We start from the raw sequence: 72,089 nt of genomic DNA, 5'->3' as shown, positions 1-72,089 counted from the left end.
CTAATCCACTTGTGTGTGAAACTAACCCACATCTGGTCTTCAACAGCTCTTGAGAAATGTAGCTGCTTTGTCTTTTCCACTTCGGTTGAAACTGGCAAGGATCCTCCTCCTCCCATGCTTCCTCAAAAGTAAGATTAGTCCTGTGTCTCATTTCTCCTTGCAAATACTTGCCCTTTTTTGAACTATGTATTACTTGGTTGCCTTGAAGTTTCAGCTCTCTGGTTCAAGAAGAGTTACTATTTTGTATTTTATGGGTTTTTTTTTTTCCCACTATTTAGTCTGGGAGAAACATTTTTAAAACTTTCTCTACCCTAAGCAGAAGAACTCTAACAATGTAAATTTTAAATCTTTATTTTTTTTAGAATAAATTTGAGAAAAACTGAAGACCTCATTGGAGAAGAAAAAACAGAATGTGAGAGTCGTTGATCTAGAAATATGCAGCTACAAAAATTTTCATGCACTTGTATAACTTTTCTTCCTCACTTCCAAACATTTTCAATCAGAAAGGCACACTAAAAAATATTATGTTTTTTAATACACAGAAGTTGCTGTTTTATTGGCTTTCTATATGTTTCTAGTGAATAATTTGTATGTGACAAAGGGTCAGATTAATTGTGAATCAACAGATCAATCCTGTTTCAATAGTGCATTAATTTATTCAAGAACAAATAATTTATGAGTGTGTCTTTCATGTGTGGCAATGTTCTAGGCCCTAGAGAGAAATAAAATCTCTACTTTTACAGAGTTTATATTTTTGCTCTGGGAGTTAGAGAATAAAGAATTATACACATAGAAGATCAAGATAATTTCAAGCAGAAATAAGTACTATAAAAAAATACTACTCAGTGACATAACAGAGAAGATTGGAGAGAAGAAGTTCTAATTTGGATGTGGTGAGTGATAACAGAGTATCTTATTAAAAGTTGTATATGTAGAAGGAAACTCAGAGACCTGAGGGAACCATCATTATAAGAATCTGTGGGAGAAAGACAACTAAGAAAGCTCAGAACAGAAGTCACAGTGACTAGAAAGTGATGATTTAGATACTCCCTTTGGTCTATATTAGAAACTATTGTTCAAGTGGGCTATTTTAGTAGATTACTTTCCCTTTGTAAAATTTTACCAAGTGGCAGCCTAATGGGTAGAAGAAAGCATTATAAAGGAAGAAGAAAACTTGTGTTCAGCAATGTTACAGCTGAGAGCATTCAAATCAGTTGGAATATCTGGATCTCATCACTGTGTTTTTAGTGATCTTACTACAAAATTTCTTTGTAGTAAGACAGTGGTGACAATGTAATCAGTGTAACCAAAGGATGAACAATGTCTGTTCTCATGCATACCTGTCCATGCACCCAGTTGCCTTAATTTTTGCAAACTTAATTTGATGGAGGTTGTCAGGCAATCACAATGTTAGATAAAACATGTATAATTTACATCCTCTTCAAAAGGTTAATGAAAACCAGTTCATTTCTTGCCTGAATCTTCTTTTAAAAAACCCAGACATATCACTTCAACAGCCCACTTAGAGGATAACACCAGATGGAATCCACTTCCATATTTTCTATATAAGAATATAGGAAGTGATGAGAGAATGCCATTTTCTTCCCTTTGGAGAAAAACATCAATAATACTTACTTATAATTTTATATTTCAATCACATTTCAAACTGATTATTCAGTTAATCATAAATTATTCCTCTAACATTTGTTTGTAAAACCATTAAAAATAACCTATTTTAATAATGTACACACTTGTCTGATTATTTGCAAGTGATATATGTCTTTGCATAAGGTGAGAACCACAGGTATTATCTTCTGATACAAATCCATCCAACCCTAACAGATTCAGTTTGATATTTCTATCTAATAAAGGGAATAAAATAATTTATGGTAAATTAGTTATTTCTTTTTCTAAAATTGCTGATAAGCCAAATCCAGTCAGAAGATGGTTCAAGCTTTTAGCACATTTCTCTCATCTCACATATTTTTGATAGATGGAATAATAATTAATAACAATCTTTCAATGACTAGAACAGCTATATGGAAAATATGACTTCATTATATGTGAAATAGTACTTTAGGAGATATATATATATTTAGATGTAGCTATAGATATAGAGCTTATATACACAATATGTAGGAAACAGGACATGTAGGAAAGCACCAGAATGGTGCACCTTATTATTCTTGAGCTGCTCCAAAAGGTAGGTATTTAATATGAGTCCACTTGGCACAAAGGGCTTTATTTTCTGAACTGAGTTTCAAAGAAAGGATTTGCTAATACTTTCTCTCATAACCATTAAAAATCTTGACATCTCACTCTTCAACAAGTATTTTGAAAGTCTTATAATTTTCTACATAGGATGTTGTCAGTGACAAAAAAAAAATTGAAGACTGATAATGTGTTAAAATTAATCATTCTTTATATTCATTTGCCTTTTAAATTGATTCCTGTTTCTCAGAAAAGGAAATAAATATCCTTATATCATTTTTTGTTCTGTGTAGACCAACTATATTTATAATATTAAATTTGTATTATTTATTAATTTAGTTTATTTATATATAAAATAAAATTATTTTATTTTCCTTTACTATTTTCCTTTATAACTAGTGTTGTACTTTCACATTTTCTTTTTATTAATACATTTTTATTTGAGTATTTAAATTTTAGATATTTTCATTATGCAAGACAATCCATACCATAGAGAGGAGCTTAATTTTGGTAACACCGAAGAAAATTTTCATAATTTCAGAAGCCTTCTTTTATAACAGCAAAAATTTGCTCTTCCAGGTAGGCTAATCTTGCATCTGCATTGTCTCATCTCTTTTAATCCCATTCGGTTTATTTTTCATCTCAGAAACTCCATATTTTCATCTCTAGAAATGCAATTTGTGTTATATTTATATCCTCCATGTCTCTTTAAATGTTGATGCTTTCCTGTAGCTTTGCAAACCCATGGAAATTAGTTGTAATAATTGTTTGAATGTCTTTGTTTATTAACTATACCATCCACGACATTTTTCAAGCTGTTTCTATTGACTGATTTTTCTCCTTATTATGGTTATATTTTCCTTCTTTGCATCCCTGGTAATTATAGATTGCATGTCAGATATTGTGAATTTTACTTTATTCGTTGTTGGTTATTTTTGTATTATTTTAAAGATTCTTGAACTCTATTCTAGAATGTAATTAAGAAATAGTTTGATCATTTTGAGGTTTGCTTATAAGCTTCATTAGGATGCAACTAATATAGAATTTAGTTTAGGGCTAATTTGGCCCCATTATTAAGTCTGTATCCAGTGAACACTCCATGGGTATTGATTACTCTCATTGATGCTGCATGTATTAAATTATTCCAAAATATATTTGTATAATTCTTAAAGCAATAAATGTAAAATTTATAAAAGTATTTTTCTCCTAGTAGTTATAGTATTTTAACATATTTAAATATTTTGTTCTAATATGAAACTCATTTTATTAGCAAATGTGAAAAAATCCAGCTTTATTTTGTACAGATGAACAGAGACTTGTTCAGACATGAACATTTTAGTATATTATACAAAATATTATGCCACCGGTTTTTAGAGATTACCACTATAATTAATAGCCTTATACAATCCATTGCCCTGTGCTGCTTGTTGTCCAATGTCTAAAAATAGTTCTTAAGTATATTTTGTTCTTTTTTGATTGTTCATACCAGCACAGTAAATCCAGTTCCTATTACTCCATTTTGGCTAGAAGTACAGTGTTTTTTTGTTTTTGTTTTTGTTTTTGTTTTTTTTCATTGACAGAGAACACAAGTAGGTGGAGGAGAGGCAGGAAGAGAGAGAAGGAGAAGCAGACTCCCCACTAAGCAGAGAGCCCGATGTGGGGCTTGATCCCAGGACCCTGGGATCATGACCTAAGCTGAAGGCAGACACTTAACCAACTGAGCCATCCAGGTACCCCAACTAGAAACACAGTCTTAAGTGAAATTTGATATCAAAGAACGAGTTCCAAATTTTGCTAGCAGATCCAACACTAGTTTTAACATATCGTCTCACACCTGAGTCACCTAGATAACTCTTACTCATTACTAAAGCTTTATGATAAGCAAAACATCCACCACCATGATTTCCTTAGCATGTGAGCATATTTCTAATTTACAGATTATAAATATTCTCTAATTATCCATTGTCTTGTCCTTTTTTATTAGATCTTGATTTCTACATTTTTTTCTAATAGTTGACAGAAATTTCTATCAGTAACAACAATAATAGAAATGACAATAAATTTGAGAGACCAAATTTATGTCACATTATTTTTGGGGGGGTTGCAAAATGGTTAATGTCACATATTAACTATTTATTTTGCTTCATGAAAACTACAAGATAAAACCACTATCATCAGCATCATTAGAATGAAAATAGGACATACTAAGATAAAAAGATGTTCTGTTTCACTTAGTAAATTTAACATTATGACAGAATTTCTCACAGCACCTTCTTAATTTCCTCATCATAGACTAATATTTGGAGATTCTTGCTTGTAGCTTTTTGAAACTAAGGACAGTGTATAAACGGTATATGGGCAATGGTATATGTAGAATGATTGGCAAAAGGTAGATTTTCCAAAAAAATGCTGAATAAGTGATAGAATTTATGTTTTCAGTTTTTCAATTTTTAAAGCTTAAAATTATTCTTTAATTCTAAGAGAAATCATATCATTTTTAGAGATTTCCAAATCATTCTAAGGTGTCTGCCTTCATTTCCCCATCTGAGAGAAATAGTATAGAAATAGATGACTCTAAATTCCTTCTAAGCTCTCTAAGCTTCTGTGTCTTTAGTATGTCCATAATTTTAATTCTTGTCATTTTCAAGATTTGCTAAACTATTTGAGGTCATCTTATTAAAATGACAGATTTTATGTTGTATACTGAATGTATTAACAAACAACTTATGATAGATGATAATATTCATAACATTAATTTATTTATTTTTTAATATTTTTATTTATTTATTTGACAGAGAGAGAGATCACAAGTAGGCAGAGAGTCAGAGAGATAGGGGGAAGCAGGCTCCCTGCTGAGCAGAGAGCCCAATGAGGAGCCTGATCAGGACCCTGAGATCATGACCTGAGCCAAAGGCAGAGGCTTAACCCTCTGAGCTACCCAGGCACCCCTCATAACATCAATTTAATCTTATTTCCTTGAAATGAGCATGAGTTATTTCTTTGAGAATATTAATTCATCTAGTAAGGATTAGGGTATTTAGAAAATATTGCCTGAAACATTTTTTTTTATGTTTTAAGACAGTTTTCCTAGAAGATAGTATTTTGGAAGATGATTAAAAAAGAGAATTTTTAGACAGAATCTTTAATTCCAAATTAAAGAAAGACTCCTTATATAAGGTATTGGGAAAACCAATTCACCATATATTTATTCAGATAAATGGGCGTATACATGAGATATCTTTAATGTAACCCAAATTATAAGAAATAGGGTGGTTTTTTTTTTTTGTATAGAAACAACTCCTCTACATTTTGCCTATAGAAAAACATAAAATCTGAGTTCACTGAAAATTTGTCTCATTGTCCTCTGATAGTTTGCACCTGCCCAATCCATAGGGCCCCATTTAAGAACTATTCTATCAACTATACATCAGAGAGGAAAGTGCCTGTGTGCTATGTTGATAGTCACTCTAAACAAATATTTATACTGTTGAGATCAGAGATATAAAATGTCAGTTCCAAATCCACCCATGATGGCACATATACCAGGCAGATGACAAAGTCTGGCTCAGGTTATAAAGGCTTGTGAAATACTTGAATCATATTTTGCAACCCTTGAAGGAATTCAAGTTGGAGATTAGCAGAAACCAGGCTCAGTTCTGTTCGTAATCCCCTTTATCTGTCTTCTAGCCAACAAATGAAAACCTTAAAGCCAAAATGACAAATCGAGTATGAAGGACCTTCTACTGCATTTAAAAAAATAAAAGAGTAAGACTAGTATAGGTAGAAATTATCTTGTATGTTACTATTATTGTTGTTGTTATTCATAGAAATAATGGGGGGAACCTCTAAATAACACTATTCTGCTGGATTCTTTGTTAAATCTAACATTCAATAAATTAATTCCCTTCATATTACACTGGACATATAACATGAAAATATGTGCAAAAAATATAAATCAGTCTCTGTAAAAACAAAAGCCTCTGTAATGAAGAAATCTATTATTTTAAGTCCAGACGATTGGAACCATTAAGGTGTAAAAGTGTTTCAGGACAATCCTTCTGCTAGAGATAAAAACTTAGAAGTAAATTTTTAAAAGGGAGAGATGATCCTAATTAGAAAATGTTTAAGATTATTCTGTGCTGATGTGACAGGCTGGAACTCTGCATGAAGTTACAAACAGGAAAAGTAATCTTAGCAACAAATAAAGCTACATTCTCATCAAACATAGATATTTTAAGGTAAAGAGTATATTGAATGTAAGACTTATAATATCCAAGTTAATTGTATAAAAGAAGAAAAAGAAAAGAAAGGAAGAGATGCTTTCAATCAATCAGATAGGCTACACTGATATTGGAAATCCTTCCTGCCAAACTAAACACAGTCACACGTGTGTTTGTTTTTATGTGTTCCTTTTCTATATAGCAACTGATAAAACATAAATAAACAGTAAATGAACAATCTTACAAAAAATGGTGTGGGGACAGAAATCCCCAGTGTTAGGATCTAACGGGCAAAAATATTCAACATTAGAGTAATGGGTAGGAGATAAAGCCAAGAAATTCAAGGGGGGACTGGAAACAATACACCTTGCTTGTGAGGGCTAGGTTTAAATATTTGTTGTCTTCTCAAAAAAGAAATAAATGTTGAAAGATAATAGAATATCTTCATAGTCCTGAGAACCTATAATTATCCAAATTAAAATTGTATACCTAGTTTAAATCACCCAAGAACAGGAAGTAAGTAAAGCTACCTCACTCATCAAGAGACAAAGGAGAATTATCACACACAAAATTAAGCTCCCAAAAAAGGACTCAAACAATCATGGAAGCTTTTGAAATCATCTGGGGAGCAACAAAAAATATTCTGATACCTGAATGAGTATCTTAAGATTTGTGCACTTAATCGATCCAAGGAGGTGCCTGAATGCTAAGAATTTTAAAAACTTCTCACATGATTTTCCTGAGTTTTAGCCAAGATTGGAGCCTACTGTACATGAAATGTTCTTCAGCAAGAAAGAAAATAAACACAAACAGAAGGAGTAGGGTATATTGAATAGTGACAAGTAAAAAATTAGTAGTTTGAAGATAAATTTGAATAGCGATTGAGTGTAAAAAATAATAGTAAAAAGGGTGTAGGTACAAAGTAGGACTAAAACACTAGATAATATACTGAAAGATTGGAAACCAGAAGTAAACTTGGGGGGACCTATGAACTGTTTAGGAAGAAGTTGAGATAATGATTAGTCTCAGGCTATATAAAGTTAGGAATGCATTTGAATTTTTTTAGAAACCATCAAAAATGAGTACTGCATATATAATTAATAAAAAGGTATACCATAAAAAGAGAATAAAAACATCTGACTACACAAAGATAATATAGGAAAGGATGAAACACAGAAAAATAAACGAGAAATAAGCAAACATATTCTCAACAATCACAGTACATTTGATTACAGAAACAATAAAAATAGATTTAAAACTATCCAGTTCATGTCCATGGGTTTTGTTTTTTTTTTTTTTGCATATTATAAAAACTGCACATTGTATATTTTGAGCGCATATCAATACATTACTGGGGGTTCCAACAGGGGAGAAGTGAAAGTGGGGATTAGGGAAGAAGGGACACAAATATAATAGAGGGTACCCATTTAAATTACTCATAACAATGTGCTCTGCACATGGTAGCTGGGGTCCTACTGCAATATACATGGAATAGATTGGACTGGATGAAAAAGGAAAGGGAAGCCACATTTCAGAATACACTGGAAGGGAACAAGTGTGTGCACCATGACATCGAGATGGTCCCACACCATTTACACCGAGAAGTTCCTTGAAGGTACACTCTTTTTGAGCAAGAATAAACTAATTTATTTTTCACTGTGTAAACATGTTAACTTAGATTAAAAAATAAAAACTGATAGAGTGATCTATTATGATTTTTTTTTTAAAAAGTTGTGATACATTGAAAAAATTCCCTTGCTCCTTATTTTGCAGAAACATCCAGTTTCGTGCTGCTTATAGAAGATATGCATAAACCATTTTAAAGAGGCAAGGCTATACTTCAGACAAAGAATTATGTGTATGATAAGTATTTTTCAGAATTACAATTTTGGCATTATGATGTGTATAAAATTTTCCAAAAACAAAGCAATCATATATTGCTGATGGATTCACTTGAATATAGTAAAAATATTACAGCATGGATTGTGAGTATTCATAACCAATTGAGAGTGAAATGGGAGTAGGCAGGAGAAAAACGAAGTCTTCAAACTCATCTATGTTGCTTTATCTTGTGTGTGTGCATATGTGCTCACACATACATCATTCAAAGTTGTGGCCCTCTCACAGCATCATTCACTACACTCCATCATCATATTACTAAAGATCTCAAACAATATGGGTATTTGTGCAGAAATTATAATTGTCTCTTGGTTATGTGTATTGTACGATGAGCTCACCTATTTCCATTCATTCCTCAATTAGAATCTAGAAATGAGAATGGGCTGTTATAGTTTAGTTAATGAGCCAATTATTTTTTCAGATCATGCTAGCTAGTTGTGCACAGCTTCTCGTTTGCTTAATTATGTTTTAAAATAACAGACATTCATCTTATGTCTTTAATTGATGGTTATCGCACAAATTAGTTTGAAAATTCTTATCAATATTCTTGAAATATAAATTTGTTTGAATCATTAGAATAATCTTTTTGAACTTTTCCTGAAGGATAATATATTTTATAATTTTCCACTGAAAACAGTGTTTCTGTTTAGCCTTCCTAAAGATAATGGCATATTTCCAAAGCACAAAGTAATTGTATTAAAATTATTCCTAATATGAAGACATTCAATATTTGTAGAAATAAAGTTTCACGTAGAAATTTAGCTTTCAGGGATGCCGGGGTGGCTCAGTCGGTTAAGCGTCTGCCTTCAGCTCAGGTCATGATCCCAGGGTCCTGGGATCTAGTCCTACATCGAGCTCCCTGCTCAGCAAGGAGCCTGCTTCTCCCTCTACCTGCTCTGCCTGCTGCTCCCCCTGCTTGTGTTCTCTCTCTCTGACAAATAAATAAATAAAATCTTTTTCAAAAAATTCAGCTTTCAGAATAGAAGAAAAATAAGAGTAGAAATTTAATTAGAGGCAAATTTGAAGATTGAAAATCAAAATCTGAATTTTGTAGTAAAAGATAAAGTTTAGTCATTATAGAAAGAAAAGCAAATAAAATTCAAACTATGTTAGAACATACTTTGCTCAAGTACAAATAATGTATAGTAAGTTGTAGCACCAATTATTGCACTATTTTTTAGCCTATTTTAAGTAGGCTAAATATTTAAACAAGTCATCTGCTGCTCGTTGGAAAGCATCTACACTAGCTCAGGTGAAATAATGTTCAGAGAATGTATTAATATGGGTTTACAAAAACTTGTAGAAAAGCATAAGCTTAGTTCTTAATATATTAACAATTTCCAAATCAGTTATGGGACTACACATTATTTCGAAATTTTAAATGAATGATAATTTTATACACATATATATGTATCTTATCGTGTTGATTATTTAATGATTTTTTTTCTTCAGTAAGTAAGAAGTAAAATCCCATGAAATCTAAGTTTGATTGAAAACATTTAAGTAAACATTTTTGCGTATTTTCCAAGCATTCAAAAATGAAAACAATTTCTATTATTTCTCATTTTTCTTTGGAGTTTTTTGGATTCCTGAAAATATTTGTGTTTAGATGTTAGAGAAATATCCTTAGGAAACAACAAAGGTCAGGAGAATGGAGACCCACATGGTCTCCTCATCAGCCAAAAAGAAAGAAAGAAAGAAAAAGATTTTCTATCTATCCATTTCAAAGTGCATTCAAAGATGCTTAGAATATAGAATTTTAAAATTGAAGACATACTAGCTGCCCCTTGGATTACTCACTCATTCCATCTTAAGTATGTTGTTCTTAAAATTCAGAAGGGTCCTTGTATTCCCCCTCCGCTGATGCCTCACAACTCCAGATTTTTCTACGTCATGGCATAGCAATGTACAATTACTGTGTGTGCAAGGCACTGGGGATCAAAGAAGAATGAATATTCATTTGTCCTAAGGAGTCACAGTGTATTGGAGAGAGGCAGAACTGTGAGCATATTTCTGTATAAAAAGATGAAATAAGGTCTTGTTTATTCAGAGGTAGAAGTCCTCATCATCAAGCAACAAGTGAAATCATTTCATTGTCCAAGAGATGAATATGAGATTGAGAATGAGTACATTTATCTCATTATCCATCAAAGATGATCACCTCTCATAATCACAAAGACTTCATGGCACAGCAGCCAAAGAGGGACATCCTTTATGAAGCGGTCATATTCAGAAAACGAGAGTGTCACAAGGGGAGCAGCACAGGAAAGGAAGTAAACATAGGAGCAAATTTAAGATTTACTCTAACTGTTCTTATTATTATTAATCTACTTTGGCTAGTAGTTTTTGTTAATGTTAGCTTTTTTCATCCAAAATTTGAAATGAGTCTTCAATACTACTCTTATAAAAATACTAATTTTTGACTTATTCACATATTGATCAAAATGGATCAGCACTACAGACCTATAGCTTGAAAACAAAGTAGAACAATCAAACTCATTGATAGTTCTTTGCTAACCAAGGTAAACAGAAGTTTTATTACATAGAGATTAATATTGTGCCAGAAACTATTTAATATTTTCATCAATGATTTAGATGATGAAGAAGTCTGCAAACTTAGTAATTTACAGTTTTCTATCGTTGTAAAGACTGATTAATGCTTTAAATCTCAAGATCAAAATTCATCCATCATGACCATAATATGACCTTGGCAAACTGGAGAAGTGGTTTAAAACAAGGCATTTCAATAAGACTACAGGTTAGATATAGACGTCAAAATAATTGGGAAGGAAATGGAAATTATAATAGTGTAGGTGATACCATGCTAGTGAAAATGTATATGTGTAAACAGTATATAATAAATAAGATTATGATGTTCTTGAGTGAAGAACATAACAATGGCTTTTAAATTTTTTCTTGCTTTTGATACATATTATCACAGTTTACTCAAGTTAAATCCTATATCCCTGCTGATTAAATTAAATGTGATTCTAAAATATACAAATGAGAAGGGTATAAAAGTATATATAAATGAGTGAATATTAATGAAATGACTTTGTAAGTGTATCATGCATTACAAACACTGTCTACCCATTTATCTAGTTACTAACACACTTATTCATTCATTTAGTTATTAATCATTAAATATGCAGAAAGCTTCTACTATGCTCCAGGCACTGCATTAGATGCTGGTAATACAAAGCTGAGAAAAACAAGTGTTGTCCTACTTCTTGAGTCTACAGTCTAATGAATACTTACTAATATTAGCAAATCTTGTCAGAGTACTATGGGCCGTGTATCAGGGAGTCTTGTTGTCATCTAGAAAGATGAGAAAATGCATCCCTGGTGAAATGTCTTCTTAACAGATGTATATGACATAGATAGGCTAAGGGAACGAGGGAATTAATGGAGTGAATGTTTCTTGCAGAGGACAGGAATATTAAGGATCTGAGCTTCAAAAAGGGAATGCCTGCTGTTGATATAAAAGTAACAATAAGTGGAATTAAATTTCTGTTCGTTAATGTGTTGCACAAAAGTGGAGGAGTGGATTTCTGCCAAAATTAGAAGGTATAGTTAGTACTAAAAATGTGCTGTGCGATATCAGGGACTTTAACACTCTGTTGGGACTGGGATAAAATGTGAATAATCAGAGATGTCCTTTGGACAAAGAACACTGCTCTATATCTAGGTCCCTGCTGAACTGTTTATCCTGCTATCAATATCAAGATGGCATTGAATGAAAAATCGTGACTTCAAATAGGAGTTCCAAGCTAAAACTCAGGAAGACAATTGCTCTCACATGAATTAAATTTGAGCTGCTTTTCATATGCAATTGACACTTCAGGATAAATGGAATCTGGGATTGCTTTCTTTAGTGATGTCGATAATCCATTTTACTGTTACATTTGGCTTAATGTTTTCATTTTACAAATATCTGACCTCAAAAATTCTGTAAGGAAGAATAAGGAGAAAGGGAGATAACTATCTTGTTTAGTTTCATTAGGTTGATTTTAACTTCAAACTGAGCCATACTATCTCCACCAACGCTTAATTAGAAGCACATGCAGTGAGTAGTGGTAATGGAGGAGACCGGTTCATTTTAATTGATATATCTAATGACTCTCAAAGAAATTCACGTAAACAAGTTTTTGCATAGTTTACAGTCAATTATTTATACTTAAGGAAAAATGGACGCCAAAGCCTAGAAAATTTTAAATGGAGAATAATCTGGAACATTCACACTTTTCCATGGGTTGTCCTGGGTTATACATCCATGCTAAACATGTTTGGCTTTTCTTTTTATTTTTTTTTTTTTAAGATTTTTTATTTATTTGACAGAGAGAAATCACAAGTAGGCAGAGAGGCAGGCAGAGAGAGAGGAGGAAGCAGGCTCCCCGCGGAGCAGAGAGCCCGATGCGGGGCTCGATCCCAGGACCCTGAGATCATGACCCGAGCCAAAGGCAGAGGCTTTAACCCACTGAGCCACCCAGGCGCCCCCATGTTTGGGTTTTCAAAGACATGTTTTGGAAGTTACTGGAGGCACTCTAAGAAATACCTTCATGTTAAAATAAACTCCAAAGACTTTAGGAATAACTGGTATCTTTATAAATAATTCATGCCTTAATTATTATAATTGTTCCTAAGTAATACTTAAATATTTCAAGAAGAGATAACATATTAAGAATGTGACATTGCTTCTATAATATATAAGAGCTTTGGGGATATCTCTGTATGCAATGCGTTGCATTTTGCTACGCACTTTTGTCTTCTCTTCCAGATTACATCTTAAAAAAATAGATTGTGCAGAAATCTAAAGTTGTTGCCTACGTATGCAGCACCGGAGACTACAATTGAAATAGTAATAAGAGCTATTTTATAAAGCATTACAAGCAGAACTCTACCATAGGTTCTAGTATTATTTAATCATCTGAAAGATTGTTTAATACAAACTTTAATCTCTAAGGTACTTCTTCAATGTATCTTAAAAATGATCATCAGCCGGTACTTGAATATCTTCACTGAGAAGGAAATTGTCATCTCAAAAGCAAGCTTATTGCATTTTTAGGAAGCTATAATTTTGGGGGAAAAAACCCTCACTATCAAAATAAATTAAAATCTCTATGCTAAAACTTGTGTGCATTTTCCTGGTTTTTCAGTTAAGAGCAACTTGATATACACGTATATATACACATACATATATACATATGTGTATATACATATGTGTATATATGTATACTTATACGTATATATGTATATACATACATATATGTATATACATGTGTATATGTGTGTGTGTATATGTATATACATATGTGTGTATATATATATTTATTTATTTATTTATATTACAGCTTTCACAAAGCTAAAGTTGACTTTAACAGCACTTGCCCCTCACCCACCTGTTCATGATACTTTTTTATTAAAGGAAATGCATTGTGGCATAACACATATAAAATTATACCAACTTAAGTGTGCACACTAATGAATTTTCAGAAATGTGAACATTTGCATAAGTTTTATTACCATCAACATAGACAATTAGACACCCATAAAAGTTTTCTCTTTTCCCGTTGCAGTCACTTTCCACTTTCATACATGGTATAGGCAACTACCGATATGCTGTACTTTTACCTTTCCTAGAAATTCATAAAAACAGAAACAAAGTGGATCTTCTTTTGTGTTTGGCTTCTTTTTCTCAACATAATGTTTTGGAGATTCATTCTTGTTGCATTCATCATAATTTTCAATCCTTTTACTGTTGTGTGATATTTCATTGTATGGCTATACCACACAACTTGTTCACCCATAATCATCTTGGACATTTAGATTGTATAAACTTTTAACTTTTCTAAATAATGGTGCTACAAAACTTTGTGTACAAATTTGTGTGGCATAAGTTTGCACTTCTCTTGGGTAATTACCTAAGCATTTAATTGCTGGGTTATGTATAATTATATATTTAACTCTATAAGGAACTATCAAACTGTTTTGTAAAATGATTTTGAATTCTCCAAACCCAATAACAATGTGTAAGAATTCATGTTTCTCTAGGTCTGTGTCAAGACTTGGCATTATCAGTCTTTTATATTTTAGACTGTAGAATGCTATGCAGTGGTATCTCATTATAATTGTAATTCATATATTTTGATGACTGCTTATTTAGAGTAATTTCACATATGCTTATTAGCTATTTTTATATCTTCTCTATTTTTAAATGCCTGTTTGTATTTTTTGCTATTTTCTCTCATTAGGTTGTCTTTTTGTTTTTAAACCATAAGAATTCTTTATTCTGTATACAAATTCTTTGCTAGATGTTGATATCACAAACACCTAAGTATATATCTTGCCTATCAATTTTCTTAATTTTGATTTTCACAGAATGGAGGTTTTAATTTCAATAAATTCTTAATTATCAATATTTTCCTTTATGTCTCAAGCTTTTTATAGTATCTAAAATTATTTCCTGTCTTAAGATCACATACTTCCCTTTGCTTTCTTCTAAATGGGTTATAGGTTGGGTATTTATTCTTAGATCTAATTAGAGTTATTTCTATGATGATTTTAGATACAAGTCACAGTGATTTTTTTTCCCATACAGGTATTCATTTGTTCTGTTGTTTCTCTAAAGCATGCTTTTCTATAGAAATATAACATGAAACATATAATTTTTTTATCTATAATAGCCACATTGAACTATAAGAATAAAGATAACTTTACCATGTAATTTATGTAACAACATATATTCAAAATAATATTATTCCAATGTGCAATCAATAAAAAATATTAGATTAAGAAAAAATCAATAAAACAAATCTGCACTGCCTGTAAATGATATCCCACACTGTGAAAGTGTAAACTGTTAATTATAAGAGAAAGCAACGAAGAGTGAAGCAAAAAGGCAAAGCTACCTATGAGATTCAGGGTCTAAACCACTAGGGAAATAAAATGGTTATTATTATTAATAATAAGAAAAAGAACACAGTATAAAGTACAGTCATAAGTTTTATGAATAGAAGCATATCAACTGGAAGAAGGGAGGGGTATATAGATTAGACAACACCTAGAGTTCTGAATTCTCTGGTGGGTTTGTTATGTTTTAGAGATGTGTGCAAATTCTGTTTCACTTTCCCTAGGGATCACTGTCCTTAGATGCATCTTGTTAAATTCTGAAAACACATAATCAATATATTTTGCCCAGTTTTCTAGTTGCTAAAGAAGGACAGAAGTCTTCTAGCAGTTATTATTTCATAGACAGAATCAGAGTGTGGAATTCAAGGTTAAGAGTTTCTTTTCATTTCTCTAAAGGTGCCATTTTATATCATTTTGGCTTACATTGCTTCTGACAAGTCTGCATAATTCACATCTTTACTTTGAGTACGTAATGCTTCATTTTTCTCAGGCTGCTCTTAAAGATTTTCCTTGTTGCTGTTTTCAACAATTTGATTATGACGTGGCGGTGGTGGTATGTGTTTCCTGAAATTCCTTGAGATTGATTTATTGGTTTAATAGTTTTTATCAAATTTGACATTTTTTCCTCACCAAAGAAGATACACAGATGGCAAGTTAGCATATGAAATGATGCTTAACATTATATGTCATTAGGGATTTGCAAATTAAAATAATTAAATATTACCACGCACCTATTAGAATGGCCAAAATCCAGAACACTCACAACAAATGCTGATGAGAACAAGAAGCAGTAGGAACTCTCATTCATTTCTGGTCATAACACAAAATGGTGCAGCCACTTTGGAAGACCATTTGACAGTTTATTACAAAACTAAATTTGGTTGTACCTGAAAAATCCAGCAATCATGCTCTTTGATATTTACTTTAATGAATTGAAAAGGACACACAGAAACCTACACATTGATGTTTAGAACAGCTTTATGATAATTGCCAAAACCTGGAAACAACCAAGATACCCTTCAGTAGGTGAGTTGGTAAAATATATGGTACATCCAGACTGCAAAATATTTTTCGGTACTAAAGAGAAATAAGCTATAAGCCATGAAAAAACATGGAGGAATCTTAGACATTTTACCAAATCTTAGACATATTACCAAGAAAAGAAAGAAAAGAAACCAGTCTAGAATGGTTACATACAATATGATTTCAACTTTTTGACATTCTGGAAAAGGCAAAACTATGGAAACAGCAAAAAGATTAGCAGTTATCAGAGGAATGGATCGATTGGCAGGACACAGGATTTTAGGGGAGTGAAACTGTTTTGTGTGATACTATAATGGTGGGTATATGTCATTATGGATTTGTCAAAACTTATAGAATGTATAACACCAAGAATGAACCCTAATGTAAACTGACTTTGGGTGATTATGATGTGTCAGTGTGGGTTCATCATTTGTAACAAATGTAACACTCTGGTGTGGGATAGTACTAGTGAAGGAGGTTGTGGGAACAGGGAGTAAATAGGAGCCTTCTGTTCTTTTCACTCAGTTTCGCTGTGAACAGAAAACTTCTCTAAGAAATAAAGTTCATTATTTCAATATTTTTGACACTTTTTTTACCCATTGTATTTTCAAATTCCTTTTCTGTCCTTCCATTTCTCCTTTCTGCCTGAGACTCCAAAACGTGCATGATTTATCTCTTGATATTATCCCATAAGTAAGTAAATCTCAGTTTATTACTTTTAGACTTTTTCTTTATTTCAATGACTTGGCATGAAAAAGAGTTGTAAAATATCTCACTAATAAGCTTTGGAAATCAGAACAATTATGGTGATTCTCATAGCAGAGTGACTTATACATCTTTGTATAGTTGCATGTTGAATAGCACCCTTAAACAGAGAAAAAATATATTTTTAAAAGCTTCTTACTCAGTATTGCTTATGCTGAAAACCAGAATGTTAACTGGAGTTGTCAGTTGGGGATTCTTATATTTGAAAGGAATTTTTAACCACAGGGCTTGATGGAAAATATAAAATATCTATTGAGAATGGTTTAATGAATATCATAAAAAGAGCACTATATTCTACACTAGAAGTTTTATTGAATGGGACTGACTATAAATTATATACAGTGGCATTTGATAACAATTACTAATACTTCCCTTATAAGAACTAGAGAAGCATCTTTGCCATATGTGTCATCTTTCTACTAGTCGCATCTTGATTTTTCTCTTCTTTATCCTCAGCCCATGTTCTCTTTTATGTTTATTGAAATTTGTTCTATAGGAAAAGAGAGATTATTCTGCCTTATGTGAAAAAAAATATTTGAAGTTAAGATCACAAATGACAGTCCCCAAAAACTGATCTCTAGAAAGTTATTTTCTCCCGTAACTTCACAATGCCTATTAATATTTCCTCTTTAGCTTTAATTTTTTTTCTTAATTTAATGTTTTCTATCTCTCATTGAAATCTTGCTAAACACCATTTATCAATGCTCTTTCCAGCTGTTTATAAATTCACTATGACAATCCCTGAGCTCTTTTGGGAAAATTTAATTTTGATGACCCTTATACTTTTTCAAAAAAGCAACATTTAGGTTCTTTGCAAGCTGTGATGAAAATATGAATACCATTCTTCTTATGCAAAAGTTTTAACATTTAAACCATTGTATGTAATATTTATGGAGACTCTAACAGTGTGAGGTTATTCCTCCTTCAAATATTGCCTGAGATTCTTGAAAATACATTACTGGTAATAAATTATTTCTTATCTTGATGCAACTTCAACATTTCTGTTCCCAAACGTGGAGAATATATTCCCACATAAGGGACAAGAATTCTTGCCTATTGAAAGATTTTATCTCATCTCATGTATGTGCATGCACACACGTAGACCAAGAAAGCTTGATGTTCCTCTCAGCCTGAGTAAAGTTTAGACAGATTTCTTTCTGCCTGTAGGCCCCCTTTTTTAGGGCATTTACTTTTAAAACTTGTAATTGTGAATTTTTTCTCTGTCTTTCAGATAGATATAAGTCTTCTCTCAGCCTCTTGCTACTTCTATACTCCAGGAATATCTGTCTCAAGGACCTGGGCATCAGAGTCATCAGGAAAGATAAAGGCCCTGTCTCCTCCTGTCTCCTACTTTCTGTGGGATGGTAGGAGACTAATTTAGATACGTGACAGCAAACACAAATGGCATAATCATGCTGACCAGCCTCTTTCCTAACATCCTCCTCTACTAAAAATTCCCCCGCCTTTTACTTCTGAGAGTTTGAGTTCAAACTCTCTCCCTTATTATAACAGTCTTTAACTCTACTGCAGTAGTTTCGAATAAAGACTTCCTCATCTATTTAACTTTGTCAAGAGAAATTTTTCTTTGACAGTATGTGTGCATGTGTATATGTATGTATGTGTGTGCATATATTTATACATTGTATAAATGTATGTATATGCATATATGTATATACATAGATTGTATGCATATATATGTTTGCATGTGTGTGTCTATTATATATATATATGTATGTAGAAATATGTGTGTATTGTGTGTATACACAGATTTGTATGTGTGTATGTATATACAAGTGTGTATATATGTATAGGTGTATTATATGTGTTCTGTGTAGATGTGTGCACGTGCGTGTATGTGTGTATATATACATGCATTTATATATGTATATACACACATGCATACATACACAAATTTATATATACATACACTATATACATGCATGCATACATACATATGTATACACATACTACACGCACTTGCTCATGCACACACGCACACACACACACACATAAACATCTACTATACATACCAGGGCCACTGTAGTTCGATTTTGATTTATTTGTATCTTTGGTTTTCTATAAATTATTGCACTTATTTTTCCTAAAGAATATTAAAAATATTGCAGAGAAAAATTTTCAGTAACACAAAATTAACAAAGAAACTTTTTTTTTTTACCAAACATTTAAAAAACACAGTTGCCAAAAATCAGAACATGTATAAGAAACCTAAGATTGCCAATCTCTAACCTGTTTTTTTATATTTGGCCATACAAAAAGCAGATTCTTCATTTAGTACTCCAGTCTCTGAAGCAACAAAGAAAAGAACTACTTAAATTGAAAATGCATGTTGATTTATTTCTGTGACCTTCATAACATTTCTACAGTGATCCATGGTGAAATATATTTTACACAGTAAGCTAATATACACACACATACACACACATATCTGTGTATAAACAGACACATGTATATGTAATTGAAAGAAAATTTCTTGATGAACTTATTTTTACTTTGAGCAACACATGTTAATATTTATCAGTTTAATGCTTATTGGTACCAACCTATAAAGCTCACCCGTACTATATGCAATGCACTCTTATATTGCCTTCTCAATACTCACCACTACAAACTAAATTGTTGATCTAACTAATTAAATAATGGTCCACCTATAATTTGAAAATCACCAACATAGTAGAATTTAGAACTTATTTTTGGCATGGCCATAAAATATTATTAACAAAATATAAATACAAATATATAATTTATGCATAGACCAAACATTAGAAGGTTACTTTTCCCAGAGATGTAGTTTTATAGTGATTTCCTGGGCCTTTTGCCAATGGAGGTGGTTCTTTAAAAGTCCTGTAGCTCAAGTGCAGCTATACCCTTAAATTAAATGATAAGAGCAGTATGAATTCTAATTTGCTAAAACACTTAAAGTTGATTCTTGAAAACAAAAGGTTCATTTACAAAGTGGCAGCTGATGAACTCAGAGGGAAACTATTTTGGCTTAAAAACAAAACCACATATGCCTGAGGAATTATTGTTTTCACTAAGTTCTCTCTTCATGTGTTAATTGTAGGGTAGGAAATGATTCATATATCTCTTATTCTTTCTCTACTTTTTCTTGCCAAATTCCCTTAAGGTAGTTACAGAAATAAAAGAGATGGTTGTAGGGAAAGATACAGAAAGTGAAAGCAGAACGGGCTTTGAATAATGTAGTATTAAATGCAAACAAAAAAATAGTTTAAAAAGTCTTTGCAAACTTTAAGTCATAGGATCATGACAAACAGTAATATCCGTGAGACTGATAGGAGTATCTTGATTACACCTTTTTTTTTTTTCAATAGTGCTTTGAAAGATAGGAGAAATCACATTGGGATAAAAATGGACAATTTAACATAACTTTAAGTAACTTGAATTTCAGGAAAAAAGTTATGTTAATGTTGATAACTGATTCACAATCTCACGTATTATAGCTGAGAAAAAAAACACCAACAAGTCCATTATGTGAGCAAGAAATTTTTCCAAAAAGAATGTTATCATTATTATTATAGAAGATAACTTTAAACGAAGGTCATCTTCTTTCTAACCAGTATAGTGATGAAACTGTTAGAAAATTGTTAGTAGACGAAGATTTTGCAGTGATTTTGTCAGACCATTTTCCCCTTTTAATCCAACTTTTTTTTTCCTCTTTATGGAGTTAGAATGGAAGAAGAGGTATATTCTCTCCAGTAACTCTCTGGTTATAAATAATTTTGCAAAGAAAATTAAAAAGAACAAAAAAGGAACGCCTGCTTTGTTTCTCAAGTATATAGAATTTCTACTTACAATGTAGAGGAATGCAGCAGAAAAAGCAGGAGTTGCAGTAATAGAGAGACCTGAACTAAAATTATACTGCTACCCATTACTAGCTGCTCGATTGTAATCAAAGTAACCTGCTGTTTCTGTGCCTGCTTAATCAAATGTAAAATGAAGATGAATAATACCTTCTTCAGTGGCTTCAAGTGAGTATTAAGGGAGATGCAAATTCTGGAATGTATTATACGATCAATAAATATAGTTCCTTTCTCTATAAAGAAAGTAAAAGATTACTACTTAATTACCTTACTGTTACACCTCTGGGATATGAAAGCCATCAGGACAGTAATAGAATAAGGGAGAGAGAAAAGGAAATCAAGTTGTAGCGTTAAAACAGACAGAAAGACCAGGAACCCTGTCTGTCTACCACCAGCTCCCATCTGAGGTAATCATCTCTATACCTTCAATGCCATTTCTTGGACAAAACTGCCCTTTAGCCAGAGTTCATTAGATCAGGGTGTGTACTGGGCACTTGATTCATATGCAGTCAATTTCCAGACGGATAAGCCCCATGGAAGAAGATCTGGACAACCTTACTTCTTAGTTCTTTGGAACTAGGCCACTGAGAGATTAGATAACACAGAACCTCCCCCAGGTAGTCCAGGAGCAGTCCCAGGCCAAAGAAGAAAGTTAGAGCGGGGAGGCTAGTAACTAAGGGAAGGCAGGGGTAAAGTCAATCTACTCTTTTTTTTTTTTTTTTTATAATTGGCTTAAGCCAAAACTTGAGTTTGTTAAAGAAGAGGAAGAGAAAGAAAGAGGAGAAGGAGGAAGAGAAGGAGAAGAAGAAGGAAGGGAAAAAAAAGGAAGAAGAAAAAGAGGAGGAAGAAGAAGATGAAGACAAAGAAGAGGAAGAACAAGAGGAAGAAGAGGAGGAAGAAAGAAGAGGAGGGGGAGGAGAAAGAACAAAGAAAACTGCCCCCCATAAATAAATTAACAGTTCGTGGGGGTAGAGCACTATTTTTCTCAATGTGTGACTCATAAAGGAAAATATTCCGAACTGCGCACATAGTAAAATGTGGTGAGCATTTTAGAAAAGCCCATACTTTGTGTGGAAATTAAATATAGGCACTGGGAAAGCCCTAACTGTGACACAAAGACTGCCTGCATGATGAACATATGGAACTTATTCTATCTTCTGTAAACTACAGATGACTTTCTTTCTGCTACATCCCTCATGCAGCCAGTCAGCAAAAGAGATGTGTTGCTGTCACCCTGCCTTTCAGCATATCTTCCAGTTTTCCCGTGAAAATTGACAAAAGGCAACAACATGTCAATGGGCATGATGTAGCTAAAAGACCTCAAGGACTGCCAGGAAATCTAGAAAGAACAGTTTTCTAGGAAAGGACTCAATGACTGCTGATGGAACCTATCTGAAGGCTTCCATCAGTCCCACCTCCAAGAGCCCCTATGACTAGGAACGTACCCGCCACCATGTCTCATCTGTAGCCTGCAGTGCTCCCTATTACAGTCTCTTCGTGAGAATGCCAGCTGAGATATTTTAGGGATCTATTGGAAATATTTCGGGCACCTTATGTATAAAAAGTAAGTGTATTAGTGTTTATAAACCTGAGTGATCTGGTTAAATAATTCTACTTAAAAATCCTAGTAAAATAATAAACAAATACTCCTGAAAAAATTCCTATTATAAACAGAATTAAGATAAATGTTTAAAAGACTATTGTCACCCACGGAGTTAACTACCTCACACACATTATCTTTTATGTTCTTGTTAAAGAAAGAAATGTAAGTAACTTGGAAGGAATAATGACACTAGATAAAACTTTGACTCCTCAAATTAACATGAAACCAGTAAATACTAAAAGCTCCCCACCGAAGTAAACCCCACTTTCCTTCCACAAATTAGTTCCCTTTTTTGTTGATTCAATAGCAAGGCCAAGAACTGCATAGATAAAATCCCTTTAGGCATTGCTACGGTACATCATTTCAAAAGAACAGCATGTACTTATACAACCTAAATCCATTTTTATAATAACAGTCTGACCACAAAAACATTTTAGTCCATAGATATGTCAACTCAGCATTCTTTACCAAATTCACACAAGCAATAAAAAGAGAAAAAGGGATACCTAACCCTGGGTTTATCAAAGATTTAGCCAGATATTAATAATAGTTGAGTAAAGCATAGAAGTAGGAGCATCACGTTGAGATCAAAAACTCTCCAGTCACAATGAGCCAAATTCAATTTCTGGCCTTCAATGAATGCATAGCTTTAAACAACTTAATTAACTTCTTTGTGTTTCCTTTTCCTTATCTGCCAATGGAATTAATAATCAGACCACTGTTAGAATTATATGAGATAAAATATGCAACATTCACAGGTGCTTGGAATTGTGTTGGGCTATAAAGTAGACACTAGACATGAGTAGCTATGACTCGCTATAAATATGGCAGGTGTGAGTTAAGACTGGCAGTGTTAAATACACAGTAGATTTCAAAGACAATACAAAAAGTGGACATCAAATATCTCACTACTATTTTATAGTGAGAATGATAAAATGATAAAATTTCAGATATATTGAATTAAAATGTTAATAAAATTAATTTACCTGTTTTTCCTTTTTTAACATAGATACTACAAACTTAAAAATTACATAGCTGTTTCTCATTAGAATTTTATTTGACAGTGCCAGCAAGGAACTAGAAAGTGCTTAATAAATCATAAATAAATCAAAATATGTGTTAGTACTATAAATTTGATTTATGTTTTTCAAAAGTCAAACAAAATTAAACTGTGTGGAAAGGAAAAGTAAAGATTATCTGTTCTTTTTGTCTTAAATACTTAAGCATAATCAGGCAAAAAAAAATAAGAAATATTAGTTTAAAAGCTGTCTTCAGCGTATCGGAGTTCACAGAAGAGAAAAGGCACATTCCATTTTGAGACAGAACTTTCCTATCTTTCTGGCAAAAATGAAAAGCATTCACTGGCCTGCTCAGTTTTGAAAAGCAAATGTTTTCTGTGTAGAGTCCAGCTGAATAGGCTTACACAAGAATGTATTCATTTTGCAGAGTAGTTTAACAAGTATAGCGCTTCTTTCCCAGGAGGGCCAGAAGAAGAGGATGGATAGGAGTTGTGGGCAGAAAAAGAGTCTTTATGGAAAGAGAGACCAGAGGTGAACAGCGGGCACTTAAAGAAGACACAAATAGCACCAACTTTATCAGAGTATAAAGGGCCAATGACTGCTTTTTTAAGAACAGTAATGATTGATATTCAATTATAGGTTTCCAGCTAATGAGCACCCTAAAATTTTACTCCAAATCATCATCAGAAATCTGTTTAACAGAAGATCCTTGACTATTATTGCTTTATGAGATGAAGCGATGGGGGCAGGGGAGGGGGAGATACCTTGAGGGTGAAGATGTTTACAAAGATGCCTAGAAATATAGGAAACAAGGAAATATCAAAGATCATGAATTCATCAGAAGCAGGCAATCAGAGTGAGAAATGAGAAGGATAAGTATAATCTCTTAGAGAATATGTGGTACTTAATGGTCCACACCATACTAGGAATTAAATCGCAATCAGTTTAGTGGGATACTTAAAGGAAAATTGACTTCAGGTTAGCAAAGGAGATGAAGTTTCCCTAGAACCAGCAATTAAATTATATTTACTAATGCATTTGGACCAGGAATTATAGGAATAAAGTTAGCTAGCATTTTTATACTGAATACTTTACAGTTAGAAGCTCTTTCATAAAGGTAAGAATTATTATTTCCTCCATTTTAAAGATAATAAAACTGAAACTTAAAATGACCTTGTGACAGAGCCAAGATCACTCCTCTACTAAATATTAGAAATAAACATCCGGAAAAAAAGAAATAAAAAAAAGAAATAAGCATCCCGATCTTAAGAAAGTAAATTTCATGTTCATTCACCTCAATGTATATAGGATTCTCTTGTAATGATAATCCACTATTATTCATGTTGCTGTATTCTTACTCCTCAGTGTGAATCAGTAGTAGTCATCTTATTAGATAGGGTATGGTGATGATGAAATGATTGACAATGGTTATAACATTATCATCACCACCAAAATTATCCAAAAAAGCCTAGTTTAAATAATCAGCAATTTTGAGGTTCTAATACCCCTGTTAAAATAGATATTGATATTTTCAATAACAGAAATATTAAGTGTAGGTAGACAAAGAGGCACTAATGCAGCCTAAAGTATTATCCTTACATTGTTGAATTTAAAAACAATCATTCAAGCAAGAATCTTTGTGCAAATTTTAAGGGTTACAAAGTCTATGTAGCAGGAATATTTTCATGTGCCTAGCAGAGAGGACAGAAATAGGAATCTGAAAAAGTCTCAAGTTACTCACAGTCTAGTTGGGGAAAGAGGTATGAAAAAATAATAGTAATTGAAAAATGCATGCAAATATGAAAAGGTACTAGGAAAGTATAGAGAATCATGGTCACTACTGTCAGAGATGAATAAAGGTTATTCTGGGTTGTTAACCCTTATCAAGATTTATCTTAGGAATAATGTCTTCTTTCACAAGAGGTAAGATGTAGTGGCTGCTATTTTTAAGTTAAGGCAAATACTGTCCAAGTGTGGAGATTCTGGCTTTCCTTCCCTCCCTCCCTTCCTTCCTTCCTTCCTTCTTTCCTTCCTTCCTTTCTTCCTTCTTTTCTTCCTTCCCTTCTTTCTCTCCGTCCTTCTGTTTCTCCTTTAAAGAAGCAGTCATCAACTCATCAGACACCAAACTAATCAATGTTGTGTTTACATTTGACATTTTACTTTAGTTCTGTGGGCTGGATTTATTATTTCATTCCTTGAATTATCTAAAGAGAAAATTCATCAAGCTACTTGTAAAAGTAGGAGTAACAAGGAGTTTCCAACCTGACAACATAAATATATTGGAGTAATTGTTAGGGAGATCATAGAACAGAGTGAAGGGAGAAAAGAATTTGGAGTCAATCAGAACTAAATTTAGATTCTGGCTCTGCTACTAGGCACACAAACTTTGTCAAATTAGTGAAGTTCTAGCGGCTTGGTTTCCTTCTCAATAAAAATAACAATTTTCAACATGCTTTATTGAGACCTAAACGAAACCATGTTTGCAAATACCACCAGCACACATTACAGAGCATATAATATGTAGCATACAATAACAATATGACATTAACATTATTCTCATTTATCACAGAGCAGATTAAGCTTATATTCTCCCTGAAACTGCTAAGGATCTCAAAACAACATTAAATGTACTTAAAATCATTTAAAATATGGAAATATTCTAATACTTAGAATAAGCACTCTAGAACAGTATTTCTTTGTTCCTTCTTGACTCCATCATTTTTCTTTATTTGATAGTGAGACATGATCCTATTTCATTGGGTTTTTTACTCAATCAAGTACTGTGTGTGCCTCTTCTCCATGTATGGATAAAAACAACCTTTCTGCAACATGTGTAATTTGTAAGAATGCAATAAATGCCTCCAAAAAACACAATCTGAACCATCACCACAAAATAAAATCATTGTAACTATGCACAGAACCCACTAAACTAAAAGCAGCCTTTGCAAAACAAACCATTCTTTTCTTAAGCAATCAGTGCAAATTACAAAAGCAACAAACATTTTAGCCACAGATGAAGGAGCCACAGACAGTCCGCAGAAGCCTCATGTGAAATTTGCCACATATTACAGAACTAGAAGAAACCATTTGGTGGTGGTAAGAGCTGACTGCACCAAGATATTCTAAGAGATACTTAGAACTCTCAAATGCATGAATACCCAAGAGTCAACATCTTACTGGCACAAAAATGCATTCCCATAGAGTAGGGGCATGAAAACATCTTCACTTAATTTTCAAATATGATATTGAGAAGCTGTGAATTTTAAGAAAATAAGAGAAGGCATATTATAAAATAAATGTAAAAGGTATTGCTAAGAAATTGATCACAATTATGTATTTAAGATACATTTGAAAATATGTGTTCCAGAATCTGATGTGACAACAAATACAGGGGACTCTAAGTAGTGACATTATCAATCCTTTATAATAATGCTAGGGAATCAAATACAGATTCTCAGGAAATCATATTAAAATCAGACACCCTGCAAAACATCTGAAGAAATGTGGATAAAGAAGCTATGAAAAATTGATATTTAAATTTAAAGCTACTCTATTTTCTTTGAAAGACAACAAAATATTATAAGACAGAAATCTATGAAAAGGTTCAGATTAGTATAATTTAGTAAATAGCTTATATTCATGTAGTGTTAACATTCTGAAAAATAACATGAGGTTAAATTCTGAATCCTACCCTCAGTTTTTCAATCCTTACTATATATGGAATTTTATTTTAATATGAAACACAAGACCTGGTTTTCTTTGGTACTCATACATTGTCCCCACAGAATTGAGAATTTTTCATATTCATCTAGTTACTGTTCTATTCCCACCCCAGCTTCCTGAGAATGATAGTCCTATCAAACCGAGTATCTTTTTTTATTAACATATAATGTAATATTTGTTTTAGGGGTACAGGTCTGTGAATCGTGAGTCTTACACAATTCCCAGCACTTACCATAGCACATACTCTCCCCAATGCCTAGCTTTCTTGAAAAAGAAAGACTTGAGACATTTATCTAAGTGTTACCTGAAATTTAGGGACAACAAAGTAAGAAACAAGAAATACTACTGAGGACCACATTGACGGTGAGATGAATAAAGCCCCCCAATCTGTATATTCTACTCTTCTGTTAGATGTTAAATGAGCAAGTACTGTAGCTCAAGTTAAGAGAGACATGGCCACACACACACACACACACACACATTCCTTCCTTATACCACACTGATCTTAAAGATGTCAAGACAATTAGTATTATAATGTTTTGTTTCCCTTCAAATGTGTTCTATTTTTTTTTTTTTGTAAGATTTTATTTGTCAGACAGTGAGCACGAGAGAGAGCACAAGCAGAGGGAACAGCAGGCAGAGAAGCAGGCTCCCCCCTGAGCAGGGACCCTGATGTGGGGCTTGAAACCAGGACACTGGGATCATGACCTGAGCCAAAGGCAGAAGCTTAAGCCACTAAGCAACTCGGGCATTCCTCAAATGTGTTCTTTTAAATGTATTCTCACTGTGGTTGCTATAGTTTGTGGGGAAATGTTTTCTGTGGATTATATTTCTAGGGTAATGAACCACAATCATCTTATGGTATCTTCACATTAAAGGGCATGGCACATTTTACATGATGAATATTTATTATTGATATACTGTTGTTTTATTATTAAGTTGCTTAATTGAAGAATATAAGTATCAAGATTTCTGACTTTCCCTAATGACTATACCTAGTAAAATTTTCAGAAGTTCTTCAAGTGTCCCTATTTAAAAATAACCCTTACCTGGACTGACTAATATATGCTAAGTAATGAGAGTTCTAAGAAATGTTAGTTTTTAGCCAGCAGTAGTTTGTTTGTTTGTTTTTTAATATTTTATTTATTCATTTGACAGACAGAGATCACAAGTAGGCAGAGAGGCAGACAGAGAGAGAGGAAGGGAAGCAGGCTCCCCTCTGAGGAGAGAGCCAGGTGCGGGGCTCCATCCCAGGACCCTGAGATCATGACCTGAGCCTAAGACAGAGGCTTTAACCCACTGAGCCACCCAGGCGCCCCAGCCAGCAGTAGTTTTATAAGCTCCCATTGTATTAGTAAATTTGTTTAGTGGTGGAGACAAGTGGAGGTTTTTCTTGGGCCTGCCCATGTTACATGATGGATAGGGATGAGTAAATAAAGACGGAATTCTCCCACTTAACTGATCAGCCAGGAGAATTCCAGGCTAGCCTCCTATATGCCCATGTCTCTAGTGCCTAATATGATGACTTCTTGTAACTGACTTTTACACAAATGCAAAACTTACTGTCCAATAGAAAAGTATTTATTGTCATGAGCACACACACGTTTTATTACTGAATACTCCAAATCATAGAAAAGGCCTTTGTCATGCAATGAAGCCTCAACTTTCCCATTTTCTAAGCTTTTAGAAAGACAAAGCAAAGAAAAGGAGGATTTTGTTAGTTTCACATCCCTCTGGTAAAATGCTTGTTGCTTGCATAAACCCTAAAATGACCAGGAGAAGAGCAGGGATTCCCAGATTATTTTATTATACCTAAGTACCCATTATCAACTTCATCCCAGTTTCTCTAAAAGTTTTCAGCATGAACAAAATAACAACCTGTGACAAGGAGCAGTACTTGTGTTAACATTTTACTACAGCAACACCTTCATAACCTGTATAGCAGCCTGGCCCAGCTATCAATACTGAAAAAGGAGGAGAACAAGGACAAGGGAAGGGGAAGAAGGGGAGGGAGATGAAAAGAAGCAGCAGCAACAGCTCTGGAAGTCAAGATGTCCCAAACTGCAAGAATGAGGAAGACTGACAAGGACACCCGGGAGTGAAGCACTGTAGTTTTCAGAGCGTAGCTGACAAACTGAAGAAGAAAGCACACAAAGAGCGAGCACCGCCTTTCTTGCAGGAGGCAGTCTACTTGGGTTTGATGGAGCCAACTGAATTAAATGAAAAATTCCCAATATGTAACAATGTCAGTTAAGAATATTCATTGTTGGGGGACACCTGGGTGGCTCAGTTGGTTAAGTGTCTGCCTCTGGCTCAGGTCCTGATCCCACGGATCTGGAATCTAGCCCCAGGTAGTCTCCCTGCTCAGCGGGGAGTCTGCTTCCCCTCTCCCTCTGCTTGCCTCTCCCGCTGCTAATGCTCACTCGCTCTCTCTCTCTCTCTCTTTTCTCTCTCTTCCACTCTCTCTGTGTCAAATAAATAAATAAAATCTTTTTTTTAAATATGAAAAGGAAGAAAGAATATTCATTGTTGGATCTGAGAGTTTATGATAACGGTTGTTTTCTTTTGCATAATACTTAGTGATTACAGACGTAACTCTACTTTTAATAGATTTTCTATGGTGTATTCAGTATTTATCAGTATGCTGATGTTATTTATCTGGGCTGTTCCTTGCAGAGAACCTAAAGATATTTTCAATCCCTACAATGTGCAATGAACCATTCTAAAATAGATGCATCAAGGTAAAAACAAATTTTGGTCATTACTTATGTGAGTGATCTTATTTTGTAATCAATCATGTTTTATTTGGCTGTTTTGATATTTCTGTCTCTGTCTCTTTTTGTCTCTCTTCCTTTCCCATGAGACTGTGCTATAAGTCAGGAATATAAGTGTTAGGGACAAATTCCAGGGGTAATTCAACTATTAAATCAGAAATCTCAGTTTGGAAGGGATTATTCCAACCTTCATTTTTAAATGGCAATGTTCCCCGACAGGAATCCTAAACCAGTTATAAAGACAACAGGGATGTGAAAGAGAATCTCTGCAACACATAACAAAAATAAATCTTAACTATTCATTTAATATAAAGCGATAAAGAAAAAAAACAAAAATACACTAAACTGGGCAAAAGAAATAGGTATTTAGAGAAAATACACAATAATAATAATAAATATGTGAAAATAGATATCCTTTTGCTAAGGGTCAAAACCAGAAGATCAGAAACTAAAGCCAAAATCCTACTTGACTTGATTAAGGTTTGCAAAACTAGAATGATGGTGATCACACACATTATATTAACAGAGATGTGAGGATAATATTTTGGAAGGGAAATTAGTATGACTATTTGAGTCAACAATTTTAATTTAGGAATTTATCATGTAGGAATACTCTCATGGTAGAAAAAAGAGATCTTCAAAGATGTCTTGCCGCTGCAATATTGGTTAAAGGAGAAAAAACATTAGGAGTAATCTAACTGCCCATCAGCTGAGGATTGATTAAATAAATTACAGCACATCTGCATAGTTCAGGATTAGAAAAATGAAGTTCATACAGTTTTTCTTAGAAATATAAGCATAAAAATAACTTATTAAGTGAAAATAATGTGCAAAATATTTTGTAGGGTACAAGCCAGTTTGTTATTAAAATACCAATGGACATATTAAAATGTATGCATGTACAAATGAAGAGTTATATGATCATAAAAAGTATTTAAATGATGCAAACCACACACACACATATATATGAAAGTTATAGAATTATGTATATTATACATATTTATAATTATATATACATGTATGTTCATAAGTCATTAACTATTGCATTTTTTTTATTCAATGGACAGTATAAAGAAACATTTGAGTAAGAACCTTGTATACATAGCATTTTGTATTTTGATGTTCTGGAGAATATAAAAAGGATAAAAAAGGATGAAACAGCACCTTTCATCCATGGTCCTTGTCTCAATTAATTTTTACCTTATATTAAGGATTTGAATAAAGAACATAACTCAAGAAAAACTCAAAACAAGGAAAAAGGAGAAATTGCTTCAAGACTTCTAGTTACTTGTGGCCAGACAGGGCTTCATGCAAATGAGGAAAGATAATAAAGTGGCCAGAATAACAAGAAGATGAAATGATGTTACATGGGGGAAAAAAAAGACATGGAAAAATAGAAAAAGTGAAATTAAGACTATTTATACTTGCTATGCTATATGTTTCTGTTAAAATCACACATTTACAGAATTTATAAACTCTCCCTGATTGATGTGTCCTGTTGAAGAAATGGAGACTCTTTGAAGGAAACCTTTGAACAACAACAAAAAAAGTTCTAAATGTGGACCAGAAATTAAACCAAATAAAAGAAAGAGAAGGAATTTGGGAAAAGATGGGGAAAAGTGCAACAATAGCATAATTATAGAAAGGAAAGAAAACACTGGAAATTTCTGATTAGTAATGTAAAATGAACCCAGTTAAATTTTCCCTTCTAGACTGTTTATAATATTGGCAAATGTTTCACACTGACACAGAAGCAGACATACACATAGTAGAAATGGGTCCACCAGTGGATGAAAATTAGGTTCATTGAACTTTTTAAAAATAATTTATGATTTTTAAATTAATTTCTGATTATCTGCCATGGCTTTACTTTCCTTGAAAGGGTTCCACACTGGAGTAGGAACAAAGACAGATCTTATTGGATCATAAACACTTGGAAAGCAGAAGGAGACAAGGAAGGTAGAGTGGGAAAAGAGAGGATACTTCTTAATCTGTTGTTATAGGGCTGTTTAGATTTGAGCCTATTGTCCTATAAGAATATATATCATTTCTATCAATTTGCAAATAAAATCATCCAAACCAACTATAAAATTACATCTTTTTCAAAACATAATTTTATGATTTGCATAATTTAGAACTACAGCTTGGGAAAATTAAAAAGAACAGGGTGGTCACTCTGGCAAACGTAATTATCATGAAGTGATTATTGAAGTATTTCAATCTGTTTATGGAACTACATCATTTAAAAATAGACAGTGGTTAAGGTTTTTGATCATTAAGTATGAAAGAATAATGAAAAGGGGGTATTTAATAGAATTAGTAACACTTGCAGCCTATCAGGCTGCTCTCCTCAAGAAATGCAATTTAGCAAAATGAGTGTGGTTGGAAACTCAGGCCAGAATAACAACTACTTTCTTCAGATCCACCCAAGACTTATACAGTGGCCATTCCAATTAGCATAATAGTCCAATGTTCCTTGGGAAGTGAGGTCTTTTGTTTGGGATATTTCCTAATTAAAGAAGCTTGTTTGAAGTGGGATCTAATTTTAGCTTTGTAATGCCAAAATATGACATGAAGAGTCTGTTTTTATTTCAAGAAATATTGGCATTGCATTTCCAAGTTGAGATAGTTGTCATCAAATATCCACAAAACTCATATTTAAGACAAGGAAATGGAAAGGCAGGGTATGAAGTAAGTGGTTTAAAAAACTAGTTTTCTGTTCAGGTTTTTATTGAGTTGGTCAGTTGTTCTGCTAGCACTCTGCCCATTTATAAATGAAGTGCTTTTTCTAATAGGAATTCCCAAAGTCATTGTAAAATTACATGAAAATCAGGAAGAAGGAATCAAGAATTTATTGCCAGGATATTGTTATTACACAACTTAAAACATATCCGTGAACTTCAAGTGAAATAGTTGTTTTTGCTGGCTTTTGTTGTTTTTGTTGTTTAAAATTTACTGGTAATAAGACCATTAGATTATTTCAAATAACTACTATATGGTACTCTTAAAAAAATGATTTTATAGTTTCACCTTTGTATGCTAAAATTGTTGCCTCCTTTTTATAGATGAAAAAGAGTTATTTAGCGACTCTCTAAGTGAGAGTCAACAGTAAGTACATGCTGCATCCAGGATAAAAATAAACAAGTCCTTTCATTTCCAGTCTACATTATGAATCACAATGCCCTAGACAATCTTTAAAATGCTGAAAGTTTGACTCGGTTTATATAAATGAGGAAGGCTTTCAGGAAATAATTATAATAAACATCATAAAAAATAGGTCATTAAAAAGTTTAACCATTTAGGGGCATCTGGGTGGCTCAGTGGGTTTAAGCCTCTGCCTTCGGCTCAGGACATGATCTCAGGGTCCTGGGATGGAGCCCCACATAGGGCTCTTTGCTCAGTGGAGAACCTGCTTCCCCCTCTCTCTGCCTGCTCTCTGCCGACTTGTGATCTCTGTCTGTCAAATAAATAAATACAATCTTAAAAAAAAAAAGAAAGAAAATTTAACCATTTATAAGAAAGCAGCATCTTACTTACCATAAGTACAGCATGGTAAACAAAGTGCTTCTCAATTATGACTGGTGTGGGAAGCAACTTCTTCAGTGGCCCAAATAATCCCTGCATTCTGGTGTTCATGCCCTTCTGTAATTTCCTACCTTAAGTGAAGCTGGATTTCGTGACTTGCTTCTGTTGAGAAGAAGGCTGCAGAGTTGATGGAATGTCACATCTGTCATGTTGTGAGCTGCTCTTGGATGGAGACATCCACCTGACAAGAGAGAGGCCTTCAGCCAACATTGAGAAAGCATCTGAGACCCTCAGTGTAAGAACCCAAAAGCAAATGAATTCTGACAACAACTATGCTAGTTAGTTTGGAAGGGGATTTCCCTCAGTAAAGTCTTTAGATGAGATCTCCGACAACCTCACTACAACATTCCTAAGAAACCCTTACCCAGTGGTACCCGGCTAAGTCAATGCCCAGATAGCTGACCAAGAGAAACTATGAGATAGTAAATGTTTGCTGTTTTAAGCTGCTGAATTTGTGGTGATTTCTAACACAGCAATAAGAAACAGAGTGGATCTCCTTTAGCTCTTTCTCCAGCCTCACTTGGGAAGGAAAAGTTAAAGGCTGGAGGATAGAGAGATGAGACATGTTGGTTCAAGATTAGTGTAAAATACATTGAAGTTGAAACATGATTTTTTAGGGGAGTTCATAGCACATCATAAATAATGGCAAAATGAAGTCAGATAGGCACAGTCAGATGGTGAAGACTCAGCATAACCAAATGGGGGAAAAACACATTTTACTTCTTTTGATTAGAATGTCCTAGATAATGAAGCTCTGGAAGGAAGGTTCCATGACCCCATTATCACATCAATCCTGTCCCTAAAAATATTTCATTCTTTGAAGGACTCAAGTTATTTAAAATTAGAACACAAATTTAAAAATAGAAAGATACTTAATTTTTAATGTCATTTTAATACAATACTATACACCTATCTTTGTAACAGTGAATCCAACACTATGTTCTAATATTATTTTTAAATAATTAATAAGCATTCAATAATAAATGCAGTAAGAGCATTATATTTATTAAATGAACCAACAAAATTTCCAGGAACTCTGGGAGATAAGAACTCTTACCACCCTAAATTTAATCAAGGGGAAATTAAAGTTTAAGGATAATGAGTGATTTGACAAAGTCACCACCTGGAATCTTGTGGTCCTGAAATTTGAACTCAAGTTTGTTGTTAAAGTCCCCATTCCTAACGACAACCCTATAATTCCTTTCTATAGAGTAGAAGCTTATAATTAGTACAACTTAAGGCTTAGTTTTTTACCGATTAACTGCGTGTCACAGTTATAGCTGATTGATTATTGTTAAGTTTTGTAACTGCTGTGCTAGATACTCTAATGAATGCAAGAGTAACATAAAAATGTCTAAAAATTTTTCAATCTAATTTGGGAGATATGAAAATAGTAAAGGAAATTAAGTCCATATATTAGCAGTTGCTGAGTCATAATGATTTAATCAACTACCAGAATTTCATCTGAGCGCAGTCATGAAGAGAATGGTCTTGTCAGAAAAGGTTTCTGGTATATCGTGGAATTTGAGCTAGTATTTAATAAAGGTTGTAAGTCTGTTACAATTCAGAAAAGGAAATAAATATCACTAATATTGTTTTCAGTTGCTAATATTGTTAGCAGTACTCATAAGAATATAACTCCTATCTTTCGAATGATGTAAATCAGACATTAAAGGCAAATTTTCCATAAGTAACTTAATCAGATATTGACCTCAAATCTGCAGAAACTGTTAGAAACTCCAAGACAAATCTTGGGGTTGATGTTCTTCTGGAACATCATCAAAGTTTAAGAAAATACTCAAAAGATAATTTTTTTAAATTAGGTTCAGCCTAGAAACTATGAACATTTATCTGAAGAAAAATGTTCTTTTGTAGAAATTATTCTGAGGGATTCATAAACTCCTCCAAGCTTGAAGATTATAGTTCTAATCTAGAAAAGACCACCCTGTGATGACTGAATGACTGAGGGCGGAGAATGAATGAAATTGATTCTGTATGTCAAACCCTTAAGTTTAGAGGAATAAACTTATTTGCTCATGTTTTGAGAAGCAACCAAAATCAAACACAACCACCTATACCATCACTGAAGCTATCAGAACACCTGTCAGAGATTGGGTTCCTGAGAAACAGACTCAGAGAGAAAGTTATATATATTTGGAAGGTTTATTGGGGAGTGCTATTGGCAGATACACTGGTTAGGAAATGAGGAAGACAGGAATAGAGGGAGGAAGAATACTGAGCTGGAGGACTCAGCCAGTATTATGAAGAACTGGGATGGCTCTTCAGAATTATCCCGCCTTTAGGCAGTGGGTCTGTATATCCCATCATCAGCCACTCAAGGGGCATAACCTTGAGCAAAACAGTTCTCTGCCTCCTGTGGCAAAGTCCAGTGAAGGATGCAGCTGTGAGACTTCAGCAGGTAATTTACCTAACCTCTGGTGGAAGCATGAGTCAGCCCTTAAAGAAGGTATTTCAGCCCTTAAAGAGGGTAGTTAGGCAGAGTCTTACAAGACCTTCTACATTCCTTCTAAGAACTGATGGCAAATTCCTGGTAAAGACAGAATTAAAGAGGGGGTTAAAAGGAAAAAAAAAGAAAATAGAAATGGAAGAAGTAAAGTGAGAAAGAATTCTGTTTTCTCAGCCCCACTCTTCAGTTCTATGGGTACCCATACAGTACTGATCTGTCCAAGGCTATAGAAACACTATTACCTACTGCAACTTCTAGTCTTTTTTAACCTTTCTCCCACCACCAGTAAGAATAATAGAAAGCATAAGTTCTTTTTTCCCCTTCTTTTCTGGCCTACTCTAAGAAATGAGTCTTTATCCAAACTGCCTCTGATCTCGGGATACAGGAAGAAATCTTTCCTTCAGTGCAGTGGAGATCTACCTTAGACAATGCATTAGAGCCCACTTTTACTCATTGCAATTATGACCTTATATTTATTTGGCCTAGTCCACCTTAAATCAAGCAAAATTCTGCTGTATACTTCAAGCACAAGATTTGATAAGAGGTTTTATATTTGGACCTGGCCTGTTCCTATAATGTACTATGTTACGTTAGGGATGAAACCAATACCAATAAGAAAATAAAGGAAAACTGCACCCATATCTGCCACTGTATTTGTCTAGGATTATCATTTGTCCTCTTTGCCAGAATGATTGAGTGGATAAGCTCATGTGTGTTTGGGTAAATGGCAAGAAGGAATCCATGCTTTCCAACAAAATGGATACACAAAATAATGGAAAACATTTCTAGATTGGATTTTTTTGTTGTTTATGGGAAAACTCTAGATGTTTCTTAGATTGATTTTTCTAACATAGTAACAGCAAAAGTAAACTGCATCCATTTTAACATGTATTATGTAATTTGAGTTTCAAAACAATCCTATAAAGCACTTCTAATTCCATTTTATCAAACCAAGGCTTAGGGAAATATATTATTTTTTATAAAATCATACACTATAAAATATAGATCATAGATTTAATTCCAAACCCTGTCTTTCATAGAAAGCATACTGCCTTACAGAGTCCTTCCTTTGCTTATATTGAAAGTCACAAACACTATGAAAGTTGTGAAAAAAAGTTTAACAAGTAAATATTAGAGTACAATGAGCACTAAATACAAATAAATTTCACTTCACTTAATTTTTGAACAGTTTTATATTTATTTTTTTAAATGGAATGTAAAAAGGTCCACAGTGCAAATTTCTCACTCTATCCTTCTTCCTTGTTCATATTCCCTTTAAAATAATCATTTTTATTAATCTTCTGGTATGTCCTTCCACTATTTTATTGTACCAGTACAATACATACTATATCCCCCATGTATTGACACCAAAAATAACACATAATGCCACTCTTTATGCTTTGCTCCTTTTTCCTTAATATTTTATGGAAAATTTTCCATATTGGTACATAAGAAGTTTACACACGCTTTAATTTTTTTTTAGTAGTATAGTTTTCCATTGAATAAGTTTATTATAATTTATTCAACCACCCCCATTGATGGACTTTTTCTCCTAATCTTTTTTAATTATGAATCATGCTTGTGCATATATCATATTACTTTGTATACAAGGAAATCAAATTAATAAATTTGCTAATTTCTGCATTAATGAGTGAATCATTAAGACCAATATCTGTTGGATGGATAAAAAAAGAATTTTTTCAGTCTAACTCTTTTCTAAACTTTTCACTTTCATTAATCTGGAAAAAATCTCCTACCAGGTCTAATCTAATCTAATCTATCCAAGGAATGCTTTAGGATCTGATGTTCAATGGTTTAGGTGGGAATAAAGTGCTAGTTTACCTTGTTTAACTAAGGCTAGAGATCCCAGATTCAGGACAGAATCTGTGCAGTTCTGTGTCCTGACCAAATCCCATTACTAAATACAACTTTTACAGAAAGGTTGTTCGTTCGTTTGTTTGTTTGTTTGTTTGTCTGTTTTTTTCTTAACAGCAAAGTGACTTCTGCTTGGAAATAGACCCAATTGTTAGTCATTTGTATCCTTTTTGACTGTCAACATGTTCATTGGCACTCATGAATTATTTCAGTTGCATAGATCTATAAGGAAGTGTGATTGGAACATAAGAAATAAACTATGTTCTGATCCACTGACAGTTGGATATTCTTCTTGAAATTCCCAAAATCTGCTTGTTGTAATTCAACCTAAATTGCAGCCTCCCTTGTGATAGATTCTTTAGTGTCACCCTTCATTTTGCTGTCTGGTTATTTAGGTAACTAGAACAGAGCCGAGTAAGAACTTTGTCACCCAGGAACCTCGAAATCCATTCTCCTCTCAGGGATGTTCAGAGAGTGAATCAAGTTCAATATGACATTTTCCAGGAGGTAAAATGCTGCTTAGCTTTCCTGAAATTAGCATTGAAATGTATATATTTAGAAAGTGTTCACTCAATCCATCCAATTAATAAGGGATTTCAGTAGTTCAAGTGAAAATAGGTTATCAGAAAGTAATACTTCCAAATATTAAATAGATATTATTTACTTTATCCCCGCTGTATTTTTCAAAGGAAAATATGACAGTTTAATATTTATATTTACACGATTCATAAATGACAGAGTCGAGTCGAGCATAAAACCAGAGTCTTCCCCTCTGGGACCAGTGTTATGAGTGAATTGCCAACTTTCAACGTGATGGAAGAGTGTTGATCGACCTAGGGATAAGATCCAATCAAAAGGAATTCTGTCTTATCTGGATTCAATTTTAGAAAACTTTTGGCGATTTCCCCACAGTAAGCCAGCCAGCCAAATAAACAGATCCACTGAAAAGAACTTGTATAATATTTCTTGAAGTGGAGCAAATGATCTGCATGTCATCTACGTGTTACAGCTGAGCAGAGTGTGTCTTCCAGAGCTGTGTGAGTGTTAATGTATAAATCTCTAAAGCATTCAGATGTAACCCGTCAGGCGCTCTATTACGCAAGAGCCATAATCTGTGGATGAGTCCCACCTGAAGGAAACTGGAATTAAATAAGAAACAAAACCAACAAACAAGTCCAGATAGACCTTTGTACGACTGAAATACATTTCCACACATTTCCTGGTGGAAGGCAGCAGCTGCCCAGCCAAGAGGCCGAGGAGCAGTAACTCTATAAAAAACCTTGAGAGTGTCAGTGAGACAGTCAGACCATTTTTAACTTTAAGAAGTGCGATTTATGCACTAGGAAAGGACAAAAATCCTGACTGAAATTCATTCGAGATCTGATGACAGTTAAGATACTCTAGAGCTGATCGGCAGCGACTTCCTTCCACTGGTTTTAGTTAAGTTAAAAAAATAAAGTGATATACGTTAGTCATATAGTCCTTTGTGTGCAGGATTTTTTTTTTTTTTTAAGGAAAAGAGTTACAATTGCAGATTTTAAACATGATGGCAATTTACCAGAAGTCAGAGATTAACTAGGAGGGTTAAACTGAACCAAGAAAACTGAGAACGGCCTTTCACCAGTGAGGAAGGCCAAGGATTAGGGCCTGCAAGTGGTCGGCTAAAGCTTCAGGATAATATCATTTAAATCCTCAACAGAAAGCAAATTAAACTGAGAGAAATCTTGATTGCCCGATTTATATGGACTAAAGGATACAAAGTAAATTCAAAACTACTAAAATTCCTGTGTGCTGAGAATCAAAAATGTCATCAGAGTACATATTGAAATCTCTTAGAATAAGCAATTTCAGAGACTTTAGGGTGACAGATCCAAAACTAATTGAAAGAATTCCAGAAAAGAAGATCAGACAATCTTAGAAGCCAGGGAGACAAGCAAAGCCGCAAAGGATAGAACATTTAAAGGGACAATATCACATTCAACTTAATAACATATGGGTTTTTTTTCTTATAATTTACAGTAAATTTTACATTCAGATGGAAATGGTTCTCAGTCTGCTCTATTTTTTTGTCTCTGGATTAAAATAGGTTGATATACTGTCCTATATTTTTCACCTCCATTTCTTTAGAGGAAACACAGTTTTATTTACCTTTCATTTGTTCTTTTTCTTCCCACAGAGGATTTCTGACATTACATATCTCAACCATCCAACCTTTTGTCATAGTTCAGTCCAAGCAGACTATAAATATCATAAGTGTTGCAAATAATGGTCATTATTTTAAAGGTATTGAATTATTAGAGACAGAAACTTTTTTTTTTAAGGATGTCTCATATATAGGATCTAATCATCACCATCTGACATTTGTAGGTAGGATATATTTGGTGACCAAAATACTTGACAGATTTTCTTTTGAGTGTGAAATAAAAGCCTGGTGTTCAAAAGAGCCATGAGGACTAATGGAAATCTGACTGATTTTTTTAGACTGGAACAAAAGAGATCTGTGAGGCTGTCACCTTTACCAGCACTTCAAGGAACACAGAAAAAGCCAGAACACTCTTAGGACAAGCTTCAGGACAAACTAAACACACCACCTCAGGTTATCTGAATTTCAGTCAGTACTAAAAGTCCCCTTTAAGTTAGAGTGGAATGTGGTGTTGCCATTCTAAGCAGGAATTGAGAGAGCTCTAGCTAACAGGGCAATATACAGCTGGTTATAATGAATTGGGCCACAGTGGTTGAGATAGGCACATCCATTACCTAGCATTTACAGAAAAGATGTGAAAACAAAGATTAAAACATACAAATGGTTTGAGGTTACTCCTGCCTTGATCTATTTGATTTCATTACAAAAAAAAAAAAAAAAAAAAAAAAACCCATTTGAGGGGGTCTGCAAATGCGTGGAAGGGAAGGGTATGGTGTTGACCAGAAGGTAGAAAAATGATCTCATAAACTCTTCTAATTGGAGATCTTCTCTGAAACTACACAATTTAACGCAGGGCAAATTGATGTAGAACTATGACTACACACGTGAGCCACTTTGACGTTCATGGCTGAGAAGACATGTGCTTTTTTGTGGTCCCTAAATTTCAAGCTAAAGCTTCTCACAAGAGGCTGATCTATTATATATGATCTGTAAAATCCCCAAATGGAGCAAAACATCAGAACATGAGCAAACACATACACACTCATAATATTGCTCAGATATGTGCACTTGAGATAAGCAAAAGACACAAGAATATTTTTAAAACCACCAATTTCTTTCACTCTGTGTAAGAGAGCAGAAAGGAGAAGTAAGAGAAAGTATCAACAACTGGCACTCCCCGGCCACTTAGAGCTCCTCAATAGTAGCAACAGGAATGGTGCACAGCTCCTCCCACAAAATCCATTTCATATTTGGTTTGAACCCAGATCAGAGAGTGATCGAAAGCCCAGACAAGGGTTCAGGAGCAATCCCAACTACTTGCCAAGGGAGCACCAGGTCCAGAGAATCCCCTAGAGGACATAAAGAACGGGGTTGCTGGTCCCAAAAGATTATGCTCTAAGCCATGTTCTCTGGGAAGGACCTCATTAAACACTCCCTCCATAATGGCAAAGACATATCAGATTAAATTAAAACCCAAATCGTATAGAGCTTTTGTCATTTCATACAGAATTTACCACTGAAAATGTTCCATTTTACTCTGCGTCCTTCAGGGTTAAATCATCCTGATACCAGCTCTCGTTGCCCCTGGGGTATTTTTGTTGATTGCGGTGACATCTACTGGTAGAAACAGAGACATTCCCAAGCAGGTTTCCCTGGCAAGAATCAAACTGAACAAGTTTGATGTGGACATAAGGAAAGCTCCCTCTGCCTCCTTTTTTATCCCTTAGCTAATAGAATACATAGTATCACATTAGGGGAGACTCATAAGACTTCTTTATAAAGATCCAAGAATTGTTTAATTTTGCACCATTTTTTCTTGTCATTATAATCGTTGCCACAAGAATGGCTACGTTCTGAGAAATGTTCTGTCCTCAGAGCAGTCATTGTCATACGAATGAGCTATCATTCACTCCTAATGCCGGAGATGTTTTATTCTTACTTCCATGACATTTGTATTACGGTGACAAAGGCTAAAGCAAGAAAAGGAAATGATACAAATCCCACTCAGGCTTTATCATTTTAAATTCTCATTTTGTGCTCCTTTCATGCCTAGGTACTAAAAACTATAGTTTTCTCTCTGGGAAGGAAGGAAGGAAGGAAGGAAGGAAGGAAGGAAGGAAAGAAAGGAGAGAGAATGGGGGAAGGAAGGAAAGGAAAAGGGAAAATAATGAGTTCATGAAACCAAATCTCTGGTGTGCACTTCTTTTAATGGTTTACCTTCACATTTAACACACCAGGATAAATTGCTACAGAAGGCATCAAAGACAAGAAAGAGAGTCAGTCATTTTCTCTCACAAACCTATAGCGGGAACAATGCTTTGTTAAAGTTACAGTGTAATATAGGGCTTGAGTAACACACCACTCCAGAATGCATTGCTGAATACGTAGCAAGCCTGTATCAAACACAATGCTAAAACCATGAATGACTCCTATTTTAACTATCTCTAACCCACCTCATGTCTATTTCTTCAGTATTCTTCAACACACAACACTATATTTTAAAACATTGAAAATTCCAAATTTTCCATTATATTGTCTTTTATTGTTCTTCCCAACAGCAATTTTTATAGTTCTAGGAGAATGGAATGAGAGAAGTTATGATAGCAAGACCTGAACATTTAGGACTTTTTTTTTTAGATGAAACATACCTTAAAAGAACTTTAAATAAAACTAAAGCTAAGTGATAAAATATATGTTCCATATGTATCACCTCTATTTGCTTATTTAAATAAATGTGTTATAAGTAGGCACTTTTTCTCAAAAATGAAATATTTCAATAAAAATTCACAAGTATTTTATCTTTAGAAATATACTCTCATAGATACTTGCATTATCATCATGCATCTATGGTATTTAATTTCTGTGAATTTTTCTAAATTTTCCCTTGAATATAGAGAAATACTAAATGAATTAATATGTAACACAAATGAAGTGTTCCTTAAAGGAAAAAAATCCATCTACAGGACTATTTAAGAAAATAAACTTCTAAGGGAAGAGATATGTGAGAATTAAGTTACAAAGGAAAAATAAGAACAGAAAGGATTTATTAATCATTAAGCCTCTTATTCAGCATTTCTCTTAATAATAACTATTCCACGTACAAATGAACTTATATTTCGTAAAGTTATAGTTAAGAATCAAAATTCCCACTATACAATCCTTCAGAAAAGAAAAGGGGTCTCTACATTTTTAGTCACATGATAATTCCTAATTGGTAGTTGAAAGATTTTCTAGCTTCAATAATTACTTGAACAGTGACAGAATAGTTCATTTAATTGTAAAAGTTAGTTTTCTTAAAACAGTCTTCTCAGAAATTGAACCATGATACTGAGTGTGAAATTAGATTGAATATAATATTGGTAACTATGATGACAATGAAACAGGACAAAAATATCTAAGTCAAAATTGTAGGAAACAAAATACAACACATGTATTTTACTGTATCTTCAGTGTTAGTACACAGTGTGGAGTTGGATCATATAATGAATTACTGCCCAGACATCTCCATAAAGTTGTCTATCCCCACCTCGATGAACTTTGAGCTTACCTTGCAGTTTCTTTGGCCATAGAAAACAGAACATTTCGTAGACAATTTTGTGGGTTTTTGCAGTACACACATCAAGGGGTAAATTACCATAGCATCTCAAACAAAACATTCCTATTTTCAATGTTGTATTTTGATGACTTTTCACTGCTTTTTCTTCCAGAACTATGGTTAGAAAATAATTGCTCTTCAATAATCAATCATTCTACTCAGTAGCTGTCAAATGTTAAAAGAATAATACTAGGAGATTTGGGTATATTTAGAGAGATGAAAAAATTAAAGTAAGTGTCTTACTCTACATTTTCTCAACAAAGAAACTTCATTTTGTTTTCTGTACCATCAAGGAAGAGAACCGATTTTGGGTGGGGAGGGAGTGGGTGAATGGAAAGACAGAATTTTTATAACTGTAGATTTTACTTGTAAAAGTGATAATTCTCATTTTTTAAAAAATTTCAGAAGTTATAAAACTTCAATATCAACATGCAGTCTCTGAAAATAACAGTCTATCTACTTTGGTAGAATAAGTAGTAATTTTTAATTTGTAAAATTCTATTTTGTTCAAGATGCAGGCCTTTTTTCCTCTATGTTCTTCATCCTTAATCTTCTCTGTGTGTTCGTGTGTGTGTGTGTGTGTGTGTGTGTGTGTGTGTGTGTGTGTTGTGTTTCCTAATGTCAAAATAGACTGCTTTTAGTCCCACAAAATACATAGACAGCTAGGTAGATAAATCTAGATACAGATAAAGTAAACTTTAAAGGATATCTATATATTCTAAATTATCACTAAAAGTGTCCCAGTAGTTGATTTCAATTTTTCACAATTGAAAATTAAAAGCAAAAAAATTTCATAGAAAGTGCAACTAATATGTTTTTTTTTTTAATTTAATCCTTTTCAGCCACATGGTTTTTCTTTTCTTGAGAGAGGAAATCTTTCCGTTCATGTATGTCATGTTAATTTATCCATTTATCTATTCATCTGTTTATGTATGTGTGTATTTACTCCAATAAGTTACTTTAACATAAAAGCAAGATAGAACAAGACCAGTGATCAGTATAGCACAACATATAGATGTGCTTCGTGATTCAGGGTAGCATTAAAAATGGAAAATTTGCCTCTTCCAAGTACTAATAACAATCCGAAAGCCCACAAGTCAGTATTTCTGTCACAAGACTCTTAAAGTAGTGTCCATACTTTCCAAACTGTTGCATAGCACATCAGCCATAGAGTACTTTCAATATTGTTAACCTCAACTCTACGATAGCAAGTGAAGCTATAGCACACATACCACGATGTATTTGGGACATCACACAACACAAAATGCCTGACTTGTTAATGGAGAGAGGATTGATGTACTGCTCTAATTTACAGGACTTGTCCCTTTTTCACAAGAAACTGTTCTTTAGGTAATAGTTCTCTGACAGGCATAAAGTAACATCACATGCTGGGACAAGCTTAACAAATGTTCTTTCATGAGGAGGGAATCAGCATTATCGTTTCCCCTCACCCTTCCTGAGAAATTCAAAGCACCCACAAATAGAGAGTGAGTGGCTTCTGGTATGCATGCACAAAACATGTGGATTGGGTTAAGATTTCCCTGAAACACATAGACAAAAGCAAAAAAAAAAAAAAAAAAGTAAATCAATTCCATCAAAGAACAGTTTGAATTCAGTTTCTGAACTTTGTCACTAATATCATGTCTGTCTTCCAAGTAAAGAGTCAACTTTCTCAAGGTAGTTATGGAAAGATGAACAGCATATCCATAGCCACACAAAACATACATATGTTTTATAATTTTAAAACAATGGAATAAATTGTTCATTTCTAAGGAAAACTAAAAAAGAATACTTCTAGTACACCCATGGACATTCAACAGATTAAAAACTACAATGAAAAATGAATACTCTCATGCTATTTTCAGTGAAATGATACTTGAAACTATTTTATTATTGCGTTGTCACTAACTGGATGATAAGATGTGGACCCAAAAAAATGAGAAAAAAGAAGTTGAAGAATCAGAACAGCAAATGTGGAATGCACCAGTGGATTCAGAAAAAGAATTAAAAACCTAAAATAGAGGAAGACAGAGCAAGAACTGAAAGTCAGGGAAAAAATATAGATCCATAAGAGAAAATACACAAAGGAAGAATTCAGAGACAGAAAAGCAACCGAGGACTAAGAGAATAAAATTTAATTCAAATGATAAAAGACCCATGTAAAAAGACAAGAACTGATAAGCAAATATTAAAACCAAAAGAAAGTAGGCAAATGAACCATACTGCTGGGGAAAGAAGAGACCAGAGTCCATTTTGGCAAGGGCATAGGGGTGCATAGAGATAAAAAGAAGCAAGAAGGTATATTAGGGAGAAAACATGGAGAGAAACACAAAGAAAAGACGAAAAGCAGAAGACAGGGAGATGGTTAAGAATAAATGAGAGGTAGAAACAAAACAACGGTTAAGAAGAAAAAATCCTACCGACTGTATTTATATAGTCTTATTACATTATACTCATTTGTATATTCACGCTTTTTTGTATCACAGCAGCAAACGTTCTGATTTCTGTAAAACTATTTGGTAGTCTGTTCTAAGTTCAGGTTTGGAATATAAAAATATGTCTTCTAAGGTTTTACTACATTGGTTTTATATAGCACAGTTGAAAAGATTTATTCTTATTGAAACCACAGGCTTTGTAATACTATTTAAAATACCAAAGTGCCATTAAGTAATTTTTGAAGCATAATTTGGAGGCAAATGTACATGATATTTTGATTGTAGTTTTATTTGATGCAATTGTCTATAAGGAATTGACCCTTTCACATGTTAAAATAAATTCAGAACTACGATTTTAATGATACATCAGTAAGTGAGCAAATCCTGTATTTTGGTTTTGATAAGCCTCTCCAAGGATTAAACAAACCAAAAGTATACTGTAGAAAATAATTTTCCTTTGAAAGTTTAAGTAAAATTTGAATCATTTCAATAGGTATGGAAGATATATAATATAATGCATGTGATATATAACGTATATGTATGTACATGTATACACATATACAGACTTACTGTAAATAAATTTTTCATGTAAGAAATGTCTAAAGCATACTGCTGTCTATATAGACATTCAAATCTACTTTTTCCAATGGAAATTAAAGTTTCCTTTTATGGACTTATAAAGAAATTAATATTTGAAAGAGGGACAGCTTTACTGTCCTATTATATCTTTAAAGATAAAATGGAGAAAAATGAATAGAATAATAATGATCTGGGTGGATGTCTAGCTTCATCAAACAAAAGTTTCTGACAGGCAGTATTAAGTCTTAGAATGATTTTGTGTTTCCAGCAGGGAAGTATTACAGGGGAGTGACAAATGAAATCTTTTAATCAGTAATGCTATATGTATAATGTGCAGAGAAGATTTAATTAAATATAACCAATATTTTACTTCAGGGGCCTTCATCATCTCTTATCCAAATCATTACTATAGTCTTTTAAATAGTTTCTCAATCATTAGTTTCCCCCCACTTTATTATGTACTCCAGAAATATCCTGAAAGTCCAAATATCCTGAAAGTCTAAATAATGTCTCCATAACCTAAAATCCTTTTAAACATCTTACCTTTCATGGGTAAATATGAACTATTTCTTCACTTATTTAGATAGTTCTTGAAATTCCTTCAACTCTAGACTCATCTATTCTTCAGTCTCATTTCTTCTAGAGTACTAACCGTGTACCCTAAGCCCCACTGTTCAAAGACCTCACTCGTTTCTCCATGCGCCAGCCCTCCGACTAGCTTGCTCCTAACTTTATCACACTTCACTTCACCCTGCTCCTTTGCTGACAAATGTATACACTTTACTCAGGGTTCAGTTCCAGTTTTCTCAGATTCTCAGGGGTCAGATCACTTGTTGCAGACTTTGAGATATACAGCAAATATCTATTCCACTGGCTTTCGCTTTTTATATCTACTTACTTGCCTGTGAGTTCCACACAGATGTGACTATGTGTTGGTTTCCATTGCAACTTGTATTGCCCACAGTTGACACATAGTAAGTGTACAGTTAAAAGACAACTGAAATAGAATACATAAAGACATTCTTTATTTTAATAGCTAATTGTACATATAAAGGATAGGAAAGAACAGTCTTCAGAGGAACTCATAATAATAACAATAATTTTAAAATAAGGATCACTCATTGACCATCAGTTCAAAAGGTGCCCACAGAGTGGTTTAGCGTGTTAAAAAGGGGCTTCATTTAAGGTGACCCTTATAGACATCCAATGGTCAGAATATGATAAATGATGGTAACTTTGTTTTACTTTGTGCAAATCAGATCTCTCTAGAATATGATGTTCAATGATCAACACTATGTTGACATGAAAAACTAAAATCCCATCAGATACCAGTTATCTGTGAGTGAGTAGTGAGGAAATGCGTTACTATAGCAGTTAAAGAATGTTTGAGGGATTTATGGAAGTTTAGTGGGAAGAAGAGGCTCTTAAAATATGTGAATATTTTGGATATGGATTAAAAAAAAACTTGAATATGGATAAAAGAAAACTGTGTGACTCCAGGGAGCAGAACTAGGACAAGTGAATAGTAGCTATAGGTAAAATCTGGCAGGAAAATTAAAGAGAGAAAGGTCCAGGAATATTCACCTGCTTGTTATCATTTAATCTTTAAACAGCCCTGAGAGCAAATCATTATCTTTACTTTTGAGAAAAATACAGTTTGATGAGGTTATCTTAAAAGGGAGTATTCATTTGTTTGTATTATCTGGTATAAGGAATTTCAAACTAAAAGCGATGGAGGATCTATCATGGGAAAATAAAAAGCTTTTCTACAGAAAATAGAAAAGAAAAAAACAGCTGCTTCTTTAAAAAAATTAATGTAAGAAGGATTGTTCAATAACTATGGCTATGTCATTTGATAGTCATCAAACATAAATTTAAAAACAGACAAGTATACAAATAACTAAAACTAAAAATGGAAATTTAAATGTACTCTTGGTTGTATTCAAATGTTAAAAGCTAGATTCTAAGGAACCAAGAGAAAGAGATGGAGAGATGAGAGATAAGTAAGCGCTAGGAGTGCAGTGAGCTGATCTGTTTGTTCACTGCTGTGGACCCAGAAACTATGAGAGTTCTCACACATTTTAGAAATTTAATCAGTATTTGTCAAATGGATATTGAAAAAGAGGCTGGATAACTACTTGTTAAAGAAATAATAAAGGAAAATCAAGTACTATTTGGAGCATTGGAAAAAAAAACAAAAATCTCACTCAAGGTCCTAAATTCTTAAGGTATCCAGCCCTTTCATTTGAAAAATAGAATTTATCAAATATGGTAACCGATTAAACCTATAGAACAAATTGTTACAAAATTACAGTGTGTGTATGTATATGTATTTCAAACCAGCTATCACAGAATCTATCAAACAAACCTGCAGAAGAAATAATGGAATATACTTTCAAAGGGCACCATAGAGGAGAACAAAGGTGTTAGTTTTCTTATAACATATGTGAATTTAACCATATTTGGATCCCGAGCCAAGTTGATTTAGCAGGCATTAGTGTTTTCCATTTTGTTTCCAATAATCCTCACAACATAGAATAAAAGGAAGACAAAAAGTAATGTGAGTATTGAGAGTTGTGAAGTTTCTTGAATAATTTGGCACTCTCAAACAGAAATATCAAAGAAAATGGCTCCAATGAAATGTATGTGTGTTTACATAAAGTTACTTCTTGTAAACTCATACTTTCTTGTCAAATGAATACCATTCCAAAGAAGCAGAGTGATCATAATCATAACCATAACACCATGATCCGTTTTAGCTATGAAAACATTAATACTATAGCTTCTTAATATACAAAAAAATAAGTTTGAAAGACTATAGAAATGGTCAATTTGAAATAATAGCCATAATAAAATTCTAATTTGCTGAATATGACAACACATAGATCAGTACACCTCTAATTTCACAGCACTGACCAGTATTTCCTCTCAATTCAGGGTACAGATCTTAAAGAAAGATAAAGAAGGCAAGAAAGAATCAGAAAAAACTCATGGCCCAATATAACATGTTTGTAGAATTTTAGACCACTAAAAACAATAGTTTATATGCAATATTTCAACTGTATAGGGGATAAAGTCTTCCCAGTTAAAGGTTAATATATAGGAAGGCAAATGGAGGTTACTGAAGTTTAGAGTAGAGAAAGTCATTATCGGTCATCAACGTCTGATTCCTTATACTATGTAGAAACCTATTCTTTCTCATGTCTGTGATATAAATGAATTGAAATTAACTTTCAAACATGTTTAGGTACAGAAAAGGCTTCTACTAGTGAGGTATGTGTGGCACATGCCTTGAATAAACAAAGACAAAGAAACATTCTACAAGGATAATATAATTCAAGGTTCATTTCGGAACTACGTGAATTTGCTACAATTTGAATCACAGCCTGGGTAATTTCTACTGTCAGGTTAGAAGAATCGAAGCACACTGAACATTAGCATCATCGCTGAGTTCGTACAAAAGAATAGATATGGTCCATTGGAGGGAACAATAGTTGAGCATTATAATTGGGCAGGAAACAGCTTTGATTTCTGAAACTATAGTCACTGTCTCTGAAAACTTCTACTACAGTCATATTTGAGCACTAACAAGAAAAATCTTAAAGAAAAGAACATAAAACTTTAAACCACCACCTTTGTATCAAGTTATCCAAACTATCTCTATCGGTAGCACATTCAAAACAAGAAAAACTGGTTCCTGTTAATTTCTAACTGTGTTGGAGCTAATGTGAGTCTCCTGTGGGTAAAGAAAATTAATTTCATGTGAAATTATTTTGACCTAAATTTTTTAAGCAGAAACAGACCTGAAATGCTTTAAAGTAAGTGGAAAGGAATTCAAAATGGCACCTCAAAGATAAGTATTGAAATTTCATGTGTCTTCTGAAATAGTTAGTCCCTCCAGGCTATATCTGCATTACATTAAAATCTAATAAGCCTTTAGTTTTCTTACCTCTTTGTCTGAATCAACATCTTTTTATTAGAAATAGCGAGACTAGTTGAAAGTGAGCCCTTTCACCCATTTGCTAGTAAGGTACACCTACTTTGAAATATCCTAATTAATTTTCTGCCTTATGCAAACACAAACATGTCTGCTATAGAAGAAATCAAATATTATACAAGATCATGAAATAAGATTTTCAGATATTCATATGAAATAAAAACTATAGGATTCTCTTCAAGGGCTCTGAAAAATGGTGCCCAATAGTAATACAAAGGAAATAATCATTTCTGACATTACCTATAGAGTACCTCTATTGAGCAATTATTCTTTTTCAATCTCTATGACAAGTAAATCCACAGTGCAATTCTGTCTTCTGTTCTTTTGGAATCAAAATATTCACATTTGCTTGTTCATTGCGATGCTCTGGCCCATGGATTAGAAACTGCAGTTTACATAGAGATGAATAATTAAGCCTTCTGTGTATTAAGATACACTAAGCAGTTGTCTTGTTTTGCAAGGTTTCCCTTTTATAACTCAAAAAAAAAAATAGCCTTGAGTATTAGATCAATTGAAATAATACAATTTTAATGTTAGAAGGAATTTTCAGGACCTGGAATCCTGCTTTTTCAGCTTAACTGCATAAGGGCAAACAAAGGAGAAATATCTTATATTTTGGTGGTGATCACTGCCGTATCCCCACAAATAATTCAATGTGTAATTATTTGTTGTAATAATAAGAATAATCCATCTTGAGGCGTGTGGGTGGCTCAGTCATTAGGCATCTATCCCAGAGTCCTGGGATCAAGCCCTGCATTGGTCTCCCTGCCCAGTGGGAAGCCTCCTTCTCCCTCTCCCTCTGCTTGTGTGTTCCCTCACTCAATAGCTCTGTGTGTCAAATAAATAAATAAAATCTTTAAAAAAAAGAATAATCCATGTTTACCAATAGTTTGAGATATAGGCAAATCTCTCTCTATTTTCATGATTCATAATTTTATATCAGAAACCAAGGACATCATAAAAGAAGCTCTCTCTTCTGTGATAATGTCACCCAGTTTTAATGTTTTCCTCTAGATGAAAAGTAAATTCAGGAATTCCTGTTAAACACCAAGAATTGGTTATCACTATCCATCATTAACTGTCCCCTATTCATATTGGAAACCATCCCAAATTCCCATACTGCAATATTTTCTTATGGAGGAATTCTTGATCTTCCTACAGTTGATTGATTTTATATTGCCACATGCCCAACTTATTTTTAAGTTACTTTTATTCATTCATTCAACATACGTTTATTGTCTACTGCACAAGGTGCCAAAGATATAAAGTCCCATCCCAGAAGAACTGACAGTCTAGAGTTATGCAACAGTAGCCACAAGCCATGTGTGGCTATTTGAATTTAAATTATTTAAAATAAACAACATTAAGGGACGCCTGGGTGGCTCAATAGGTTAAACGGCTGACTTCAGCTCAGGTCATGGTTCCAGGGTCATGGGATGGAACTCCATATTGGGCTCCCTGCTCAGCGGGGAGCTTACTTCTCCCTCTGCCTGATGCTCCCCCTGCTTGTGCTCTTTCCCTCTCTTTCTCTGATAAATAAATAAAATTTTAAAAATAATAAAATAAAATTTAAAATAAAATAAAATAAACAACATTAAGAATTTAGTTCTTCAGTCATACTAGCCACATTTCAAGTGCTCACTATAATAAGAGGTGTCACTATTTTAGTGCACATTATGGAAACTTTCATCATTGCAAAAAATTTTATTGGATTCACTTGGTCAAAAGAAACAGTCATGCAAGCAAATAAAAGTGCACTTTGATAATCATTGTCCTAGAGAAATGTTCAAAGCGTTAGGGCAGATAATGGAGTTCCCAAACATTTCACTACATGGTCTCTGACTAAAACCGTTTGGGCAGTACTGAACATAACAATGCCTATATCGTAACAGAGCACAACATCATATTAAGTTAGTACATGCATTTGGTGAATGATTCCTAGCTACCTTACAGAGAATCTTTTTATAACACCAGAAATTAAGAGAGGTGAGGATGATCTGTAATGTTTAGCCACTCCATCAAGACGTGTTAAAGGTACACAGAAACAGGATCTTGAAATCTTGAAATCATAATTTTAAAATCTAACTTACGGTAACTCAAAAGTTTTATTTGATATGGGAATATGGTGAATAAATAAGAGTGACTAGATGAGAATTTACAAAAGTTAGTGTGGCGGTAGATAGATTTCAGACACACGAGCTAAAAAGGCTTGAATTTCAATGCAAGTTTAACCATTTTTTACCTGCATTTTCCATTTCTCTTATATAAAAAGCCTCAACAATTCATCTTCTTCTCTTCAACTGATCACATCAGTTCTAAGCTAGCTGATGTAGACTCAAAATACTTACACAAGTCAAGCAGATGACCCAAGAATGAAGTGGGTCCAGTAAAAGATAAGCAGAAGTGCAGTTGTGGTCATGATAAACAGCAACCAACCCTGGAATGCAATGTTGGGGGCACTGGGCATGGGCGCTGTGGGGAGAACATGTTCCTTGTAAAAAGCAATCATCTTTTACTTCTAGCCAGTTGTTACTTTGTTGGGGAAGCATATTCTACATTGCAGGAGATTTGCTTGAAGAAGAAGAAGGAGGAGGAGGAGAAGAAGAAGACGACAAAGGAGGAGGAAAAGAAGGAGGAGGAGGAGGAAAAGAGGAAGGAGCTGGGAATCTGGTTTTCCATGTAAATCTTTTAATTTTATATGTTGACAACTATTTCAATATTTTAAATAATCTAAGACAACACTGTGAAGACCAATAATAACCTGTTTCTTTCTATTTGGAAGCTCATATTTAGAGTTTCAGGTTATTTACCAGAGAAACCTCTACAGGGTTGGGACTATTTTTTGCTAAAAACAAAACAATGGGAAAAAAAAGTGATTTAAGTATTAAGATCCTCTTCTAAAACCTACCCAATTCCCAATTCTAGAAAAATGCTTAATTTCCCTGAGAGAAGGGCTGGTGGTATGCAAAATCTGCCTGGGCTTTCTCTTGGGAAAGGAAGGCTCAGGAGAAAACCATGATGGAACGCTGTCGGAGGGACTGTCCAGTATGGCAGTGCTTTTCTATGCAGAGTATAAAGCAGCCATGGATGCCCTTCCTGATATCTGGTTTGGTTCCAACACCAGTGGCACATTATGTATTAAGGCTAAGGTTGTTTCTTCTACTGTAGATAGTAGTATACAATAAGCTACATTAGATTAAAAATACCCCAAATTTAGACAGATTTAATTCTTTCATCCTTAAATGATACTTAATTTTTATATTAACTTAGGATGTTCAATAAGTATATGGATTATACCAACTTGTCATTTAACAGCTATATCCAACCCTTTCAAGAAATGTAGAGAATCTCAGTTAAAACATTTGATTGAAAATGTGAAGCTAAAAAGGAGAGAGAGAAAAAGAAAAAAGAAAATGCGAAGCCAAATTATGTATTGGATTACAAAATTTCACTAAGTAAAATCATGGTATTCTCCATATTTCTTATTGCCTTGAAGATTATAGCATCTGAACCTATAAACAACGAGCATGTTATTTGTAACATGCAGCTTAACATTTTAGACATGATTTATTTCTGTGTGGTTTTGGGGTATGACCAATATAGCATTTCATGCTTAAAAATTCTATTTCTATTTTCTGTTGCCATTACTTGTCTCCTATTGTTAGTATTTATCATTTTTATAGTTGTGATTTCCTTAATAAAAAGGACCATATTTACTTGATGCCACTGCTATTTCCCCCCTCAGGAAACACAAGAAGGGAGAAGTTAAAATGATTTAATTTTCTCAGAATCCCAGGAAAGGTAACTTAAACATGTTTTTCTGTTTAGAGCTGGGAGGGGTTACAGAAAACGAGATAACCGAAATATTTTGACTAGTGACTTTGTATGCATAATATGCACAAGACTTTATACACAAACTCTCACCCCTGGAATTCTAATGAGAAACCTCAGTCACATCCTATAGACGTGTTAGAGTAGAACTAGACTAAAATGTGCTGGCCTAATGATAAGCATGTGATAGAGTCACAGGTTAAATGTGCTCACTACTCTAACAAGGTAAGTGAGGAAAGAGTATGTGTGAAGAGAGAGAAAAAAAGAGAGTTTCCTGAGCTAATTTTCTAGCCATCAGCCAGCTTATTGTTCCTACTATAAGAGATTGAAAGAGAGAGTGAGAGTGAGAGTTATTATAATAAATATAAAGTAGCTTTAGCCATGGGAAATTACACTTGGAAGGTCAAGGGGGAGAATCAGGGAGAAGGATGATGGAGGGGGACGGGTGAGCAGAAAGATGCAGGGTCAGGATTTTGAAGGAAGAAGGAACATCACCTTTGTCAATAAGTGCAATAAATGTGTTACATGGTACATTTAAATATGCAGTTTTCTGAAGGATAATTTGATTTATATTTTACTTTTGATTTCACGTTCCAAATAGACATGTGTGTTGAATGTGTATGTGTGTGCTAGATCTAGTACCAATCGATTAACAGTAGCTATGTGTTTCATGAGGAAAGTTTTCCTTTTTATAAAATATATTTCCTCTGGATATGTACTAAATTGATATGGAGGAGCAGAGTCAGCACTACCAGACTAGTTCGCTATGTCCATGCTGCCACAGTCCCATGATGTGTCTGTCGAACAAGTACATAATAGTGAATTGTATTTGCCAAAGTCATTGTTTTTACACTTTATATTGATTGTCTACAGAGCATGTAACATCTTTGAATGAGAGCGCAAGGACCCTTCCGTTAATGTACTTAGCGTGATCATCAAGTGTTTAAGACTAGGTCTCAGCAGCAAGAATACCCTGGCAGAATCTGCCATTAAGTTAGAAAATTAAAAAAGAAATAAAACATTTCCTGAATAAGTGGGAGCTTCGTGATGTTAGCTGAGGAAGACGAATATGTAGGGATTCAGAAAGAGCAATTGTCTCCACACAAAGATAAAATGTGAAAAAAAAAAAGTTCTTACACAAAGAAGAACCTGAAAAAATAATGACTTATTTAAAGCCTCATTCAACTTACCTAACCACCATCTTTCTCCTTTGTCACCTTTTTAAATTTCTAAAGCTCTATAAGGGTGGAGAAACCTCTGAAATTTAACCAAACTTCCATATTTATTTAAAAATCAATCTTTCTTATGAATTTTGCAAAAAGCAATTAAATCAATAACAATAGTTCAGGTGGAGTCATTAACCAACTTTAAAAAGGAAGAAAACACTATGAATTGTGTATTCTCTAAATTTTGTTTCTTGGATTTGTCCATTCTGCTTTTATTTCAACTGGACAAGTTGACTCACCTCTCCCTTCAATAGGAGATGGCCCTTAATATGGGTTATCTTCCCATATTATATTGGAAGAAATAAAAATATGATTCCAAGTCCATGCTGAATAAGAAACAATTATCAGAAATTTGTACTGACTCTAACAGATTTACATTTCATATTTGCCAACACACATGCTCATTTGTAAATGTAGTTGGTATTCCTGTCGTGCACCATCTTCTGAGATTGATGCAAAATTCATACCTGTATTTTCAGATTTTGTCTTTCTCTATCCAAATGCCTAAATCTAATATATTTACCATATTTTATACAGCTGGTATTTATATCCACTATGTATTTAGTAGATGTTTAAATTAAAACACTATGTTAAATCCCAGAAAAATTAGCAGTCCTTCTATTTCATAAAAAAATAAAATTCACACATTTATACACACAAGTATAGGTTGTATATATCATATGTATATGTCTGTCAATATTACATATATATATTTCTGCAAATACATGTTTTTACCACAAATTTTACTCAATTGAGTAATATGGATCAAATTAGTAACAGAAAGCATCAATATTTCAGATAAAGAAAAGGTATACTGATCAGGAAACATTTGTTTCATGTTGATAAATTTGGATTCACTTGACAATTTTAAAGTATGTGAGAAACCCAAGTTAACTTCAATCACACAAGTGTTTAGTGAGCATGAATTATGTTCCAGAAACTGTGTGAGGTATAATATAATGGTGATTAATAGCATTCTGTCTTACGAAAGAATGATCCTACATAATCAGAGATGATTCTAAAGTATATTAGTAATAATTCATGAATACCCAAGAAGCATTCTATGCTTTCAAAAAACTAAAGAAACAGTTGATCTTACGCCCATGTTCAACCTCAGGAATCCATCCCATACAGCAACAAATATTTCTAAAAGCAACCCTTAAATTTTCCTTCCTAGGAATCTTCAGTATGACTTACCTACTGATTGGATAGATTTTAACTCTTCATCCCAGCTTTCTGTCAAAGGCCTTAACAGGCAAAACAAAATTACTTTTTTTTTCATGCTTCAGATTATAGTCACCACTTCCTTAGAAGCTATGTCTCAGTTTAATGCTTCTTTTCTTTATTCTTCTTTATTCTCTTTGGCCCCACTCCAGAATCTTTATTTCTATCTGCTTTAAATGCTTTGTACCTGAATTTAAAGCTCTTTACTATAATACCTCACCAGTATTTGGCAGATGGATTCTAGATACTTGCTGAATGAATGGTTTGTATCCTGAAATCATTGTTAATAAATTGCTGTCCAACAATGATTGTCTTTTCTCTGAATGTCAAAAAGACTTGAGCATACCATATGATATAGTACCTAATTTCTTATTGCTTTCAGATCCTCTCTGTCTGTACAGTTATCTCTCTTTCCAACTCCATCAAATATGTCTCAAGGTTAGCAATTTGCTTTCTAGTTTTTGTAATCTCATTAGGATTAGGTATATATTCAATAAATACATGTTTATTGGCTTATTGAGCTTGGGTTCATAGAAAAGTTTAAATAGAAAATATTGTTTTTCGAGAATAGTAGAAGCAGACACACCAGATTTGAATTCAAATCCTAAATATATTTTTCACTAATTTGGAAAGTGTCTTAAGTCTTGTGAGCCAAATTTTTTATATGAAACACTGGGAATAGTGCCAAATTCATCTGATTGATGCTCTGGGTCAGGTGATATAATACATTTAAAATACTGACAAGAGCAACTAACGTATAGTAAGGGCTCAGTAAATAGTAGTAGCTACCTAGTAAATACATATATTTTTCTATTCAATATTTATTGAATGCCAATCACATTTCAGTTACATGCTGATATTTTTCAAATGTATTAAGTGTTGAACTCCAGCACCTTCAAAGACAGGCTAAATAAATTGGCTTATTGAAAAAGGGGGGAAAAAAAGACTAAAAAGAAATGCAAACAATTTTCAGATACATAGGAAATTTTAACTCCCATTTCTCTGGATCACAGTTGGAAAAAGAGCAGACCAACTATAGTATGTAAAATATAGTTTGACTACGAAGGGAAATGCTGACATTGAAATAAAGCTGTAAAGTTTCATTTCCTGAAGTCATTAAGTACTGAATACAATCTGTGTGTCTGCAAAAGAGACAGGTGAAGCCTTATCTGAGGGCAGTAGCCTAGAGAAAATAGCCTCTTGGAGAACTTTTCAAACATGCAGATCCCAAAAGACTTTTATTCTAACAAATGAGATACCTTATTTTTCATAAACATAATTCCTTCTCTAAAATGTGTGCCATCTAAGAATTAATACACATCAATATATGTTTGTATAACTCATGGGATTTATTTGTCCCTCCTATCCTTTGGACCAAAAGTTTCTCAGATCTTCATCGTCAAATTCATAACTCACTAAGAAATCAATTAGATAGGCTAGAAGTTGTTAGTGAAATAGTCAAAACCTTGAAGTAGGACAATTACCAAATATGAATCTTCTATCAATCCAACTGAAATAACCAGTTCCAGACTTGGGTCTTTTTGATGACCTATTCCCACTGAAAGTGTTTTGGTGGTGGTAGCCAATAGCTCTGGTCTTCATTAGGATTGTCTCAGCTTACTGCCCTGAAGAGATGAAGGATACAAGAGGTGCTAATCCATGAAGCAAAAATTCCCAATGATTTACACCAGAACTAAAGGAATAGCCTTTCTAACCTCCCCCTACTTGATTCTCTGTAAGTAATTTCCTTGATAAAGTACAGCCTATATGTAGACAGGAAAATATGCTAGCAGATACAAGGGTAATCCTACAAATGTTCTCTTAGTATGGTTTGGGTAATACCAATAAAGGAAAGGGAAAGCTGCTTCTATTTATTTATTTGTTCATCATATAAAGAGATGAGTAGTTTGGATGATGCTGTGGAGGAAAAACAATCAAGTGATACAGCCATACTTAGTTACTCAAACAAAATCATTAACTATCACACTGTGATACCAACAGAAAAGCATATAGTTTAACTTCATGGAATTTTATATTTAAACAATGGCTGCAGAGGAAAAGTCATGAGAAATAGTTTTGCCACTTCCTAGAAGGGTGAAAGTCTACTGAAATATTTAATAGGCCCTTACATCTTAATTTGAGAAGTGGTGACCAATGTCCTTTCCCAGCCACCCAGTCTTTCATTCACACCCTTTCCCTTCCTACCAAAAATAAAAACTTAGTATCTTTTGTCTATCTTCAGAGAAGCTCCACACAAAATCCAGGACACTGACCGTGGCTGTGAGGAAAAAGAAAACATGTTCAAATGCCAGTCTCTGCCTGGATCTCTTTCTGTAGTTAGTGAAAACAGAGTAACAGTATTTACGAGCTCCTCACAGCGTGCAGCTCCCTAGTCTGTGCAGCGGGACACGCAAACACTTTGTTTTTCTGTACAACAGTGCAACCTAGTGGATGAAGAAAAGAGCCCTGTCCTTAAGGGCTGATGAAGGTGGGCATTAAGAGCACGTATGACAGATTTTTCCAAACTCACCTGATGCATTCTATTTCCTACAATGGCATAAAGAGAGAAAACAAGTCCCCTATTTTTTGTGTGTGTTAAGATGAAAATACAGCTGATTCCATGAAGTATTTAGAAAAAAAAATACCTACTCCTTTAAAGTTAATATCAATGGGAGGTATATTTTCTGAGAGCTTAATTTAAAAATATGGGATAAACTATACGCAATAAGAAATAAGCACAACTCATATATCATTTACTTAACTTTATGTTAACTTCTGCCTGTTCTAGTGGAGTAGTAGCTGTGTATGTGTGTGTGTAGTATATTCTATGTCCCCAAAACACAGTGTGTGACTCTATATAGAGAGACTCTTTCATTCTCTCTCTTTCTCTCTCTCTATATATATATTCAATGCTCACCAGTGCTAAAAGTCATGCATATATTCAAGAGAGAGAAATAGACATCACGTGTACATATGCACATATTACACAAATAAACAACAGTAATATAATTTGTTCATTAAGTGGCAATTTAGAACAGAAAGCTTATTTTAGTGTCTACATATATTAAAATCAGTTTCCCTGAATGAGAAGATGGGATCTTTGTGTAGCTTACTTATTTTTTTTTTAAACAACTCAGTATTCTATTTCAGGATAATTCTTTTAAAAAGCTAAATACTTAATAGTTCTTTCATGTTGATTTGCTTGCTTTTATTGCTTCTGTTAAACCATTAAACAAGCTCATTTAATCACTAAGTTTTTTTAATCAACTAAGTTTTAAGCGGGTTTTAAAATTAAAACATGTAAATGTGGAAGTCTGAGCTATACAGAGAAAGGGGAAATGACCTTCTGAGAAGCCCTGCATAAAAATTTAACAATTTTCCTTTGGTAGAACATGGTAGAAGAAACATCATTCACTTTTCTTGTTTATAGGATGTGCTAGGGTAAGAATTAAATGTAATTTAGTGAGACAATAAAATCTTCTCAACTACTGTGCTGTTGTGTTAGGGATGGATTTGGGGATGATTACATGAGTAAATCACACAGATCTGAAACATTTTTTTCTTCTTTCTTTTTTTCCCTTTTTTTTTTTTTACACCTCCTTAGATGGCATCTTGATCGTGCATGCACTGTGAACACAAAAGGCCTATAGGTCAGACCTAAAATTATAGCTAAACCTCAACTCCTGAGGTAACACAGCCTGTTTATATCGATGAAAATTTATGATCTCTATACTCTAAATCCCTGGCCTCTCTTTTACATTGACTTCTTTACTATTTGCTGCTTTATTTTATGGTGATCCCTTGCCCTCTATAAATATATCACGGTTACTTAACCCCAGATCCCACCCCCCAGCCTTCAGGACTTCAGAAAGGATCTATTTGTTACTTATTCTGCTACTGGGTGTTTCATAATCCTCCGCATTAGCAGCTATTATTTTACAGCAGTTAACATTTTCCAAATTTTCATCCTCTGACTGTTAGCCCTCTAACTGCTTAATAACTCGTTTTAGAACTGCTGTTTAGAGATCAGGCTGAAGTAGGAATTTTTTCTTAGCTTGTACAATGATTGAAGTATTTTCTATTAAATATTTATCTGTAGAAAAATGAATAAATTTAGCTGTAAAAAATTACATTTAGTCAAGCTTAATTGCCTTGTGTTACTTTATATAAAATTTATAAAAAACCTGACCTAATCTTAAAAACATGCCACTGAGTAATTAAAGTTTTCTATGGTTAGATTCTAATAATTATCTTGTTTTGACTGAATTCTTTATTAGACTCCAAAACATAAAGCTGGAAAATAATAAGGGATTATAGATTTGCAAAAGCTATTGTCTGATGTTAAAATTGTTAAGAAAATATGAGTCAGTATTATGCAAATTCTGACCTAATCCCAGCAGCATTCTGGTAGGTAATTGTATTTTTTCTTAAAGGAGGACAGACCCTACAATAATTATGCCTTGTTAGTGTCCACATTGCTACGTTTTTGATTTATGTATTTTTCTGGGAGTTGACAGATAAGCAAGAAAAATTGACATATTATAAACTAATAAAAATAAATAATATCAGAATCTGCCTAGCAGCAGTCTGCATTGGGAAGTTAAATCAATGCATTAATCACACAAATTTTTTGAGCACAACATAGTTTGTACAAAATTTTTTTAATGACATATATCAAATAGAATATAGTATTTAAATTGCTGTGTGTATGTGTGTGTGTGATTTCTAAGGTAAATCTTATATAAAGTGTATCAAAGCCATTTTTGTTTTATTTCCCTCTGTAATTTTCTTAGGAAGTCAAGACATTTGTAATCTCTCCATACAGATTGCTTTATGTAATATTCCCACAAGACAGCATTTCCAGTTTTTCTCCAAAGGATATTCTTTAATGGAAAATCTGATTAGTATACTCTTTGGGGTCTCGTTTAAATTCTTATCACTTAAAACACTTCTGTTTGAATACTTTATATCATTTCCTATTAAATAGTTGGAAAAAAATTCAGGGTATGACAACAGCTCGTACTGAGTTGTGATCTACTGCACGACAGGCTGGATAAATTGACAAAAAAATACGGCTTCCATGAGCTCAGGATTTGATAAAATTTAGAAATTGACACTGTATAGTAAAAATGGCAAAAACAAATGAATTGTAAATGTTCTTTTCTTCAAGTTCATGTACATTATAACCTCATGTTTTGTTGGTATATCTGTAGTTTCCTTTAAATATAATCTGAGCTTGCAAAGAAATGCTTCAGGAGCAATCAATCTAACAGCATTGATTGATTGCATGATTGTTGCTATTTCTCTGTTCTTTTGACCAAAACTAAGCACATTTTGTTTGATGTTAAAATTTCAATATTTTTCTACTGCTAAATTCAACTAAATTTCATAATTAAGTAGATAATATAGTGAAAGAGAGATAATTTTTTTTTTTTTTTGCCACAATTTGTCTGAATATGACCAACATAACCTCAGAAGATATTAGTGCCTTCAGCCAGGGTTGAAAAATATCCATGTGATATTCCCTAATGCTGTGCTTTTCAAACTGGAAAACGAATCTTTTCAAACATGCATAAATCCTAAAATTTAACAAGCCCAACCTGTGGTTAACAGTTTCTATAAACAATTAAGACTAGTTGATGATGGCCTATAGATTCCTTTCCTCTTAACAAACAATTTTACGCAGTCATGCTTGAAGCAACAGCTCAAGATCTAGCAACCCATGCTAGTCCACAATAAAAACCTTCTAAAATAACCTCTAATTAGACACTGTACATACATATAATTGAAGTCCTCAAAAAATTACCTTCTTTACATTTTGTTTTTCTGTGTGTACTAAAATCTTTTCTGAAATATGTAACTAAGAAATGGTCTACAAAACCAGCCAAGTACACTAGATCATTAAAACACTAATTATGGTAAAAATCATATACTAATTAACAACGGGTTTAGCAGTCAAGATACAAATAATTTAATTGGAGCCTTAGGAGAAGTCTACTACTCATCTCCTACTTCAAGAAAATAGTATCCAGTATACTGAGCCAAGTGAAATACATGGCCTAGAAAGTCTATTATGAACATTTAGAGCCTCCAAAATATGCCACTTTTGCAACAACTCCAGAAAATTCTGAAATTGACAAAGTGATGGGAAATCTACTTACTAAACACACACATGCATATATAAATATACATTTTTATATACATACACACATATATTAAGTTATACATAAGTGTATGCATCTATATGTGTATGCATATATGTGTATATGCACATGTGTATGCATCTATATGGTGGATTTGGGGGTGTGCGTGTGTATGTGCGTGTGTGTATACATATATAGTAAGCTATGCAAATATGTGTTTATATGTATAATAGGTCTGAATATATAAATATATATTTAAGGCCCTGTGGTAGGCTTGAATATAGGAAAAATACTGCAAAATATATGTAACATATATTGTTTATATCTACTATAGGGTCTTAAATACTGTTTTATTATCAATGACTAGCTCTGGCTGAATGATTTTTGTTTTGTTCATATACACATTCACCATTAGACAATTTCTAAACCCAAGCATATAATTCTAGTATTTGATAAAAAGAACAGGTATGTTTATTCCCTAAGCTTGGAACTATCTTCCTTCAGTGATAGAAAAAGAATTGTATGTATTACGGTTTTGAAAGTAAAGGTGTTTGTGTGTTCATGTGCATAATGAAGTAGAGAGTACACACACAGAAACTTGCATTAACAAATTTTACATGTACATCAAGCACCACTTCTGAGCACCTGCTCCGAATCAAGTACTTTATTTTTTTTTTAATATTTTGTTTATTTATTTGACAGAGAGAGATCACAAGTAGGCAGAGAGACAGGCAGAGAGAGAGAGGGAAGCAGGGTCCCCGCTGAGCAGAGAGCCCGATGCGGGGCTCAATCCCAGGACCCTGAGATCATGACCTGAACTGAAGGCAGAGGCTTAACCCACTGAGCCACCCAGGTGCTCCCCAAGTCAAGTATTTTATATCATTATTTCATTTTATAACCCCAAATAACTTTCAAGTAGGTATTAATATCTCCATTTTATAGAAGATAAAAACTTTTCCATGACTCAAGGCAAGAATTTCAACCACTTCTTATTAACTTGATTAGTACACCAATTAGGGTCCTTTGGATTGAAAGCACTAGATATTATCTTCAACCAAATTAAGCAAAAGTGATTTTATTTTATTTCATTTTATTTTATTTTATTTTATTTTATTTTATTATTATTTGGGAGAAGGGGCAGGAAGAGAAGGAGAAAGAGAAAACTTTACATGGAGACTGATGTGAGCTCCATCTCATAATCCTGAGCAGAAATCAAGAGTCAGATGCTTAACTGATTGAGCCACCTAGGTACCCCAAAAGCTATTTTTTTTAAAAGATTTTATTTATTTATTTGACACAGAGAGGCAAGGAGAGAAGGAACACAGCGGGGGTGGGGTGTGGGTAGGCGGGTGGAGAGAAAGAAGCAGGCTTCCCACTGAGCATGGAATCTGCCGTGGGGCTTAATTCCAGGTCCTTGGGATCATGACCTGAGCTAACACAGACACTTAACAACTGAGCCACCCAGGCGCCCCAAAAAGTGATTTTATAAAAAGAAAATCAAGTGATCACATAATCGACTAAAACTTGGAGCACTGGGAAAAAAGTTCTTGGAAGCAGGAGCTGGCATAGTGGTCTCATGGAACAGTAGAAACCATGTGCCACTGCATGAAAGGTCAAACTTCAAACATGTTCAATTTCTCACTGTCTCCCATCAAGTTTTGAGTTTAAGGAGGGAGATCTAAATGATCTGCTTTGTCTTTCATGCCCTCTCCTTAACAATGCCCCTAATTACAGACTGACCAAAAGACACCAAAGGAGAAGAGGTAGTTCCAATAATAGGAAAACTGACAAAGGAATAGAAATGGAGCATGGGCAGCCAAAAAGACAAAAGAAAAGATAAAAATACGAACCAAAACAACAAAAAGACAAGGAAAATAAGTATCTGTAGTCTATGAGGTCAGACTTGTATTCAGGAAGATGGCTTTACTTCATGCAATTCAACCATTCTGAGTGCTGATTGTAAGCAACTTCCTCACTAAACGCAGAAGGAATTTCATTCAAAATAAAACAAAGATATAAGAATTTCCACCATTTTCTTGTTTTTGTTTGTTTGTTTTAAATATTTGTTAAATGAATGAGGAATAGGAGCAGCAACATTAATAACCCAAAAGAGACTATGAAAATAATATGTAATAGAGTTAAAAAGGAAGATTTAAGGTTTCAAAGAGTTTACCTCCCCTGAGGACCACTGAATTAAGGAGACTTGGTCATTTAAATATTTGGCAAATATTATGTATTTTAAGAGAGGTGAATTAACTTGTTACCTGCATAAGATATCTCACATTTGCCTTTCCAGATCCACTCTCCACCACCTCCAACTTGCTCCCTGGCTCCCAAATTCATCTCATCAGAATTCATTTGCATCTTCTTTATATTCCTAAAATGCTCCATCTAAAATTTACAACTTCAGTCTTCTACTAGGGTTTATTTTCCCTAATGAACCACTTGTATCTGTCATCCACATTCTACACTAAGTTCTTAGAAAACAGATTCTAAACATATTCTTCTTCTAAACATATTCTTGTGTTTGGTGCAAGTATAGTATAGAATAAACCTTTAAGAAATGTTCAAACTTTTTGTTTAAATGGAATATCAAAAGACAATCCACAATGTCATAAAGACTTCCTGGGGTTAGACACTTGTTTTTGGCAATGAAATTCTCTTAATGAACCTGCCCAAGTCTCTGTGCTGAATGTTAGTCCATTTTTCTCTTATTAGATTTTTATTATGGAGTGAAAATGAATTTTCACCATATTTTATAATCAGCTTTTGAGTCTTTACTTAAAGATAAAAAGAAGCACATAAATAAGAAATTTCAAGCAACCACCAAAATACTGGAAACAACTAAATCAAGCAGAGCCTTAGTGAACAAAGAAGTCTCACATTGTAATATAAAAAATCACAAATCACAGAAAAAAGAATATAATAGTAAACAAGCTCATGTCTTTAATAGAGCCCCAGGAAAGGTTACATAGTCGAAGGAGTAATTTCAATTATATGCTATTTATGCTTTGAAATGGAACAAATCAGAAGTCAATAAAGGCTATGAAATAGAGGTTTTCAGTTTTGTCTACGTTTGAAAGGTATTTTGTGAGTGTAACTTTTAAAAGTCCTCTATCTTCTAGAAAAATTCTAGGAAAAGTACAGTTTAGCTTAAGAACTATTAGCTGGAAATTCAAATTCCCAAATACCTTACTTCATTTAAAAATCTCTATAACAGAAGTTATGGAAAGGATTGTAATAGAATGGAATTCAAGTTTCATTCTTATCACTTAACCGATTGTATGAAGTCACACTTTCCGAATTACTGTCTTCTCATTTGCAAAAGGGGATTAATGATAGTGACTTCACAAGATGGTTGTGAATGTAAATAACATAACTGAAAATACTAGAGCAATTCTGCTCAGAAGGGTAACCATTAGCATCATGAGCCTATTGGGTACTCAAAATGTGACTAGTCAGGGGGACCTGGTTGGTTTGGTCTCAGGTCCTGATCTCAGGGTCTTGAGATCGGGCCCCATATTGGGCTCCATGCTCAGCACAGAGTCTCTTTAAACTCTCTCTCCCTCTCCTTCTGCCCACCACCCCACACCCTCTGTCTCTCTAAAATAAATAAATAAATCTCTAAAAAAAAAATGTGACTAGCCAGAATTGAGAGGTGCTCTAAGTATAAAGCATATATCAGATTTCAAGGACCTCTTGTGAAAAAAAAGAATATAAAGTAGCTTATTAATAAATACATACTGAAATGATAATATATTAGAATGTTATTAAAATTAGTTTTGCCTTTTTTCTTTTTTATTGTTTTAATGTGACTACTAGAGGACTTAAAAATATATACATGAATCACATTATAGTTCAAATGGACAGCACCAACCTAAATGAATGTGTAGCACTATTAAGTACTTAAAAAATAACTTAATATCAATAATTTGGGGAATTGTGCCTGATTTTGCTCTCTTTAATGTCATGTCCTTATTCTGAGTTCTGCAAATTCTTCTGGAGATCAATAAAGATGTACTACAGAGAAATTTTGGTCTGTTAAAGATCTTTAGAAACAAAGGTGCTTTGACTGGAAGAATCATCTGCGTATCAGCAAAAGAAGTCTATTTGGACAATTTTTAGGGAATAAAGGGAGAAAAAAAGATTAAAATTAAGACATAATGTATCTGCTAAAATTAAAATCAGTGGTTTGTTTTTAAAATTTAAGTGTGTCATTTATTTTGCAGATTTATTAGAGTAAGCTTAACTAGAAAACCCTGATTGTCTCTGAAATAATCTGAAGCATAACAACAATTATGGAGTATATCCTTGCATGTTCTCAAACAAACAAAACAACTGAGTAAACATTAAAGAAATGTATGTAATATTGGGTAAGAATATAGGTAAAAGTGACTCTGAGTCCAAGTGATAATTATCGATGAAATGCAACTCAAACATGAAAGACTTCTAGCTATCCTTATTGTAGATATACCACATTGTGTATAAATACAAAGGTATTTATTATTTCCTATAAGACTTTGGAAGCACTTTATCTATATGATTTTTATACTGATTTTAGCCTGGTGTTTTAGTAAGCTATATCATGTTATAGCTTCCTTCCTGTCTCTAAGCTTTTCAAGGTAAGGACTGATATTTATTGCATTTTGTATCTTCTGCTCAACTTAGTACAGAACCATAGGAATTAGAGTTACTCACACAAAGTGTGTTAGATGAGTGCCTGATTTTCTTCTAACCCAAAATAATCTTTCCCTCATTGAATCTTCTAATTCATTAATAATCTTGAGTGTGATCATGGCCTGCAATTTTACAAATGTGATATAATTCTGAAACACTCATGATTTATCAGTATCAACCAAATATAAAATTCCAAGTAGCTCTAGCTAACTTAATGTCAAAATCAAGAACTAAAAATATAATTATCATTCAAGATTTAGTTATGTTTGCTTTGTTTTCCTTTCTTATTCCCTCACCTCCCAAAGAAGCTGACCTGTGTATCACTTAGGGTTGTAAGGTCTTTTCCTATTTTAACTCAACTGGGTTTTCAATTTCCAGGATATCCTTATACATTGCCTAATCTTCAAAAGAGATTTCATTAGGTTATATTTTTGATGTGCATTGTGCAAGCACAGTATTTGTACTGTAGTATTCATTCTAAAATACATATTCACGTGACAGCCCATAATATCCTTGAAACAGCCATTACAGTCTGTCAAATAAATAATGCGCATTTTAAAGATGGTCTTTATGTGGGGTGACTCTCCTGCATTTTCATGAGGCAGATTTTCTTTTATTCTTTAAGAAAGAAAAGCACACAAAGGAAATGAACATGCCACAAAATATGTTAAGGTAAAAATGACACAAACCAGAAAATTCAAGCATCCTTTAGTTTCTGGTTCTTTCTACTACTCCACCATTTTCCTCATAACATTCTAAAAAAAAAAAAAAAAAAAAAAAAAGGACGATGGAACTTACATCACCTTCTGTAATCTTCTGTATATGGACATTTGGAAATAAGAATGTCTTATTTTGTGTATTTTTGTATTGTGAATCACAGTTCGCATTTAAAAGGTGACTGTTTTTCTTCAAAATCAGAATTTACTTGACAAATGTACCTATTAAAAGAACTGACATCTCAGTAGAGTTAGTAAGTGTATTCTTGTTATTTTAAAATGGCAGATTCTTCCTTCACTTGTCTATGGCAAGTATATATCTATACTGATTTTCCAAGGAAATTATCTCAGTTCACAAGGAGAAAAAAATATTTAACCCTCTTTCATGTTTTGATTTCTTAATGGTGCCAATAATGACCCCTGGGAAAATAAGAAAAATGGAAAACAGCATTTATTTCATGCCTACTATGTGCCAGGCACTACACTACACACGTTTCATATATTTTCCAATTTAATCCTCATGACAGCTCTGCAAGGTGAGTACAGTTGTTATTAACATGTGGGGAGTTAAATAAGTAACTGGAAAAAGTAATGACAGATAGTGTTTGACTCCATAGCCCAAGCTTCAATAAGACAAACAAAAATATAATGTTTACTTTAGCCCAGTTAGGGTCAATTGCATCATTATAATTTTTATATATGACATGGAGAATTTCTTTCAGATGCATGCTTTATAGTACTGTAGAATGACATGTGATTTTCTTATAAAATGTTTTCACTTTATTACATTATAATTATCCTTTGCTGTTCAAAAATTTTCAGTGACTTAGATAATAGTTTTTATGTAAGAAAAACATGGATAAAACCAAGATTTATTTGGGCTTCTATATGATAGTTAAAGAACTTTAAGATTGATGAACAAGCTTTCTTCCTACAATTCAATATTTTCTTCCCAATCAACACAAAGGAAATCACAGTAATTATCCATTAAGTGGCTGAGTTTTCACATTATTTTTTCAAATATCACAGAATTATATCTGGGAGGAAGTTTATTGGGTATCATATCTAGCCTTTATGAGAAATGTGTAACAGTGGAATGCTATGTACAAGCCAAATATACTATGGACCTTACCAGGATAAAAAGCTAAAAGATTTAGATTAAAGTCTAGGTTGTTCACATTCAGAGCACTATGACAATTGGGAGCTCTGTAAATTAACACTACTCAATCTGTTAGAAATTATTGTATTTCACAATCAAGAAGATAATCTCCAAAATAATAGCCACTAGCCACATACAAGAACATATACTTGAAGTTGCTAAAATTAAATAAAATTTTAAAATCAGTTTCTCAACCACATCGGCCACCTTTAGAGTACTCAAGAGCTACATATGGTTAGTGGCTACCATTTCGGACAGCACAGATTATTGAACAGTTCCATCATCACAGAAAATTCTATTGGGCAATATTGCCCTAGTTATTTAATAAGACCAATGATAATTTCAATAGATTTTCATAAAAGACTCCACAAGTTTTAATACACTATTTTGTTTTCTTTAAAAGCATATATTAAGTTCCTATGATGTGAAAAGAACTAAACTACACACTTGAAATTTGACAACTTATTTTTTAAACCTGAATTTTGGAATATACAAGGCAATTGCACCAATAGCAACACTCTAATTGATTCATCTAAATTATTTAGCTTTAATATCCATGATCGATGATGTTAAAGAGAAATTTTTTAGTGATATTTTCAGCTCTACATTGGCTTCATCCTTTACCAATTGCTTACCTCTTTGTGTAACTATGTGAATTACTATATTTTCAGGGATATAAGCTGAATAGAAATAAAAGAATCAGGTTAAAGAATATCAACCACTAACAATTTAATAAACTACTTTTCCTTCTAACATGTTTTTTCTTAAGTTTGTATTAGTATTTGTAAGATTAGAAAACACTGATGTTCATTTAAGGCAGATAATGTTATTGCCTTATCCCAGTTTCAATGGAAGCAATTGGAGCTGGTAATAGTTTTCAGAAGATGGAGATGGTAGCTTTAATAAATAAATGTGATATTCACAATATATTTGGGTAATAGTAATTGACAGACTCATTAGACAGTGAGTCACTTGAGGCAAGATGCCACATATTAATTCATTGATTGATTCATTCATTCATTCAGTTATTTATTAAGTCAGAAAAATTTTGAATATCAAAAATATACCAGCCATAGATATTCCAGGCAATGCAAACAGAGCAGTAAACAAGATGCAATAGCCTTACCTTATGGATTTCACATTCAAGTGGAAATGAAATACAAGAAGCAAATAAATAAAAATTAGTCAGATATTGATAAGTGTCACAAAGATAGAGTGGGCTGGGAAGGCAATGTTAGAAACTGAGTAATCAGATAACTCTTAACTAGGGAATTTACTAGAGAAATTTGAACAAAAGCCAAACGTTGAGAGTCAGTGGCAGAAGTACAGTTCTACAAAGAGAATAACAAGTAAAAAGTCCATGAGATAGAAACTGGCTTGATAAATTAAGAAAAAAATGAGGCCAGTGTTACTAAAGCATGAGAAACAAGGAGTTGAGTGATGAGAGGTATTTTCTCATATTTTTTATTTGTAGTACCTAAAATAGTGCAAACCAAGAAACGGAACAAAGAGAACACATATAATGTTGTATTGATATTTCCAAAATATCTAAGACCTTTCTTAAAATGTAAAACATCTTTATTATAAAATAAAGTATGTAATATAAAAATTATATTAGAATGATGAGGATCTTAAGACCTTTTATGATGTAAAGGGACCATGAAAAGCTAGAGGAAATAATGATCATTCTTAATGTAGTTAAAATAATTGTTGAATAAAGTTTGAAAATTTTACTAATAATATAATCTAAAGGAAAATATCCCAGATTCTCTGAGGATATGCTGCTCCCCCCAAACAACTCCCATTCTCTCTCTGCATCTGATTGGGAAGTGATTAGAAGATACTTAAAGACATTAGTCCTGTAAGCAGTAGGTTCAACAAAGCCAAACAAAGGGTAAAATGTCATTCTTCTTCCTTCCTTCTAAATAGGATGTAAACATTAGCAGGGTGACACTGATGATGGAGGAAATAAATGTTCCCATAAAGCCATAGCTTTTATTATGAGATTGGTTATGTTATCTAGGATCATTATTTTAATGGCAGAAGTAGAATAAAATTAATACATGTTTCTAATAATACATTTAATACATTCTAATTATACATTTTGCAAGGATTGATATACTGCCATTAGTGGATTTCCTATATAAACTTTTCTTGTCCTCTTGACAAAATAGAAATATTAGAAATGACTTGCTGGAACATACAAAGATCCTAGCTAAGACTACTTAAGACGCACTGTGGTCTTGTACAAGCCATTATTCATAATCCACTTCTAATATCAAAGTTACATGCAACATACACAATTATCCCATCTCTATTCTAATGCAGTGGTAAAAACATCAAGCATCAATACTAATGCTCTACGTACATGGGCAAATATCATGTGTAATATTAAGACACATACAAGTTTAGTTTATCTTAAACTTCATATTTTAAATTTATCTTAAACTTC

This window comes from Enhydra lutris, unplaced genomic scaffold (genome assembly GCF_002288905.1).
Source record: "Enhydra lutris kenyoni isolate GAN:26980312 unplaced genomic scaffold, ASM228890v2 scaffoldscaffold49, whole genome shotgun sequence".
NCBI classification, from domain to species: Eukaryota; Metazoa; Chordata; class Mammalia; order Carnivora; family Mustelidae; genus Enhydra; species Enhydra lutris.
Note: the sequence above shows the minus strand (reverse complement) of the source record.